This window comes from Orussus abietinus, unplaced genomic scaffold (genome assembly GCF_000612105.2).
Source record: "Orussus abietinus isolate OABI.00-Male unplaced genomic scaffold, Oabi_2.0 scaffold34, whole genome shotgun sequence".
Taxonomy (NCBI): domain Eukaryota; kingdom Metazoa; phylum Arthropoda; class Insecta; order Hymenoptera; family Orussidae; genus Orussus; species Orussus abietinus.
The window spans coordinates 766,157-822,672 of record NW_019394290.1 but is presented as its reverse complement, the minus strand read 5'-3'; the positions used below and the strand labels follow the sequence as shown (position 1 = coordinate 822,672).

Here is a 56,516-nt window from a genome sequence, read left to right as displayed (position 1 = left end):
GGGCGGCGTCGGTCCGAATCCGTCCGAATCGGTTCCCCCCCGCCCGTGGCCCTCCTCGTCGAAATTTAGAAATCAGTCCGGAAGGCCTCGCACCCGCGGGCGGTTCCTCGTCGGAAGCGTCTCCGGTGCTCGGTCGTTTCGCCCGCCGAGGACGTCCCGAAGAGTAACGAGCGTCGAACGCGATCGCGATTCTCCCCCCGCGCTCGCCTTGCATCTTCCTCGTCGCCTCCTCTCCGTTCCTACTTGTCTCTCTCCTCCTGGCTAAATCTAGGCGCGATAGCGCGAGTAATCCTAGGGCGTTTTCACCTCGAGGTCGACGCACGATGGTCCCGACTTCCCGATGCGTTCGCACGCTCCTCCCACCCCCCTCGCCTAGCCTTATACGCCATTAACTATCTACGTTATATTAATATACTTCGATATAATCCTCGCGCGCCTCCCTACGCTCTCTTATATATCCTACAACCACAGCAGGTACTGTATATAATATTATGCGCGCGCGAGCATTCGCGCACCAGGTGCAGGCGTGCACGCGAGGAATGGGCGCGAGGAAGGGGAAGCCGATCGCTCGACCGCCCTTTCGCGCCATAGAAGATATCCGACGCTGCGAGCTAATCGGACGTCGACGTCCTTCTGTCCGGTGTACGTTTTCCTTCGCTTCTCGAGAATTTCCTCATCCCAAAGACTCGCGTGCACGGGTGCACTTCCGTTTGCCACGGGAGTCCCTCGGCGACCGCTGAGATCCACATCACAGTTGCGGGGCGCGCACCAGCTTGCGCCCGCAAGAAGAACACATTATTGGTTTTCCCTTATTTCGCGTACAATCCTCGTTCCTTGGAGTCAAGGTGCTCGTCAAGGTGTCCGTCGCAGTCGTCGTCGTCGTCGTCGTCTTGGTTGGTCTCGCGGTCTTCGTCGGCGGGTCCTGGCGGACCGGGACCCGTCTCGCCTCGAGAGACGCGCGATTACGTCCTTGTCCCTCGGCCGATCGGACTTTTCGCCCTCGCTTCTCGTCGTCCGACTTCGAGGTCCCTTGCCAAGCGTTTGGCCCATCCCAGTCGTTGGTCCAAGTCTCCCGGATTCTTCCACCACCGCCCACGTCATCGTTCCTCCAGCTCGACGAACGCCCGGGGGACCATCGCGAGGACCGCAACGATTAATGTCTACGAATACCACGATCTTAAAGCTAGGTCTCGGCCTCGATCCCAACGAACGGGAACTCGAACGAACGGGGCTATCGAACGGTTACGTTTATCGTTATACCCGCGTCCGGCAAAAGATTCGCCGTTCGCTCGATGGTCGTATAAAAATCGTGTAACCGTGTACGAAGCGCCCAATATTTCTTGCCCATAGGACTTCGCGTTCGTCGAGCCGCGAGCGCGTCCACGTTGCAATTTCTGAAAATGCAAGGTGTACGCGAATCCTGCTCGAGGTCGAGCACCCCTCGGTCGCGGCGCGGGTCGCAGGGTCGAATAAACGGTTGTACATCTCGAGAGAGTGAGAGAGAAAGAGAGAGAGCGAAAGAGGTGCCTCAGGAGGTAGGCGAGAGGCCGAGAAACGCGGCCGGGTCTCGCGCCAAGAACACATAGCGAAGCGCGGCGCGCGCGAAACTTGACCGCGTCTCCGCGAAGCCGCCCTTTAAGGGCGAACAGTCCCGGAACGAGGAGATGCGCGTGGCGCGACTTTCGAAAGAAACGTTCAGGTATAAAAAATACGAATACCGCGGCCTGCGACCCGCTCGGCTCCCGAGGACGGCCCGACCTGCGCCTAGTCATAAATTTACAATTATCCGTCAACTTTTGTTTATTCATATATATATTATAAAATTTAACTCCAAATTGCGATAATAACGGTTCTCTAGGTTGCAACGTGAGGGTACCCGGTCCGTAAACGGTCGCGTCCGCGGTTACCGGGTGTACCCGGCCGAGGCGCGTGTCCCCGGGGGTCTCGGATCTCATGCGCGTTCGCATCGCTACATTAAACGAATCCTAGGTGTTTAGTCGTTAATCGATAACGTTATGCCCGCGTTCGCCACCGAAACGCGTCGACGCACGGGAGGCGCGACCTCCGCCTCGGCCGGGCGCCTCGATCTCGACCTCTTCGTCCTCGTCCTTTCGTCCCGGGGGACGAAAGGGAAGCCTCCTCTCGACACCTCGGGATCTCTCCGGAGTCCTGCCAGCAGGACACTCGATCCGCGTCGGAAGGACCGAGGCTTTCCCGGGCCCGGGAGCCGCTCCAGTCGCTCTTGGAGAAGTCGCCTCCTCTTCTTTCAAGAATTTCTTCCTCTCGAGGAGGGAGCCTCCACCTCTTCTGGGACTTGGTGTTCCCTCGGTGCGCCCGCCGAGACGTGGATCCGCGGGATCGGCTCGATCGAGTCTAGCTACGGTGTCGGTGCGGGTATACGCGCTTGTGTACGGTGTCGGCCATGGCGGTCCCAGGATAACGTCCTCCTCTTTCGTTGCCGGGGCTCGCCGGATTCCGGCCGAGTCGACGCCGATCGCTCGCGTTCCGCGCGAAATCCGCTCCGCTCCTCCCGAGCGATCCGGCCGGAATCCTCGTCCCTCGAGCTCTCCCTCTCTCGTCCCTACACTCATCCCCGGACTGTCCTGGCAGGATTTGTAACCATATTAGTCAATATATACTTCTTTTATCGTAACAACCGATAGCTCATCTATATATATATATATATATTTATAATATATATATCTTATATTTCTTATATATACTTCTATATATCTTTCATATATATACTTTATGTTGTTTTTATGTATACTTTATATATAACAATGTTATGTTTATTTAAGGCCCAATACGTTCATTACGAAGGAAATAATCTGCAACAGAAAAGGAGAGAGGGGCACGGTTACTCTCGTTGGAATTACGACGAAGCCGAGTGAAGTTGGCCAAACCCACGTACCGAATTTTCGTAACCCTCAAAAGGTGCGTTTAATATTCCTAACGCTCGGGTGGACCACGCGAAGAACTGGCCGAGATTGACGCAACTTCACGCTTTTTTCAAAATCGAGGAGTCGACCGCTGCCGAGGTATTCCTCGGTGGCAAACGATCGGTCCGGAGAGAAGATCGGAAAGCGGTCGATTCCTCGATCGAGCCCGGATTTCGATTGGTCACCTTGTCGGAGCAAGGCCCCGCTCGTCACTCGCACTCGTCGGCGTCGTCCGGTAGCCGCGTTGGGTCGCCCTGCGCCGCTTCGGCCGTTCAGCTGTCGACGCTGAAAAGCTCTTTGTGAAGGGCCGGAAATTCGAGGAGAGGTTGCGACCGCTTGAACTTGGCGAGGGCGTCCATGTGCCGAAGGGAGATCTCCCGGAGCTGCGGGATCTTGGCCAGCATCGCGTCGCAGACCGTGACGTCGCCCTTGATCGGCGACAGGTGATTGCGATCGAGCTCGGACCTGAGGGCCCTGATGACCGCCTGCGAGAGCCTCGTGATCTCCGTTTGGCCCTTCAATCCCGGCCGATCTGAAATTATCAAAGTCTCGGTCACACCTCGACTTCTCGACGGCCTAGAAGCATTCGAAGAAAGGTAGAGGCGACGCTCACCTGGGCTGAGGAGAACCGCGGCGCTGTAGAGCGCCAGCTCGGTCTCGGTCAGCTTCAGCTCGGCGACGCTCCTCGCCAGCTCGAAAACGCACGACACCAGCTTCATCTCCGCGGTGTCGGTCGTGTAGAAGGCGTCCTGCGGCAGCATGGTGTCGCCGTAGAGCACGCAGTTCTGCTGCAAGTCCAGATACCTGCTCATGCGCAACACGGCCAACTCGAAGGAACCTGCGAAGTCGAAAGATCTCCCTTGAAGCGCGCTTCGAAACCAGGAAACGCGATTCCGCCGAGGCTCGCCCACTCACCGGCCTTCAGAAGGACGATCTGGTCGTCCTGCGAAAGCTTCATGAAGCCCGGCACCATCTTGGCGAACTCGATGATCTGTTGGATGACCGTGGTCAGTTTTTGGGCGCACTCGAGCCAGAGCTGTTCGTGGGCCATGTTCTTGTAGTAGATCAGTTTGGACAGGTCGTGCGGCTTGCGGAAGGACTCCTGTATCTGCTCGGTCGACATCAGGCACGTCCTCGTGTGGGCGTCCGCTATCGTCTTGGAGAGCAGCTCGCTGATTTGTGCCGGGTCTGGAAAGGAAGGAGAGGCGACCCGTAAGTCGCGCCGAAAGGAACGGTCGAGGAGATCGACACTCGCGAGACACCGATGCAGCTTCGATCGAGCCCGATTCGGCCACCTCGTCGCTCTTCAAGTTCGAGCCTCGCGGCCTTGAAGTGGTCACCGGAGAACGGTCGAACGGACCGCGGGGCGCGTTCCCGACGGAAAATTACTTTTTAACGTCTACACTTATATTATGCTATTTTTGCGGAATCCGTCCGTGCGTTCTCTTCGACCAAGAAGCGAGAAGGGGCAGCGGCGCGCGCCGGACATGCTCATGCAGAGGGACACAAACATAACCTCACATCTCGTATGGGACATACTGGGCAGAGGGACTTCGTCGTCTTCGGGGGGATTGTTGACCCTCTGCTGCTGACTGTTCAGAAATGTCGTAGAGTCGACCATCGTGTAGGAACCATGCCCGAGGCTGGCGAGCTCGACGGCGCTCTCCTGCTTGACGGCGACGATCCCACCGCCGCTGAGGGACCCGCCGCCTCCGCCTGCGCCACCGCCTCCACCTCCGCCTCCTCCTCCGCCTCCGCCGCCGCCGCCTCCGCCACCACCACCACCACCGCCACCACCACCCCCGCCACCACCACCCCCGCCCCCTCCGGCGCCGCCTCCGGTGGTCGCAGTCGACAACGCTTTTCCTGAATCCCATCGAAACCACTCTTCGATCGAGAACCTCGAGCCGGTTTTACCAACTCTCCGAGCGATTTCCTCACCAGGGTGGACCTCTTCTCGAGGAAGGGGGTAAAGGAAGGGATGAATTTGGAGGTATCGACGTTCGGGAGAATTTTAGGAACAATTGCGTGGCATCGGGGGTGGAAGGCACGTGAGAAAATCCTCCAGGTTTGGTAACGCCGTCTCGTTTCGCCGTTTTTTACCTCCCGAGGTAGAGGCGCGTTTTCTCGTCGAACCATTAGCTCGGGCTCGCCGACTAGCAGGGCATGGGCAAATCGACCAGGGTCCACCGAAAGGATAATACTTCTCGGACAAACGGGGGACGATCGCTTCCGTTAAACCTTCCACTTGGAGCAAGGTGTGCATTTCTCGCAGGAATCGTGGACTTTGTCGCGCTCCGCTAGTCGGTAGCTAGCCGCTGGCAGCGACACTCACCGGTGGTGACCACACTGGGAAGTACTCCTGTCGTGTTGACGGATGAGTTGTCGGGCGCGACGTTGTCGACCTGCTGCGTGGGTCGCGGGTCGTACGTCGTCGTGCTGTCGACGTAGTCGGCGCTGAGCTCGTAGTTGGCCATCGCCTGGTGGTTGTAGTACCCTGATCCTCCCGTTCCCGGGCCTGGCGACGCGTAGTCGCTTCCACCGTACGCGTATCTGCGCGGGAAAGGAAGAAGGCCATACAGAGTTAAGAGAATCGCGTCCAAGTGAGTCCCGTTTTCGAGAACCGTCCCTCGCGTCGAGGGAACTCGGTTAATGGGACACCCACCGCGGCGGCATCGACCCTCGGCGTCGTGCTTTTCGATTCCCGAGTAAGCGTTCACTTTGTAGAAAGTTAACTTTTACCTTGGAATTAAAACTCGCGCGACATGGAACGAACAAACGTCCGGAGAGTCAACGTCGCCGCGAGAGATTACGAGCGTCTTCGACGAGCGCTCGGATTTTATTACAGGGAATTATTTCAGGGGGCGATCAGCCCCCCTTATCGCGAGTCGCCGTATACCGACCCGCCATTGTAGGAGTGGTGTTGGTCGGAACTGCTGGGCGTCTGATGCTCGAAGACGCTGCTGTCGGGCGCCGTCTCCGAGGCCGCCCTCATCTGCGCCCTGTGGAACCTGACCTCGTCCTCGACCTTCTCCCTCTGCTTCTTCGACATGCGTCCGAACTTAACGGCTGCAAGCAGAAATCCATGCATTAGACCTCTTCGTCGCGGTTCCAGGACGCGGCACGTCGGACGCCCGGAGGAAACCCGGGGAAGAGCGCGGGAGCGAGGTTACCGGGCAATTAGTTGCAACAAAGGCTCGGCCCGATCGCGCTCAAGACTGCGCACTTCGGGCCGGGCCGAGAACAAAGGGAGCTCTAATGAGCCGAAAACAATCAAACATCGTAATTACTTTCCCCGATATTAAATCCACCGACTTCGGGGTCGATACGTGGCCCGAAAATGGCGGCGGCGCTCCAGGGACGCGCCTTCGCCGAGAGGAAGTACCCTCCCTCGTAAAAGGGACCGACGTCGACTCCCGCTCGACGATCGACGTCGTCGTTCCTTTGCCGGGACGCGCGGAACCGTGACCGAACTTCCTATCGGAGCCGTCGACCACGTTAACTCTACAAAATAGCCTGGGAAGTAATTCGCCCCTCTTTCATCGTCCCGTTCAAATTCAAATCTTCCTTTCTTTGCCGCGACTCGTCGGCCTCGAAAGCGCGCGCCATCTTCCTCTCCTTCCGCGAGCGTCTTATCCGCGGAGAGCGCGTGTCAATTCTTCGGGGCCCTCCGCGCCGCGGCGCCGCGGCGCCGAGACTCGGCGAATCGGGGCGGGTGGTCCGGGCGCATGCGCCGCTCGGGAACGCGGAAGCGAGGCCGGTGACGTCACGGCGGACGCGCTACGTCACGGCTTCTGGCGGACCGCTAGCGCGCCCCTCGCGCTTCCATGCGCCTCGTCGGCGGGGAGGGGGGCGCGTGACGTAAGGCCAGCTGAACCGCTAGTGGGCCACCGCCGGCGAGGGGAAAGAGAGAGGGGAAGCCAAACGGAGAGGAACTCGTGGGTGATCGACCGAGCGCGAGTCGGAGGGGCGCGAGAGAGAGGGGGACTCAACCAGGAAGACCGAGTCGGGCCTCGCGGGTCTCCGATGCGTTTTCTGGCACTATATATAGCGCAGCCGAGCGACGCCTTATCGTCGGACGCGCGTTACGGACGCGGCGGCCGCGACTTTGGACGGCCGCGCGCCGCGGAAGGTCGCGGATCTCTCCCGGACGGATTTTAGGATCGATCTCGATCGGGTGGACGGGACGTCGCGTGGACCAGGTGCGCCCGTCGCGGGTATCGATCCGTCCCGCGTTTCCGTTTCTATTTCCGTCGGCGGCTCCGAAGGGCCCGGCGCGAGTCGCGCGAATTTCCGGCCCCCAGGGGCGAGGTACGCGTTTTTCCGCTCTCCGTTTCGTTCCCCGCGACGTTAATTATTGGAGGTATCATAGCGCGGATGCGTTCTTAACGTCCCGATATCGCGACTCGTCCTCCTTTATTCCTCCCACGTGCGCGACATTTAGGGCCCGTTTGTTTCAGCGGAGTGCCAGGGCAGGTGACATCTAAACGCTGCTCATCGGATCGTCCTTTGTTAGCGGGGCACGTGTCGGGCACAAATGTCAACGTCTCACCTTTCGTCGGGCCATTACGGCTGCCAGTGTAACGAGAATGACAACTGCGGCTTCGAGTCGACTGGAAGTCGACTCGAAGTCGTCTCGCGCGCCTCGTAGGCACTATACATGGTACATGTATTTGGCGGGAAACTCAGCCGAGCTCTTATCGCGAGCGAGGTTGACAGGGTATCGTTTCAGCCGCTCGACGGACTCGGAATTGTCGTCGAACCGACTTTTTAATGAATATCCGGATACCGTTGCCGCGTTTCGAAAAAGATTCTCGAGTTCATATTTTCAAGATATATTTATAATTTTTTAACGAAGGCTCTCTCCCTTTTCGTCCAATATCTTGACAATTGGTATTCAATTTTTTCAATCGGAAAAAAATTCCAACTCGAGTGAATCTTTACGTTCGATTAAAAGAATTAATTCTTATAGGGAGAAAATATCGTGCTCGCGTTTAATTATCAACTTCACGGCGGGTATTTTGGGATTTCGTTTGTTCCTTCGCGGGCCCGATATCCGTAGGTACGGACGGACGGCGTTGTCCGTGATAAGACGGACACAGAAGAGAGAGAAAGTAGGATGGAGAGAAGAGGCAGAGAGCGATAAGGGGTCGTGCACCCCGAGCGGCGCGCGTGCCGCATGCGGAGTCGCACACGTCGCATCGGAGTTTCCCAGGTGGAAAATTCACCCTTGTCTTTCCCCACGATTTCTCCCGTATATGCGTTTCCGACCCTTCCGTTCGGCCGAAAAACATCGGGGGACTGTAGGCAAAAATTCTACCCGTAGCGTAATATTAAATCGCCCTCGAGAAAAATATGGGCAGACCGTCCCCGTTCGTTCCGAGCACTTGTCAACGGTTAAAGGTAATTTTTAAATTTATACTTCCATAAATAAATAAATGTACTCTGCCTCTCGATTAAAGTGCCTCAATTTTGTCACCAGGAAATTCAAAATATCCCCCGAATTTACATGACGCGTAATTCCAGATTCATTATTCCACTTGGCATTGGGTGAACCGGAAGCCTGGCATTAGATGACTCCGCACTTCTTTTGTCAATGAATTAATCAAAATGTCGGATAAGGAGGAATTATCAGGGTCCTCGAAATTGCACTTAATGGATTAGTCGATTGACTTTCACCAGCGACAGCCTTTGTTTTTGAGTCTATACGTCAACTCACCGTCTCTTGACATGCCAAGCCGTAGGCACTTTTGCAGCCGGCAATACTGACACCGGTTCCTGTTGACCCGGTCGACCACGCAATTCTTGTTGCGAGGACATTGGTAGTTGACGACCGACGACTGAGACCTCCTGAAGAAGCCTTTGCAACCCTCGCAGGTGATGACTCCGTAATGGACTCCGCTGCTTTTGTCGCCGCAAACCTTGCAGGGGATTATCTCGATCTGGGCTGTAATCGAAACGTAAAACTCGTTAATACGCAGCTCTCGTTACGGAAAGTCGCGGTGGACCTAACTTATCGCTCGGGGAACAAAGGACCTCGATCGGACCATTATATGCAGATGGAAATCGTATCCTTACGAAAAACGTCCTCGCGCTCGAATTACGATCGCCATTTAATTTAATGTCCTATAATTGAAAAAATAGCGACCTAGTCGACGACCACTAATTTGGTAGTTCACGATAATTGCAAGAGAAATTAAATTTCTTGCACAAAGGTGCGCGGGGATAATTCATCATGGTCGAGCAATCGACGTCTAAGGTGAACCCGAGCGTTAAAAGGCCCGGCGTAATTGCGTAGATTATTTTGACCGAAATCGGTCCCGGCGTCGGAGAGCCCGATGGCCGATAATCGTCGGGGCGAGTCCGCATGCGGAAAGTGGCGACCCTATCGGGAGTTCTTATCGACGCGATCGCCCTCCGCGAGATTAACGAACTCGCTCGTACCGGCGATCTCGTACGGCAACGAGTGTTGGTACGCCGCGAAAACGGCGATCAGCCTCGAGGTAGTTTGGCCTGGCCTTGTAACATTCGGCAAAGCGTTCAAGGCTCCAAACAACGGAGTCGAGTAAACGCGGAAGTTCTGCTGGAACTTCAACGGAGACCCTCGAAATTTGGACGGCTTATCGCATCGATATCGCTCTTATCGGCGACTTCGATTCGTTAAACCGCAGGACATATAGGCGCCCCACCGGCGCCCAAATTATCGCCATTGGTCGCGAGCGTTGATTCCACCGAACCGAGCTCGTCCCTCGAATTCCTCCGCGCCGATCGACCGTCCAAAGACGACGTCGAGTTCGAGTCGTCCCGGAGGAAAATCGGAGCGGAAGGGCAAGCGGAAACCGTTGACGAGTACCAGCATTGCCCCCGTGATCACGTCCCACCGTGGACCGTTCCGCAATTGGCGCAAAACGTTGCCAAGGCCTCTCGGGCACCTAGCGGCGCGTTCATTCCGGGAGCGAGAAACGGCCTCGAAGAGCTACCTCTGATCGAGTTGGCCTGCACCCTCCTGTCCTCGAGGGCGCTATTTCCCACGGGGGCGGAAGTCGACGGCGGAGGCGGCCGCGGCCCTTCCGCGGGCCTCGCGCTGGTGCTGTCGGCGCCCCAATTCGGCCCGGCGAAAGCCGAGAGATCACCCTCCATTGGCACCTGCTCAGGCCACCGGCGGACGAGTCGGTGTCATCGCTCGGCCACCGAGGGTCTTCTCCTGGTCGGACTGCAAGGGTCACCGCCTCATTCCGCATATTACTCCATTCGAGCGCGGCCAGAGCCCGCGGATCCGTCCTGTCTGAGCCGCGCGGAAAGCGGCGGGGTCCCGAAGTCCCGGGGAAGTGGAAGGCGCGAGGAGTTCCTTCGGAGTCCTTCCGGATCGGGGCAGAGGGGGAGAAATCGGAATCCTCGATCCTTCCGTCGCGTTACTCCCGCGGATCTCCAAAGTCTCTCCCCGCGGGCGGCGTTCCTCTTCGTATCCCCGTTTTCGCGTACGCCGATCTTTTTCGTCGAGATTTCCTTTGTCAAGGCTCGAAAAGCCCCCGGCCGATCCGCGCCAGGGGCAAAAAGCGAGTCGGGCCCGCGCCGCAAGGATTCGGCGCGCGATCACCCGGAACCGCTCGTTTCCTTCCGCGTTTTTACCGGCGGGGCTTTTTACGCGGAATAACGCACTCGGGGTCCCGGGATCGCGAGAGCCGGCGAGAACCGCCAAGAATATACCGGGCGGGTCGCTCGGCGCCTCGAGATGCGCGGATTTCACGCGGCGTGACGCCAGCGCCGCGCCGAGCAGCGTCGAGGCGTTTGCACCGTACGGTCAAACGTTACATAACCGAGAACGATGAACCCTGGGTACAGTCACCCGGCGTGCTCGCATCTTTTCCGCGTAAACGCGCCTTGCCTGCCAGCGGACGCGCCGGCGTTTTTCCGACGCCACCGCGAGACCCGGCCCGCCACCCCGGACGGCCGTCCTCGTCGCTCCTGGGATCGGACCCGGCGTTGCACTTTGGTTATCGACACTTCGAGCCGAGCGCCACGGGAGGGGACCGACGCCCCGTCGGACCATCGGCGAGATAGGGAGGAGCAGGAGGTCTCGGCAGGTGGCGGGGACAAAGTCGGCTTTGTCGCCTCGGCGGACGAAGCGCGAGGTAATTACTCCCCGTCCGTCCTTCGCGGACCGACCCGGAAGGAACGCGTTCGCGTCCCAGTCGATAGAGTTCGCTCTATCGGCGCCGAATATTTTATCGCCGGCGAATATCACGCCCTGCCCTGCTGGCGATAACGGTCGTCGTTGGTCTTCTTTCGGCAGTCCGGAGCGAGGGAGCGTTCTTCGCGCATCGGGAGACGCCGTTTCCCGATGGTGAATCTCCGGGTCCGGCGATATTATTCCGCTACAATGGCCGCACGGAGATGGACCCTTCGCGAGCGGGACGGTGAAACGCGATCGCGGGCGGGACAGGAAACGGTCCGCAGCGGGTCAACCGCCGGCTAGGCTGGGTCGGTTCCGGAAAAACAAAGGCCGCCTCGCCGCGGAAGCCAGAGGTCTTCGGCGTCGAGCGGCCGAAAAACTGCGAGGCCCGAGGAAATTTCGTCGCGACGTCTTCGACCGGGAGAGACGGTCGGGTTCGCGTCGCATCGCCGTCGGCCCAGGGAGAGGTTCGAATCGTGGACGACCACATCGGCGTCCAGTCGAGGAGGTTTCTCCGCACCCGAGAACGAGCGAGCAAGTTTTCCTCTCCTCGTCTTCGTCGACCGGTTACGTTGACTTTCCCCTTCCCGCGGAGCCCTTTGCGAACTCCCGACTTTCCTTTGACGGCGAAGCTCCTTCGACGGGCGGCTTCGGTGGTTTCCCCTTTCCCGACCGCGGTCTTGCCGCGTTTCTCTCCACTCGGGTTTTCCCTTCCGAAGCGCGATCGATCGCCGCCGCGGCGCGAGCTCTCGGTCCGACTGCCACGAGGACGACTCGGCGAGGGAGCGGCGCGCTCGCGTCCAGATATTGTATCTTCCTTCCTAAAATCCCCCGTAGTAGCCTCGGTGACGCAACCAGGAGGAAGAGGTCGTCGGGCCGCTCCCGAGCGAGGACTCGCCGAAGGGGTCGGTGCACCGGGAAGAAGCGGAACTCGCGAGCGCGTTCGCGGCCAAGTGTACGGCGGCGCTCGGGCGTCGCCGCGAGTTCCCCGAAACGATCCGCGTTTCCGCCGCGACGTCGCCGGGGGAACGGAGGCGGCGTTGACGCTCGACGGGGAATTCTCGGACTCCCACGGGTTTTCGGCGTCCACGTCGCGTCTCCCCGGCGGAACCTCGAAGCGGCCAGGCGCCCGCGGGTTTCAGGGCGCGGCGAAGAACTGCCCTCTCGGCTCGGCAGCGCTCCCGCTCCCCTCGAGGCACGCGGCGCACTCGGCGGCGCCACCGCGCGGCCGCTTCCTCCGGCGAGGGCTCGCCGGATTGATCCCCTCCGCCTACGTGGTCGGGGACGCGGCGCTTCCTCCTCGGGGCCTCGAGACCGGGCGCGGGCTCCACTGCCGTGCGTCGCGCCGACTGGCCGGCCTAGGCTCGGGTGACGACGCGGACGGACGCGGCGCGTGCATGAATTTTTCGGGGTTTGACGAACCGCGGAGGAGAGAGAGGTGTTTTCGGGGACCGGCGGAGCAGGCCTGGCATCTCACGATATGTCGGAATCCCCCCACCACTACGGGCGCGCGCCGCGGCGGGTCACTGAACTCTGCGAGCGCCTCCACCGATGATGCCCGAGCGGCGCGGCCCCTCCCGCGCGCGCCGAGCGCCTCCGAGGCCGCCCGACCGCCCCCGAGGACGCCCGAGGCCGGCCGAGGCCGGCCGAGCCCGGCCGAGCCCGACCGAGCCCGACCGAGCCGCTCGACGCCCGAGAGGCGCGTAACTTACGAAATTACCGGGAAGTTTACCCGCCGGCCTGGCGTGCCGCGTTGGCCGTCGGATCCTCCGAAACTCGTCGACGCCGCGTTTCCGTTCGGTCGACCAACGAGACCGCCGGAATCCTTTCCAGATTTTCCCCGCCATTCGGGCTCTTTTTGCGGTTAGGCCGGCGCGGGCCGCCGCACTCGGGGTAGGGCCGCGAGGATTCGGCCGAGGGTGGGCGGGGGTCGCTCTTTTATCGATTCCGTCTCGCGCCCTAGGCAGGCCCGATGTAGGGCGCGAGTCGGAGCGCCCGAGGGGTGCTCGCCCTCCGGGGCCCGTCGTCGAAACGGGAAACGTGGCTCTTCGATTTTTCCGCTCCCCCCGAACGCTCGATTCGAGCGATTCCTTCGCGCGCCAACGTTGCGCGACGCGGAAAGGGAGACGTCCCCTGACGTCGCGGCGGAGCTTCTCCGCTTGACGACCGATTCCTCCAATGGAATCAACTAACGATTCCCTCGTGAATTTATCGGTCGCGTCCCGCCATCCTCTCCTTCCCGAGAACCCCTCGGAGGAAGGTCTCTTAAAGCGCCCCGACGACTTCGGGGCGGGCGCGATTTCGGGCAAATTCGGTGACCCGCGGCACTTTCACCGCCCCGACGGAGCCCCACCCGCCGCGGTCTGGCTCCGTCCTTGTGCAGGACGTGGAACCTCTCTCTCGCCGACGCCGCTTCCCCCACCGCGCCGACCCCCCTCCTCGACTGACGCGCTCTCGCTCGCTCTTTCCTCCCGCGCCCCTTCCATTTGTTGCATAACCGAGCACGAGGTTGCCAACCTGCACCGCGTAATACTCTATAAATACCGCCGCAAATAAATAATCGCGCGGCGGACTCGCGGACGCCGCGCCGATTGAGAACATCGGACGCGAGTCCTTCCGAGGGGAGAGCCGAGAGATAAGTCGCGGCCGATTCGCACCTCGAGTGCCCCACGCGGAGGATGCGACCGCGTTATCTCCGGTCGATCGGGGTTCTCCTCCGGGCGAGACTCGGCGTCTCGTCCGCGTCCGTATTTACGCGCGCGGGCCGAGGTCGCTTTACGAGACGAGGACGCGAACGTCGATTCCGGACCCTCGAAGTATATCGTTTTACGAGTCGACGCGATTAGCCGTCAAGACCGAGGGTCATCGCTCCGATTTCGACGGCCGCGGAGTCCGAGTCCAAGTTCCTCGTTTGCACCTTGGAAAATCCCACCGGGAAGCGGCGATAAACGCTTTGGTAACTTTTACGAAGGAATCGAGGGAAGTCAAGTCTTGACGCGACCGCGGTGCATCCGTCGTCGAGATTATCGCCGCCCGTCGTTGCGCACCTCCCAGGAGTCGCAGGGATTTTCTTGGCTTTCGAGAGAGCCGACGCCCTTTTATCGGCGCCACTTGCTCCCGTTTCCGCTGCCCGCGCGACTCGGCCACGTGCGTCGCGGCGCCACGTGGGACGCGAGAGTCGCTCCTCTTTCGGACGCTAGCGAGACGAGAACCGATCGGGGATCCTCCTGGGGCCTCCCATGCTCGTATTATTAGGCGCCTCTTCGCGAGTCTGGGAAAGTCGGAAAGATGACCGAAAGAAAAAAGAAAGGAACGCGCACGTGCCGCTATTCGGGGAGGATCGGGAGTCGGTGGCGAGTTCTTTTAGGCAACGGTGACGGGTGGCTTCATTTTCGATAGAAACTATAGTCGCGATAAATTTTTCACCCGAAGAAATTGGGTACCCTGGATCTCTACCTCAAATCGTAGGTGCAAGGTTTACGTTTCGTCAATTCGATTGCGCAAATTCGATCGGGCGGCGGGAGGCTGCTTTTGAGGTTAGCCCGTTTTCGCAACGCTCTCGCGCGTCGGGGTGAGGAAGAAGCCGCGCCCCACCGGGGACGCGAACGAGCGTAACCGGCTTCCTCGAGAGGGACGCGTGGGCCAGATTTGCGACACCCGAAGACGCCCAGGTAAGGTACCTACGTGACGGCCGATCGAACGGTTCGATGCCAAGATCGCCAGGCATTCGAAAAGATTTTCGTATTTGGGCCGCGCCCCGACGCGAATAGCCGAATCCTCTTCGGCCCCGCCAGCCTTCCGCCTCCCTTTGCGCGGAGGAAAGCGACGAGACCCGAGAGCCGCGATTAATCGACGACTTTGCGACTTCCCGGGGTCCCCGACGTTATCTCGGCTCGCGAGAAAATGGCCAACGAGTTGCCCCGAGAGGTCTCCCGTCTCGTTCTCCTCGACGTCGAAAAGTCGTGAGATTAGGGCTGCGCCTCGCTTCCGCGTTCGCGAAGCACTTAATCTCCGCTGTAAACGCGTTATCAACGCGCTCGGGGCGTCGTAGACGAGGGTCTTCGCGAGGCCCTTCAAATCGTCCCGAAAAGCCAAAAGATCGAAAGTAGCGGCGCCGGGCGAACGCGGAAGCGGTCGAGCTTCGCGCCACGCTTCCGCGTCCGAGAGCGTCGGTCGCGTTCTCGCGCTCGGCGTCTCGGCGCGTCGGCCTCGCGGGGGGTCGGCCAGGGCGGGAGGGGGCCGCAAGCTCGCGGAGCTTCTCGTGCGCGCGGAAAGCCAACGTTTTTCCGGCGGTCAATACGATGTCGGCCGCGGACCAGTTGCCGGAAGGTTAGTAACTTCGACGGTGAACGACCGGGCCGAGTGCGCCTGCGCCGGGACGCCGCTGACCCAGATGCGCAACGTGATTGGCGCTCGGCCGTTTCCGTGGCGGCTCGAGCATCCTCGCGCGCGGTGGAGGCGCCTCGGGTCTGACCCACATCGGGTCGCGCCACTTGCGGATCGACGCCGGACCGCGTCGTACCGGGCCGACCGCCTCCTCCGGTCTCACCTTTGCGCCCCCGCGAGATCGAGGGAGGAATCCCGAATACTTTTCAACAATCCGGAACGATCGGGAATAATTTAGAATAATTTAGAGTAATTTGAAGTAATCCGTCGTACACGGGTGCCGGAGATTTTCGAGACTTCGATCGTATTTTGGGTTTCCCGGTAATCCCGCCCAGCTCCCGGGAATTAACCCTTAAATATTAACATTTACGAACGCGCGTTAAGTGGCAGTAACGTAATATTATGTACGCACGATTCCGATGTCCCCCTCGAGCGCGCGTAATGTAACGACGGCCGCCTCGTTATGTCAGATTTTTATGTAACGGTTATGTGACATCGCGACGTAACGAGACCGTCGCGTCGTTATTACGTTATAAGCTGCCGTTACACGGTTCACTGGGAAACGCGAGCCGGGGTACATAGGCCCGTGCGCGTATTGCCCGCCTCGTGAAACGTTTGCGGGGGAAGAGGTCGTTGGATTGAATTTTTTAGGTTAAGGGAAAGAAAGTTTTCAACGCCCGCGGAACGAGGACGAGCGATCGCGGGTCGGGGCGCTGGAAAGTCTTGGCGTTATTTTTCCGAAACCCTTTATCGCGCGCGCAAACGAGTCGGTTGTTCAAACAGGAAACTCCGTTAACGAACGTCTCCGGGTCCGGCATCGATACCGATAACGAGCGATCGCTAACGTCTTCTGTAAACTCGGATTGTGCATTATGTGGGACAATGTCGCGTGTGGCAGGGTGGCATCGTCGGACCCGGAGATCGAGTAATGGGTTTTCCTTCGCGACCCATTAAACGGGGGAAAATCGATTTCGAAACCTCCTACCTTAAAGGATGCCGAAGACGTCGATTAAAAAAAAAAGAAAAAAGAAGAGCGCTAATTGCTAATCACGTCGCGATCCACTCGCGGCCAGGAATCGAGAGCGAAAATATCCTTGCTGGAAGAAAATACGGTGTCTCTCGGCGCGGTACTAATTTTAACGACGATCCTTCCCCTCTTTCCCCGAAACGGTAACGCGATCAATCGTTCAATAATGATACCAGGAGATTTAAAGTTAACAAGCCGTGCCCATCGCCGGGGTCGCCGTCTATAACGAGCGATCGATCGCATCCGCGGACAATTTATTCTTACGCGATATCCCATTGAACACGCGATTTATTAATATTAATAATTGCGGAAAATCTAACGTCAACTGGCCGTCGGTCCATCTCAGGACCGGTCGATAACTCGAGATCGATCGAAGCGGGTGGACGCAAACTCGAGCATACCGTGGGTAAACGCTCGGTAAACTCGATTCGTGCGCATTGCACATTATGTGGGACAATGTCGCGTCTGGCCGGGTGGCGTCCGCGGAAGCCGCGACCGCCCACCGGCCGGTAAAACGTCGAAGCGCGCTCGTGGAATACCAAATCGCCCCGGTGAAATTTTAGAAAGCACGGGCCCGTATCACACCCGCGGCTGTCGACACGCGGAAACGCGTGGCCGCGGTGCGAGTCTCAAATTCGGGTGCCGCGACTCCGGGAGCCCCGGTGATCTCGGAACGAAGAGGACCACTCTCGATCCGAGGACATTTATTCGGGGGATTCGGTTTATTTATAGGAGCGGAAGGGGTCTTCCCGGTTTCGGGGCGGCAATGAGCGCGCATCGAGGGAAATCCATGTTTCGACAATTGAGGCGCGACCGGGCGAACGGCTCGGCGCGCGATGCCATTTTTGGGCGCCGAGCCGAGACTCGGCTCGGCTTTCCTTCCCCGAGGGGAGCTTTTTCTCGCATCGCGGCCGCGAAGACCACCGCCCTCGAGGAGACGACGTCCACCGGAGAATGCCCTCTTCGGAGGCAGCTCCTCGAGCACGTCGCGCGTCCAGTGACCGCCGTCTTCTCCGGAGAGCACACCTCGAAGAAGGAAGCTCGTTTCTCGAGAGGGGCGAGCTCGAGTTTTAATTCGTTTACTTCTGAGGTTTGAAAAAAAAAATAGAAACCGCCCACTCTTTCTCCGGCCTGGAGCGAAATGCCACGGTTTGGGGTCATCCGAGGCGTTGGAGAATAAAATCGCAGCTCGGATGTCCCGAAATCTCGACGCGAATTAATAATCACGATCCATTCGTGTATGCGTCTCTTGTCTGGGCCGCTGCCACGTTCTCTCCTCGACGAATGCGTCGGCCTCTTTCTCTTGCATTATTTTCCGACGATAACGGTACGTTTATTGTTCCTCGATTCTAAGAGTAGTCGGCATTGCCAGCTAACTTTGCAGTTCTTTCCGTCTTTCATGAACGTTCCGTGCGTTTGCGCGTCAACGGGTTAATCGCACCTCCGCCGCATACGCGAGGGCAACCTCGCGGTTATGCGCTTTTAACTGCGGAGGTTGAATGCCGGGTAAAAGTATGCATGCCGAATTAACATAACCGACGAAAACCCATCGGCGCGGTAAATCCTTCGGTTTCCTCGCAAATACGCATAACATTGACCGGGAACGGTTAAACGGCGATCTTGAAATTAGTATTCCATGTCGCAACGAGCGATCGATGTTACACGCTTTGTCGAGCACAAATCATTTTATTTTCGGCGTACGCGAACGGGGACACGTGCTTTTCCGCCTATTTTAAGCAAAAACCGCGCGATATTTATTCCGAACGATTCTAAAAGTCCCACTTTTTGCATTGCCTTTTTTACAAAATATATTAAAATATTATGGGAAAGTAGTTGGCGCAATATCGTATGTCGTTGTATTTCCGACCGGACATTCGTGAACGCCTCGACCATAGAAAATTGTACGAAACTCCTGCCTTTAATAATTTTCGTTTGAAGATAGTTTGCGATGGAAAATTGTTGGTAATTACGTTTCCACGAAACCGAACTCGGGAACTTTTTCGCGGCGGAAAATTGCGGCGGAAAGCGATTCATGACGGTTTCAGCTTGTTCTCAGCCCCCGTTTTCGGGCTGCCCTGTCCCCGATGAATTTTTTTCGCATCCGTCATCCCTGCAGCTCGACGGGGAAGGTACATCCCTTCAAATCGTGAGCCCCGCGGACATCGCGATCGCTCACTGCAAGCAATTTATTATTTATTTACCGATCGTCGGGAAAACTAGTTTAGCAGCTATCCTGCCTGCCTGTATAAGCGAGTATAATAGGATTGCGAAAGAAGCATAGCGTGGCGAGGTGTCGTAACTATTCGCCGGCGAAGGACAGAGTCTCCTCGGTCGGTGAACCTGCGACGCCGAATTTCGCAGGAGAAGAGACCCTGAAGAGGACCTTGGCGGCTCGTCCCAAAATCCAAACCACGGTAAACGGTCCTACGAAACTACAAAAGATCCCTCGTCACCTCGATCGCGTCGTTCCCGATGTATACGATTTTATCCCCATTTTTTCTCATTCCTTTCCCCCCCAGGGCAGGAATTTCTCGTGCGGAGGAAAAATCGCGACAACCTGCCAGTCTGAATAAACAGGTATAACTATGGAAAAGGAGTGCGTTATGTTAATGAAAATGCAAAAATTGCAAGTGGGGGTCCGAGAACACGGCAACGTTTCCCCGAGAAAGAAAACGATCCAAGGTTCGAGGAATCTCGTTTTTCCCTGGAAGAGCTACTTTCCGAATGCTACATGGAAATATAGAAATTTTGGATTTTTAAGCTTAATCCCGTAATTTTTTTTTCAGGGTTTCCGACTTTCGAGCAGGAATCCTCGCGGGGGCAGGGCGAGGCTCAGCGGTGACACAAGTTATACAATACTAAATTGACGATAAGAAACGCCGGTGACCGGTCTCCTTTTACAGAACACACCTCTTGGCACGGGTCGGCGGATCATGAATCACGGTCCAAAGTAATTCAGTTGTATCTTATTGCGATGATATTACTTAAGGCCTCTCGCGTGGTGAAGTCGAACACCCCGCGTTAATTCAATTCGAAGCTACAACGTTAACTTAAGAGAACGCTATCGCGTTACGTATACATTCGGATCACGTATCACTGATTTATGGTACGCGAAACAACCATTACAACCGTTGCCACCCGACGATGCAACCGGAACGATGCACCGCGGAATGCCGTCGACCGACCAAATCTCGTGCATCGTTAAAAACGCGAGACGTATCATCGATTTCGGGATTAATAAAAAAATTACCGGGTTATTAAAATCGGCACCGAACTCGCCCAAGAAACATGCACTTGAACCGCTCTGACTCGCGGTCGACTACGGTGTAACGAAATTAATTCCCGTGAAACTTCTATGAAACCTATTTACGATGCGTTTAAGCGAGTTTTCAGCGTTTCTGCTAAAAAGTCCGATTTCCATCTCAAGGGTAAACGCAGGCTCGATGGCGCGCGCGAGTCATCGCTCGGCGGATTTACGGCGAGAGTCGCGACCGAGTCTCCATTTACAGAGATCGCGCCTCCCAGGCAGGTTGACGGATCGTGAATCACGGCCTTAAGTAATCCGATTGTACCTTACTCCGTAACTCCGTAACGGCGTTGCTTAAGGTCGATCGCGAGCCTTAAGCGGGCCGATCCGGGAGATTTCCTCAGCGACTGCCAAATCGCGCCCAAGAGATTCGCGACTTTCGCGCCGGCTTCGACGAAAGTCGAGCTCGGTTCCCGCTCGAATCCCCGGCCGAGACGCGCGGAATCGCCGGGATTATTCCTAGCGGCGGATTGCGGGCGTATCGCTCGGTTTTCGCAATTCGCGACACGGACGGCACCTACCGGGACGGTCTTTTCGGGGTAAGGGATCGCGCCTAATTTTTCTACCGATATTCTTCATTCAAATAGAAAGATATCCGAATTAATCGGACCGTTGAAAAGTACCGGAAAAATGACCGCAACGCGTTCGTCGTTGGAGTCATTTCGAGAGGGGACGATTCGCGAGAGCCCCAGACGTCAGGACGTCGGTAATCTCCCTCGGAGTCACCTCCGACCCCCGCAATGACGTTCCCCTTAACGACCCGTTAACGATTACCCCACCGTCCGGCGAAACGGCCGGGAAAAATGCCGCATGTTTAATTAATCGAATGTCATTACCATCCGGCGAGTGTTGCGCGCGCCCGCGGGTACCCACGCGAAAGTGCACGCGCAACAAAGTGCCCGAGGAAAGTTTCCATCGGTGAGGAGAGCGATGACGATCCTCCCGGCGATCGGAGCCGTAAAACGCGCAACGATCGGTCGTTACGATCGATCGATCATCGCGGGTGTCAGGACGAGGGACGCGCGATCGGGCGCGGTGTAAACGATAAGGACGTATCTCTTGGACTTCGATGTACTCGTTACATGACGCTAGAAGAGGCTTCTGGGCTGTTCGGATGCGTTACCATGCGCGATCACGCGTTTCTTGCCGACTGCATGCCAAGTGCCCCGACGTAAGTATCCGCGAAAGTGCAGAGGGGTCCGGTCGCGACCCCGGAGGGGGGAAAATATTTCCACCGAAGAAAAAAATGTCCGGAAACTTGCCGGAAGTAGTCCCGATCCTCCCAAAGCGACAGGTGGTCGCGGCCACTTCCCCCCGAATTATCCCCTCGACGATTCCGCTCCGTCTCGCGTCCGTCGAAGGGCCCGACCGAAAACTCCCGTCCTTAAAGGAGTCCCCCGAGAGTCCTTTAAGGACTCGGCCCGTTCTCCGGAAACTCGACGAGCCTTCGTTTTCCCTTTCCTTCGGCGTCCTTCCTCCACTCGATTCCCGGCATTCCTCGTCCATCCCTCTTTCCGTCTCTCTCGCTCCCCATCGGGCCCAGCCGCGCTTTTCTCTCTTCCTCCGGGCTCGTCGAGGAGCAGCGACTCCGGCCTCTCCACGTTAAAACTTACACGCGCTTCCCGACGTGCGAGCGAGTGTCTCGGTTAGGAGTGTGTACATCGGCGCATAGTGCATGCACCTAAGAGAAGTGTGGGTGCACGGCGGCTCGGTGTCGGTGCGCGCGTGTAACTGGGTCGCGGGTTCGACAACTTCAGCCAAGGCTGCCTAGCCAGTGGCGCTCAGCCGGAGACCGCGGCCGCCTCCGAGCTTCCTCCTATCTCTCCCGAGGGCCGCGCCGTTGCGACCGACTAGGAAAGGATGCGAACGAATCCGAAAAGAAGGCCAAAAAGGGAGCGAGCGGCCAGGAAGGCGAGGGAACTCCAGAAAGAATTGCCAAAACGCCGGACGCAGCGGAAAAAGATTAACGAAATATCGATCATTCGTCGCAACGACTCGAATATCCATATTTCGAGTATTCGCCATTTAAGAGGCTCACTCTTTTCGCGACGACTTCTGGGAGGCGATTTCAATTGTTCGGAGAATTGAAAGAAACGAACGGGGAAGAGCGAAGACGAGCGCGATGGAAATAACCGAGCGCGGAATCGGGAAGCTCGGTGCTGTTTCTTCTTGTTTATCTTGAGGGGAATCGCGAGATGCGTATTTGTACATTCTTATGTATTACGCGAGGTGCACCGATTGGAGTCCCCGATCTTGGGTCACCATATCATAGGCGAGGGATTACGGCGACGGGGCATTTTTAAGTCCGCGGATTCGGGCGAGTTTTCCCGTCACGTCGGTCGAACTACGAAAGGGGGATCGGAGTTCGCGAACCCGTTGGTTTTGAAATATTCGGAAAAAATCGGAGGGATTAAAAAAAAAAAAATCAACGGGTACTTTTAGGAGCGACACGAGTCCGGTATTCCTATCGTTGGATGGAATGAAACCATTAGACCGCCACCGTGGAGGCTCGGTATCCAAAAAGGGGAAAAATCGTAAATCGTCTCTCCTCGATCCGGATCCGTTCGGATCGCTTAAAGCCCGCAATGGCTCGACATCGCGATGCAACTCGACGGTACACGGCTCGTTTTCCGTCGTCATGGCTAGGAAGGCAACGAAGGAAGTACGCGATTGTCCCCCGTACCGTTCCACCCGTTTCCTCCCGCGACAACGACACCAAAAGTGGAAGTAACGAACGACCCAGTTACGGGTACACGGCTCGTCGATCGACACCGATGCTTTATCTCTCCTCTCGTCTCCTCTCGTCCCGTCTACTCGGACTTTCGAGCTTTTCTCTCGAGACCCCCCTGCCGGTGCGGCAAATGAGTCGGGATAAAAAAAGCGGACGTCAAAGTTACTCCTCACCGACTTTCGCCGATTCGGATGCCCAACCCTGATCGAGGATATCGAATTTCAAATTTTCTTCATTCGCAATTGAAGTCCGCGGTTATTGCGTCCATTTTCATGATTTTCGATGTACGCGACTCTCAATTATTCTCGAAATAATTGAATGATTTTGACGAAATTCATTGGAGGTCCTCTTTACCGAAAAGTGGCGAACCCTCGCGTCCATCCCTTTTTGGCGGCGTCTTTCCGTCGGTGCAACGTAATCGCGAGGAGTAGCCGCGTTCCCTTCTCTCGGCGAATCAAAGAGCCGGCTCGCTCAAAGGCCGGCGCGTTCGCGGGGGGTCCCTTCCGCGCGCGATTTTCGTCCGCGGCGACGCCGCGTATGCCCGGTGACGTAAGCGAAAAAAGTCAGCTTATCGATTACTACAGTGCGCTACGGTTCGATATGTGATGTAATCCTCCCACCGCGAGACACGTTAGCCCGCTATCGTACATCGTGTATAAATCATATTATGCGCGACACGGCGCGATACAAGCTCCGGCCGCGAGTCTCGCGTGCGCGCATTATTTACGCACGGTCCGGGGAGCGAGTCGCGTCCGATCGACCCAAGTGCAATGACCAATCGCCGATCGATCGCCGATCGATCCGGCCGCGGAAACGGAAATTGAAACGTTGGTCGACCCCCCTCGGCTCCGCGGGATCAAAATGGGGAACGTCGCGTCAAAGGGTAATCGACCGAGGGGGCCGAGCTCTCTATATCTTTAACAGCGATTACGAGACCTCCGTCTCCTCGAGATCCTCCGCGACGCGCTCGACCTCGTGTCCTGGGATTTCGGAGGAAATCTCGGCTCGTATTCTTATCTCGCTCGTTAACTCCCGTACGAGAGCGAAAGCACGCGATTACGTCGCCGTGCTCCGAGCGTTCCTATTTGGAGCGACAAGGTGATCTTGCGTTACACCTGCTCGGCTGCAAACGGCAGTCGGCATTTCGAGCAGTTTCATTCATTAGCGGCGGCTTGTGCGAGCGATCGGGATGTTCGGCGTCGACGCGCTCCTAGGCCCGAGATGAGCACCCCTGCTAGACGTTACCGTCACATCGGCATGCTCGCCTGCATCTATCTATATTTCAAAGAGTTCGTGCGCCCTGTGCGTGGATGCGCCGGGCTGGCCAACGTCGAGCTGCGCGACTCCGTGTGCTGCGCGATATAGCGCATGAATGTAAAATAGCTGCTAACGTTGCAGCGGGCGACGCGCCGCAGCTACGCCAACGCCGGATGAAAACTGCGGGAAAACCTGCCGAGCCGGTGGATTATTGTCTCCCGCGTGGGGACGGCAGGCACGTAACGCCTCGAACCGATGGCTTTTATTTTTATTTTTTTCAAATCTTTTACCTTTAAGAGTTCGCCGTGAACGGATAGCGCGAGTCGCCCCGCGGGATCTGGATTATGAATGCAAAGTAGATGCGAACGTGGCGGCGGGCGATGCCGGAGGAAAACCGCGGGAAAACCTGCCCTGACAACGGAATGCGTGTTCGCCTAGGTACTCGAAGTACGTAACGCGCGAAACGCCCGACGACTCGATCGACCCTGTACTCCTCTAATTACCGGTCTGCCGAGCGGAAAATCATTTATGTTAAAATAACGCGGACAGATATTGTTAACGCCACGCGGCGTTAACTGCGGGCGGATCGAAATTACAAAACGAGCGTAAGCCCGAACCCGTGATTACGATACGCGGCGAAATTTACGGCGGTTTTCCCCGCGCTCCCGTAGTAGGCGTTCGTTGCAACGATCCATTTTGCGGCCGGTTACGGTGTCGATATTTCGAGCAACCGTATTGAATTCGCGTCGTAAATGACACAAAGCTCGGTGTAGCACGGTATATCGCACTTATTCGTGACCCGAGTAATTTACGCGGCCGAGACTTTGGTGAGGTAGATGTTCCGCATTTTAACCGTTTTTCATACATTTTTCAAATCGTTTGAAAAATTTCAATATCGATAGAATAGATTGCACAATTTAAAGGATCTAAGGAACGCGAGGATCGTTCAACCGTATTGAAATTACGTCACGAGTGACGTAATGTTCGGTGTAGCATGGTTTATCGCCCTTACATGACCTACATGGTTTGCGTACTTGCAACGCACAGTGAACTATTCACTCCTCGGCCGACCTCAAATCCTCGCATCGTTCCCATTTTTCCGGTAAAAAAAAAAAAACCCAAGAAAGAGACCCAAGGAACGCGATACCTGAACCGCGAGTTTGTCTTTCCCAGCGATCGCTCCAAACTCTGATAAAACAGAAAAAAGGCAGAAATTAATAAATCCAAGAAATATGATAATTGAACGACCGTCCCACAGTCCCGGGGCAAACGACATAAAGTTCGATGTAGCATGGTTTATCACGCATACGTGCACGATCTACTTGATTTATGTTCCCACTTCGGCACAGAGCACCGTTCGCTCTCCGACTGGCCTTCTCAAGCCTTGATTTATTCCCATTTACCCGGACAAAAAGTTTCGTTCCAAACATCTAAATATCGGTAAAAATATCGGTAAAAATATCGGTAAATAGACAGGAGAAACAGGGCGTCCAGGTTGCGACACCTCGAAGTCCGCCCGGCAGGAGTGTCGCGCATTCGGATCGGCCGAGGAGCGAGGAAAACTCGGCGGTTTTCCGAAGTCCCCGAGTCTCAAGGATTTCAGGTCTCAGTCGCCTGGGATTCTTGGTTGAAAGTCTAGGATTCGTAGCCGACTACATACTTAGAAGTGCGAGTCGGCGAGTTGCATAAGATCCTGACTCGGCGCGCTCTCTCGCTCGCTAACTCGCCGCTCGGTCATTAGTATCTCTGACATTGTTGCGGTTACGGTGTTATTTAACATACCTAATTGATCGTCTCGGCTCCGCCGTGCGTCCGGTTCGGAGAGGTCGAAAAAGGCCCCGGATGGAACCGGACGCGCGCCGACACGCAATTAGGCCAAATCACCGGGATGGGACCTGGGGTCGGCCCGCTGCCTTTACCCAAACGACGTAATTTCGCCACCGACGGGAGAGGTTCGACATTAAGGACGCGAAGGGACGAGGAAGTCCCATTCTCAAGGGCGTCGAAGAAAAAAAAGAAAGAGGAGCTCACTCGGACGCGAGTTCGCCGGATCGCGCGGCGGCGGAGGGAACGCTCCATCCGTTTATACGCGGTCTAACCCGAAGACTAGGTCGGTCGTCGCTCGAGCTAAGCGGGACATTCCCGTGGCATTTTTCACGGCGCTTTTTTTCCCTCCCTGTAAAACGGGGCTAAGGCAATGGCGGCTGTAAAACTAATGATTCCTCCGCGAAGCGCGTTGCGACGAGCTCCGACCAAGGTCGGGCCCCGGTGGGACCGGTTCGCGAACGAACCTTTAATCCGCGCCTGCGAAAACCACCGAAAAAGCCGGGAAAAGGCTGCAGGAACCCACAGGGCCGTGCGGGAAAAAAGTGGGGAAAAAAGGGAAAAAAGAAATGGCCGGCACTCACGCGCCGGCGTATCCAGCATTCGAACGAGCGGCACGACTCTCGGCTTCGTAGCCGAAGGTGATTTTCACTTCTCAAGGGCCTCTCGAGCATGCATCGAGAGCCGCGCAATCGCAATCGACCGCTCATTGGTATTTTCAGCGCGCGGTCAAAAATCGTGGAAAACAAGCGGCGTGCCGATTGATAATGCCGCGCATGCCCGCCCGGTTTGCGCAACGATTCCCCGGCTGACCGCCACCTCGGTGACTCTCCTTAGCGTCGAGGTAACTTTCTTTTTTTTTTCCCCTTTATTTCTCGTGACGCACTCTCCATTCGGCCCGGAGCTCCGTTTCGCCTCGTAAGAGCTCCTCGGTGAATATTCGGAAAGTCCTGCCCGAGACTTTCGCCGAAACGAACGGCGGAGGACGTTTTCTCTTCGGAGGACCTCCAAAAACCGGAAACATCTTTTCCGCGGCTTTGCAGAAATTCCTGCGACTTCCGGGGGGATCTTCGGAAGTTTCTCGACGGGAAACGGAAACCGAACTCGACCTTAGCGTGCTCGTCTCCGTTTTAGCGAGGCTTTCGACGGGGTCGAGGCGGTGGGAGAAATTCGCGGAAAAATTCATATGCTGAAACGAAAGGAAGGCCGGCCGTGGCAGCGCGTTATGTCCACCGCAATTCTAAGGCCGACCTTAGAGCCCAAAGCGTAAACAACCGAGGCAAATACAATGCGCAAGGTTTAGAGCTCGACGCATCGACATCGATAGATTCGGCGAATCGATCGGCCCACGCGATATTTCAGACCCACGCGCTTTCTCTCTCGCTCGGTCCCCTCTCTCCTCTCGGTGGAATATCGACGCGCGTCCCTATCTCTTTCTCGAATCCATGGGAAACAATGGAGGGAAGGTTACGGCTTATTGCCTACCTTCTACTCAAGGATGTTGCGCCGATGCCGACATTTTTCGTCAGCGTGTAGGCAGCTTTCGGAATGTTTTCATACAAATTTTTCCCTCTCCAGCGAAATATAGAGAGACGGCTCGGAGACCGATATCTCCCTCCGTGTCATCTGGGATCATCGATCGATCGCCATCCGAGGTGCGATTACGCGATGGTTCCCGGCAGATTACGAGGTGTCGTTAAACTTACAATGTCACTCGCGGCACTAATTACACCGAACGGCTCTTCTCTAATTAGTGACATGGACTCGGTAATGAGTCGGCCACGTTTCGCGTCGATAGATCGTCTCTCGGTGATCTCGCCGCTAAAAGACGCGCCGCGACGGCTTTTGCGAGCTCGCAGCACACGCGACAGCACGCGAGTATCGTATGACAGCACGCGAGTATCGGGTAACGGCACACGAGTATCGGGCGACAGCGCACGAGCATCGTCCCAGCCGGCAGCACGCTATCAACGGACAGCGGGTGAGCCGCGTTATCAAGGGATTATATGGTGTAAGGAAACGTAAAACCGAAATCCACTCCCACCTATAAGAGCGAATAAAAACCGTTTCGCTAGTGGCGGCAGCTTCGTCGCAGTTTCAGGTGGGGACGTTCCCACCGAGAAAGATCTCCTCTTCCAAACTGGCTGACCGTTGCATGGAAAATCCACTGACTAAGTTTCGCGCGGACCGAATCGCGGCGGATCAATTTCGAAGTTCTCCCCTGTCGCGGTGCGCAGAACTCTTCTCGTAATTTGAAACCGATAGAAGATCGATTATGTACGAATTACTGTACCAGGTCGGTAGAATTTTTCCCTCGGACCGCCGAAGTCGAATATCGCGTGACTCTCCCCAAGAGTCCGTAACTTTTTTTTATCACCCGTGCACTTGCAACCCGGATTCCCAGGGCGAACGTGACGGGCGAGCGTCTACTTATCGTGCAAGCATCCCCTCGAGAGAAAGAAACCGAGCGCAGAAAATCAAAGCCACCGATTTTCCGCAAATTCCGTCGATCGCTCCCCGCCCTTCATTTTACCCCCTGAGCCCCCCTCTCCTGCGAGCGCCGCGAAATTAAAATAAAAATACTCCCACGGAAAATCAGGAAAATTCGCACACCCACCCCGGCGTCCCATTCGGGCCGAAGGAAAGCTCGTCAGGCCGCGGGGCGAAACAAACAGTCGCATCAATCCGGAAGCGGGGGGTGCGGGACGGTTTCGAGCTTTCACCCGCGCCGGGGGGTGCGGCTTTAATTGGAAGTGGGCGCCGCGCGCGGAAAGCGCGGAAAGCTCGGAAAGCTCGGCACATCTCCCTTTAAAGGCCGCCGCCTCGCGGCGCAGAGACGTTTTTCCGTATCTCCGACATTTCAGAAAACGAGCCTCCCTCCCCGCCCGCGTCCCTCCCGGCCGCCTCCGCCCTATGATATACTCCGAGGGACACCCTATAGGTGTATATACGTATCCATGTATATACCTCCATATGTACCGCGCATATACGCGTACATATACACGTACATATACATATCTATATAGGTATAACGCTCGCATCGATCTTGAGGTCTACAGCGCAACGAGGTATGAGAGACATGTACCGCCTTCTCGCGCACACGCGCGTATGCGCGTATTCGTGCAACGAGCGCACGTCGTGGTGTGCACGCGTCGATACAACCTCCGGACGCGTGCACACGTTTTAACCGAGCGAAAGAGACGGCGAGTGCGAGCGGGATGGACCGCAAACGTGTGTGGAGCCGCGTGGGTGTGACGCGGCGAGGGGGATGGTGGGCTGAAATAAGGAATTCTTAGGCATTAAGGCGTCGTCGTGGAAATGCGAGTCGTTCCCTTCTCTTTCTCTATCTATGCGTCTATATCTGTCTCCGTCCCCGTCTCCGGGAGTTTTCCGGGCCTTGGAAGCTTTGCCTGCCGAAAGGGGAAGGAAGACGAATGGGTAGAGGGTGGACGCGTTTCAAGGGGGTTCCTTAATTCGCCGATGGGGAATATTAATAATATACGAGAGGACGGACCGAGGGGCGGGCTAAGGATAATGGAAGAAGCGACCGATTTTTCCATACGTCGATTTTCCCGGCAATTTTTCCTCCGCGGAGAGGCAATGCTTAAAATAAAGGACGTTATATCACGGTATCCCAAAATTAAGAGATGAGGGGACTCGCGGATCGGCGCTTCCAGCGATTCGCGAGGGCACGTCTTCGGAAGGTAATGGGTTAATTACGGATCGGCACCGATTGCCTCCCTGCGAGCTCGGCTTTGATCCTTGCCGAAGGATCATCCTCCATTAAGGAGGGCTTTCTACCGTCGCATCTAAAAGCGAGGTGTAACCGAATCGCCGGCGATCGATGATGAGCAAACAATCGGTTCAGGATTCCACAAGGAACGCAGGGTTTTCGCGAGTCACGAGGGAGCGGTCCCACCCTTATTTGAAAACACCCGAGATTCTCTCGTGGTGGAAGGGTGCGAGGGGAAAGCTTCCAAAATCCTCAAATTACCGAATGAAGGCGTGGATCTCTTCGAACGTTTTCCATGAATCAGATAATCGTAGCTATTGTGGGCAATCCTCTGGGCTAATCGACCGATGCGAAGAACGTGGCGAAAAAAAAAAGTAAAAAAAAATAAATGGAAAAGTCTTACCCTCTCCCACGCGGGAACCTCCCACGTCGGTTTCAAGAAACAGAGTTTCCGTTTCCGAGGCGTTTCCCCCTAGCGACTACCGCGAGGTCTCTTAAGGGTGGCCGGAAGCGTTCTCCGGCGCTTCCGGTCCCGCTTCCGGTCCCTCTGGTCGCGACCCCCTGGGGTGCGTCCCTTGGGCCGATGCACGACCCCGTGCACGTGCAGCGGGTTATCGATAAGAGCCGACGACGTGGGCTTCGGCCGCACGGCCGGGTATCGATCTGGGAACCCTCGGTTCCGTGCCTCCGTGCCTCCTCGACCCCCGCCGCACCCCCTCCCTTCCCTTGGCGAGCTCCCTTTCCGCACAACTCTTTCCTCCGCGAAACCTCTCCGCGAGCCTCCGCGGTCGCGGCCCCTCCTCCCGCCCCAAGGCCCGCAAGGGAGGATCCGACGCGGATGAAAATCCCCGACAACCCCCTCCGGAGTAGAGGGTGATACATTAACTCGCTAGCCCCCGGCTGGGCGCGCAGGAAAATTATTTTCCAGAGGGCTCCTTCCGCGAGATCTTGCAACCGGGGTGTGAACGGATACCGCCATTTTGGAAATTACTCCTCTGCCGGAGAGATTCTTTCCCGTTGCGGGTATTTAATTAATTTTTTTTCTTTAAAAAAAACGAGGAATTAGATACAGGAGGAAGGAGGATCGAGAAGTCCGCCCACCCTCTGGCGTGGTAACGACGTTGTAACGGGAAAAGGGAAACTGAAAACCGTTCGAGCGCGGTTCTCGGGGTAAACGAATGTAAAAGGGAGCGTCGCCCCGTCGTTAACGGCCGATACCGCCAACTTTACCGTTGACCTCCCCTTCGGTGAGGTGGCGAAACGGGCGGCGAATCGTGAAGGTGCCTTGCGAAGGGAAGCGTCCTCTCACGGGGTGAATCTGGAGCGAGAGGGTAGGAAGAGGCCCGGAGAGGGTCGAATCGATCACAAGGTGGCTCGCCACACACGCGCGAGCTGGATCGGCGACGCCGGCGACGGGCTTGTCGGCCCCTTTGTCGATGTGGGTGAGCGTGATAACGACGAGAGAGAGAGCCATGTTTTCTAACGAATGAGTAAGAGTTGGGAATTCGTTATCGGAAACATTCCACAGAATTTTCCAAATCGAGACCTACTTTCGACTGTCGACGCGATAGGCTCTCACTCTTTCACCCTCGACTCGCGCGGGAAGATACCGGGCCCGAAGAGGCCGACTCGCGCATAAACCGATATGTTTAAGTAAATCGATAAAACGTGCTTAGAAATTAAATTCAACGAAAGAAAAATCGTCGCGGTCTTTTTTGTATTTCTGCCGGATATTAAGCGGGTTTAGGACAACCTAGCCGGCGTTATTAACGTTTAACCGAGGCCGCTGCCGGTTGGTACCAATGGCGCGCCGCGGACGACTATGTCGTCACCGACGCAGATTTTTTCGTGGGTGAAAGCGAGGCTATATACATCCACGGGGAGAGTTCATTGAAATCGTTGAATTCGGCCAGGAGGGGACCGGTTCGGAAACCCCTCTTGCGAAATCCCTGCCCCGCGGAATTGCCATGCCGAGCGGAATCGGTCTCTGCCACGGGACCGGGACCGATCTCGCCGAGAAAATTATAAGCAAAGGAGCGACGGACAGCGACCGCGTAATATTTTTTTCGCGACCGATGCGAGCTTTGGTTTCAAAAAATGATCCGAAAGAGCAAGAGTAAAATCTCGAAAAGGAGACGCGAATCGATTATGGATAAAAAATAAAATTCCATTTTTCCACGATTTTTAGGATCATCGGCACCTCGAGATCGATGATTCTCCGCGAGCATCGGCAGTGGCCCGGCGATGAGTCAAAAGTCAATTAAGTAATTGCATCCATTTACGGGAACCAAAGTCTCGAAGGCTCCGGTCGCAAGGACCCTCCCTCGTCTTCCGAGTTTCCGCTTCCACCCCTTTGCGACCCTTAGCCGAGGGAGGAATAAAACGCGGAGAAGTCTTCCTCGAGCCTCGTCGAGACCCTCGAAAGCGGAAGATCCATTTAATTCGGAATTCCGCGCGACCCCCGCGATCTCTGCTGCCCCCGCCCCTCTGACGCGGATTCTCCTTTTAATTATAATCCCGGAAATCAGCCACTGGGTCGATCGGACTGCCTCCATTCCCTCCTGCTTTGAGACGAACCGACTTTGTCACTCTCGATTGACTTAATTTCCCGGGTCCGATCCCGGTCGATTAATTTTCCACGAAATTAATAAGAGGACCGAGGGTTCCTCCGTTAGCTATTCCTAATCGACGCCGACTCAACCGACTCGTCGATTCGGGCAATTATTGCAAATATTCGCGATAAATGGAATTCGTCGCATTCGCGTTGCTTAAAAAAACGGTCTGCGTGTCTGCCGGACTAAAGTCATCGGCTGAGGGGTTGTAAAATCGTGGTTACCTTTGATACTCCCCGAGGAGGTATGCGGAGTTTGCGGCGTATGCGAGGTCAGGGGTATCGGCGACGCCGAGGAGGTCGCGGAGTGTTCCAACTTGGAACTCACCGCGCTCCACATCTCAAACATGTTGAACGCCGTGGTGAGGCCTTCCCGTGTCCAGGTTCCCGGGGTCCAGCGGGACTCCCAGAGCCGTGCGACGTCGCGACTCCCGTCGACGTCACATGACGTTCGCGTCGAGCACTGAACACGTTTCACGTTAAATATCTATGTACACCAGTCGGCACCTCGTCCCTCCTCCGTACCTCCGTGCGAGGAGAAAACCTCCCTAGGGCTCAGCCAACGGCCGGGTCTCCGTCGGGGGCGCGCATCCTGGGGGCGATCTGCAAGCAGCCAAGCCACCCCGTGAAGCAGGGCTGCCCTTCGCACGAAATTCGGAGAGCTCCGACCCATGAGAGACTTTGGCAATCGTTACGTTTTTCCCCTTCCTCAAAAAATTCCCTGTCCACGAGATCTACATCGATAAAGATATCCCGCTTGGGGCTTCCATGCATCGTCAAGGTGGCGAACCGTAAAATATTTTCGAAATTTCTCTACGCGTCGTTCGGCGTCGAGGGTTAGTCGGGAGAGATCGGTGGCGCGGAATGGGCTGAAAAATTTGGGTGGAGAAACGTCCGACAAACTCTGGGAATATCTCGCGGCAAGTCGCCCGTGGGAAGCGGTACCGCGGCGGACTCGCCGTAATAATTACCCCGCGAGCTGGTAATACCCGTGTATACGCGTAACGTGCGCACGGTAACAGGTAAAATCCATTTTTCTCGGCGCAACGTCGACGACTTCGCGGTGCCGTCGCGCTGGGCAAAAGTGGAGCACCGGCCTCGGGCGGTCCGAAGAGTGAACGCGCTCCGTTCCGGATGTGCAGCTGCATATTCAGAGCTGCACCTTTGCCGCGCCGAGGTGTCTTCGGGCCGGCCGCGGATCGAAAATGCAGAAATCGGCGAAACCGGCATCTCCGACGACCTCCCCGGATGGATCGAAGCAAAAGTCCTCGTCCCCGAAAATTCCCGCAATAAATGATAATTAACGTTCCATATTTGTTAAACGATTTTCCCATCGGATTCGCGCGATGCATTTTGCAGCAGCGGAGCACTCGTTAGCAGGGAGCGCGAGCGCGGCGAATATTCGCGGATTCGCAAATACTTAACTCCGTGCAGGTGCATTTTGCAGGGGCGCGCGGTCCGCGGAAATTTCGAGGAATTTGCATAAATTTGCACCTCGCTTGTCTCTATTTTCGTGTTTACGTAATTCCGCGGGGGTTTTAGCAGCGTTTCCCCGTTTACAGGCTGCAAAGGTCGCGCTTGCCGGGCCGCGAGTTACATGCAGGTGAACCGGTGTAACCGCGTAATGCACTTCGCGAGGTGTCGCCTCGGTACTTAATGCGGAAAGTAGACTCGAATGCCAAGCGGAACGGATTCGAGGCGGTATTGCGAATTTCTTCGAGCCGGGAGGCTGCAAAAGGAGCTCATTGTTCGACGCAACGATACTCCAGGTTGGCAACGCGGACTCCGCCACGATCCTCTCGAATGACCCTTTCCGATCGATAATCCCCAACTAGCGCATTTAAGCCGGGACGGAATCACGAAATTAAAAGAGTCCCGAAAAAAGGAACGACCCGCTCGAATTTTCAAATCCGACAATAATTTCTAGTAGAAGACCATCCCCCGATCCAGCGCACCGCGCGACGCGTCGAGACCGAGTTGCCCCGGTGGTGTCGTTCCGGGGCTGGCACCTCCGACTCGAGAGGTTCCCCTTTAAGCTTGCACCACTGCAAGCACGAAAGCTCGTCGAGGGGAACCGCACTTTGCTATCGAGCGGGCCTGGCGACCGAGCGAGCGACCACCGGCAACGGGCTGCCTCCCTTCTGGCCTATAGTGGTTCCCTGGCCGACTATACGCCCGACTGCACTATAGCTCGTGGATATGGACGGCCAGGGCGGAATTCACTATACGTGCCCACCGGTCCATGTGCGGGCACGTCCACCCCCGCGCCCGCCAGTGGATGCACCTACGTGCAGGGGGTGCAAGCATGTGCGCGAGAGCGCATACACCTGCGGGCGAACGAGTGCGGGGACGTGCACGGAGAACCGAGTCGTCGACACCGAGAACGGGAGCATCGGAGTGCACGCGGGCACCCAGGTACGCGCACGCTCGCGGGTGCGAGGGCTCGGCCCTAGTGGCCCAGTGCCTTCTCGTCCCACATATGGACGGGGACCGTGTTCGCATATTATGCGAGACATTTTTTTTTTCCATCCGGGGAGATGCACCCCGATGACTGGCAGAGCGCGAGCCCGAAACGGGGCATATCCGGCGTATATCCGGTGCATTGGGACGTTGTCCGGGGTGGGATGTCGCGCGAGATGAGTTCGGGGTAGGTCGCGGTTTGGCGAGGTTTTCGAGGGGTATCTGATTTTTTTCTCTGGCAGAGGGACGCAAGAGGGGGAGAAAGGAGAGGTGCACGCGCGGTACCCCCCTCTTCCCACCTGAATATTAAAAGTTTGGATTTTCGAATATTTAAATAATATTATCATCGGGCATCCATCCGTGCCAGGATTCGCGTAACGGTCGATGCAGCGACGGATCTCGGATCGAACTTCTTGGCAATCTCTGGCTCTCCTCTTCTCGGACTATTTGGGTACCAAAATGGCGACCAGGTGTCACCCTCCTTGGCACCCCCGGTGGAAAGCGAAACCGGGGCTTGGATTCCGGAAACGGGGTTTCTCGCGGGGCGGAAGCGACGCGGGCGTCGAGTCGGGCGGCGACTCTTGCGCGGAATCGTTGCACCGTGCCACCGTGGCTCGCACAGTCGGAGTATGAATTATTTTCGCCGAGGGGGCATCGCATCTTATTTAGGTCGTGTACACGTAGCCGTTCTAGTAGGAGTACCGCCTGCCGGCCGAGCCAAGCCGCTCGGCCAAGTAAAGGCGGACCGCGAGCAAGCTCTTCCGTTTCCACGGTTCCAATTAATTATTCAGAAACTCTATACCCCGATCGAGAAGGGTTCGATGGCTCCGACGGGAAAAGCACCGGCGGAAGTATAAACACGGATGAGAAATCGGGGAAAAATGGACTTTCCGATTTTTGACGAGGGCAAGAGTCGCGAAGGGCACTTAGAATCGACCGGTTGCCTCGGAACCTCCGAGGGGTGTTACCAAAATGAATTATCGGTATCGAGAATTTGCCGGGGTATCGGTCGGACGAATTGGCCGAGTAAAAATAAATCTCGAGCCGCGGGTTCCCGTTCGATCGCAAAGTTTCGATTAATTATTCGACGGCGGGACGGCGTGCGTGCATAGGGCCGGAACTCATTAAAGGGTTCGATAGCTTCGACGGGGGAAATTGCGGGGAAAAAGAATAACGTTCTTCTACCGGAGATGAGCTTTCCGGCGTTATTGGATCGGGGATGGATGTACGCGTTCGGAAGCGACGAGTACTCTCGAAATTAACCCTTTGCATCGGAATAACAGGGTCCGCGGGGTCGGGTATAAAATTCCAGCGCGCGAGGTTAATGGAAGTTTTGAACTGCAACGAGTAGCCGGTTACTACAATATATAAATTATTGGCTGAGTTACATGGCCGTTGTTTGGGTCATGAACCCGTTCTAGTGGAATTACCGCCTGCTTGCCAAGCCATGTCCGTACTTACACGCCTCGTAAACCCGAGCTCCTCGGCTTCACCCGCTCTCGATTAATCATTCAAAAATCGGCCGCGAATTCGGAATTCGCCAAAGGACCCGGAATGCGGCTGGAGAAATCGCGGCGAGCGCCGACCGAGAGACGGGGGAGAAAAAAGGAAAAACAAAAAAGTACAGAATCACGCCTCTCGCGTAACGCTCTTTATCTCCTTCGGACAGCCCCGCAATGTCTCCGGGTTTTTATTTCATCCGGCCCGTTGGGCGAAGCGGGAGGTAAATCGCTCAAAGTGGACGGAATTGGACGGATTAAACGCGACCGAGTGACCGAACCATCCCCAGAACCCACGTTTCCATTTCCGGGAGATCCTCCGAACCCCGCCGAATCGCAAACGCTCCTCTTAACGACCCCGCCGAGGCGATTGAAAATTCGTTAAACTCGTCCGGATCGACCCGCGACCGTGCCCCCGTCGAGTCGTCCTTATCCGACGTTCCCGCTCCTCCACCTTTCCCACGGCACTGCACGCTTCTTCGTCAATTAATTCCATTTTTCAGCGGCCTCATTCCGGCGGGCTGATAAGGTCTTGGGGGGGGTTCCGGGGTGGCGCATAAACAACTCCCGGTTGACGTTAATTTCGGCGAATGACGTTTCCTCGACACCTCCCCCGGCTGATTAAAACAAATTGGCCGACCGTCTCGGCGAGAGTCGGGCAGAAATCGGCGCGGTGGAGGCGAGGAGAAAATCGTCCCCTCGGCGGTGATAAGAGCGCGTTCAGGTTAAGCTCGGCCGACAATGGACCCGGTTGAGAACCCGCAATTTCTCGTTCACGTGCGCACACCGAGGCGGTCTTGCGCCTCGCTTATGTAGGTCCCCGTTAGCACGGTGCTCCGTCGTCGTGCCGTTCGCTCGCTCTCGTCGCGTCGCCGGGACGGCCAGATACTTGCTCACGCGTGTGCGTGCGATGTATTACTTAATAATATCCATAACGGAGACCGCCGGGGAACGGAGGGAGGCCCGGCCGCCGAGACCCGAGGAGGAGGACGGAGAAAACGGAGGAAGAAGGGCGCGGTGCGTGGATGCTGGGATATCTCGCGCTCTCGGATCGATTCCGATATGCTCGATCGTCGTTTTTTTAATCACGGCGCGGATACATAGGGGTAAAAAGAAGATAAGGGTAATTTAAGAGCGGATCGATACAGACCGTCAGGGAAGGAAAGTACGATGGATCGTTACTTTTCGGCTGGTCGGCGAGGTCGTTCTTCAAATTTTTTTCGGCTACAAAAAAATCCTCAATATCGCGTATTTGGAGTGGACGGGAAAGAGGAGGGTGGAGCGAACGGAAGAAGCAGGACGCGTATTCCTGCATTCATCGTAGGTTAGGATACGTTCGCACCGATATTTTTAAACTCCGGGTCAACGAAACCTCTCTTAAACGCGTCTCTCTCGAAAAACGAGGTAATGGTCACTCGACGAAATCCTTCGCGAAGGGGGGGAGAAACTAAAGACCGGCAATGGCCGGAGTCAAGGAAGGATAAACGGAGATAAACTGGGGAAAAAAAGAGACGCGAGTACACCCCTGCACGTACTTTGGGGAAAACTGTGCACCGTTCCCGGCCTCCGGGTCATCTAAATTTCTGATAATTCTCTCTCCTCTTCCTCCGAATATAACGGAAAAGAGGAGCTACTTCCGGAAGAAACTACCAACGAAAGAAGGACGGAAAAGCCGCGGAAATTGGTCGAAACGAGAAATCCACCCTGGAACAACCCTGCGCCATTTACGACGGGACGATACACGGAAGCTTCGATCCGGGTAATTCAATCACCCCCGAAAACGGAGTCCAAATATAAAACGATTTCCGAGCCCCACCAAAAATAAAATGCTATTTCAGGAAGCGGGGAAAAAAAAAGGGCGAGTACCCCGCACCATCCGTACAGGGTACAGAGGAGCTCTCCATATTCCGTGCCGAGTCTTATTTAAAGAGTCGTTTCTCCCTCGGGAGACAAAACGCGGGGAAAAATAAAGGAAGAAAAAAAGATGCATACGAAAACCAACCCACCGAAGATCCCTCCGCTTCTCTCTCTCTCTCCCTCCCGGGTGCGGGACCGGGCACGAGGAGGAGAAGCCGAGCCAACTGGGTTAAAATCACACCTCACTTTCGGAGCTTTCGGCGGACTCGCGGCGAGGGTTCGCTCCTCTCCTCCGGGCGCACAACCGGACACTTTCACTCGGCGACTCGAAGCTCCCGCGCGAGTTCCGCGCGAGTTCCTCGCGAGGTTCGATCCCGGCTCGATAAACACCACCCCCACCCGATCGCGGCGCGGCGGGGCAACCCCTCGCGTCGCGCCGTGCGGCGGCCCGGGCGCCGGTGGAGCCACACGCCCTCAGCGGAGCGCCCGCGGCATCCCTCGGGGCCGGGCGCGACTCCTGGGGCGCTATCGATCCCTCGGCCTATCGGCTCGGCTCGGCTCGGCGCGCCGCGTCGGGTCAGGTGACCGCCGGTCGGGGCCCGTGGTCGGGAGCGAAGCGGTCCATGTCGCGCGGCCGGGCGCGGACCCGGCCGTGTCGTCGCGCGGCGGTCGCGCGCTCCGGTCGATCCTCGACAGCCGGTCCTCGGGTGGCGCGCCTCCGGAGATGTGGTTCTCGCGCGACCGTGGCTCTGGGTTGACTGGTGCGCGCAAGACCAGAAAGCCCCACCATCGTTTTCCCTCGGCCGTAGGGAGAGAGGGAGAGAGCGAGTGCGCCGCGAGAGGGAGGGAGGCCCGCCGAGGGAGCGAGAGAGAGAGGGGCGCGCCCCTCCCCGGGCGCGCCCCCCGCCCTGGGAAGGGTTGAAGAGACCGCCGCGTTGGGGTAGGCTCTCGCCCCGCCAACCCCCTCCGGGCGGAGGGGCCGATACTTGAATGGAACTCCGTGGAGCGGAGTTGTATCTTTCGGACTTTGTTATGGTGTTCACCGTGCGGGAACGCCGTAACCGGGAGGCGCGCTCGCGCGCGCGCTCTCCATTCATGGAGCGCGTCCCGCGGGAGAGGTCCTGCGGACTTCCTGCTCGCTTCCTGCTCACTTCCTACTCCCGAGGATTTACGCGTTCCGGCGTTACTGGGATTTCAAATGTTTATCGCGGTTCTCGTTTTTCCTCGTCTTTCTCCATGAAGAGGAATTCGCGCGAAAGAATATTTTTTTTTCTGCATTGATAAGAGTTTTCGATATATTCGAGCGAGGCGAAGGATTGATTGACAAAAATTGATTGTAAAAAAATGCGCGAAAGAGGCGACGCGTTGGGGTAGGTCCTCGACGCGTCGTCTACTCCTCTTGGAAGCGAAGGAGAACGACGAGTCGGGTAAAGCAACCGGCGCGTTATTTTCGGAACTTTGTTATGGTCTTCACGGTGCGAGAACACCGTAATAGTGCGCGCGCAGGCCGCTATCTCCATTCATAGAAGCAACAAGGACGGCAGGAGGGAGAGAGAGAGAGCTCACGCGACTGAATTATGGAACGTAACGGGCGTTAGGCGAATTTCTTCGTGCCCATTCTCTTCCGGGCTAAATACGGCAAACTCGAGTCTAAGAAGTTGCGTCCTATTTCGTGGAAAATTATCCGGACGGTAATTCACCCGTCGTCCTCCGACGAGGGCTCCGAAAAATCCCACGACTTCCCGGCCGAAATTTCACCGGACCTGGTTCTCAGAGAGACGAATCTCGAGACTCTCTCTAGGAGTAAAAATTCTAATAACTGTAAAAATTAATAAATCGGCCAAAAATTGCTGGTACCCGTTTTTGCTCCAAGAATTAATTTCGTCGTTATTTATAATTTGGTAACAAGGCTGCGAAAATTTTGGGGCATTCCAAGATGCAAATTTTGCTGCGAGGGTCGAGAGGGGCAGGCACCCAGGGGGCCATATCTCGGGAAAGTCAGGGGCCCGCTTCGGGCAAGTCGAGGGTAGTCCGGGTTAGGGCAGTACCTGCGGTAATTGACCGACAATTACAAAGGCGGGCGTTGTGTCTCGTCGGCGTCGCCGATTTTACGGTGTCGGTTTCCCGTCCTGGCGGGAGGCCCGGGTTTGGTCAACGGCACCCTTAACAGAGCCCGAGGCCATTTTTATTGGCGGCCATTATCGGCTCTGCGAAGCTACCGTTGCCGAGAGGCCTCTTTCTTTTTGGTTATTGTTCGCCGGCCCTGAATAGGACTGCAGCGGACTCTTCTCGGCCTCGATGCGGTCCTCTCCTGGCGAAACGCAAGAAACTCCAAGGAGTCGCACCTGCGGGAAGCCGAGGTCGATTCAATTATTCAGCCGAATCCCTCGGAAAACTTGCCGGGATTTTCAGCACCCTAGGGGTGGTAGACCCGACCCGCCTGGTTTTTCGTAAATCTCTTCCTTTTTCCCCGGACGTTAAAAGTCCGTCGGAATTTACGTGTCTAATTAACCGATTACAGGAATGTTCATATAAAATATTTTCTCTCGGGAATTTTTTTTATTAAGGGAGAGAAGAATTTATCGGGGATTACGGAAGGGTTTATTAATCGCGGGGAGGTCCGAGGGGCATTGGTTATTATAATTGTATCGATTACGGTGTACAAACGGGGGTATAAATAGAAACATGTAACGAGGTGTATCTGAATGTAAGGCACTTCCGATATTATCCTCTGATTACCCGCTCGGAAGGGGTTGTCGAGGTCTGGAGGGCCCCTAAACGACGCTTTCTGAAAGAGAGCAAGAGGGCGCGTAATCCACCGGGACAAAATGGGGTGGCTTTCCCCTTTCACCCTCGTCAGGTGCGTCCATTTAACTCGCGGCGAACTCGGGGTCCTGGACCTATCTCAATGGTTTTCGCATTGCTCACCTCGAAAATCTCAATCATAACAAAAAATACAATTTATTAGCATTATAGGAAAAATATTAAAAATTTCTACTCGTTGCGTTGTCATTGTTAACGAGCTAACGGTTTACGGTTCACCCTCCGTAACGGGAGTCGGCGAGTTTTTTTAACAGAGCCGATTCGGCACTAAGGGCGGAAGATCGAAATCTGGACCGATCGATCGCCTTACGAAGAGATATTCAGCGTTTTCGGAGGATGAGAGCTACCTGCCCGGCGAATAAAGGACTCCTCACAATGCACCGTGCCATCCGAGTCGATCGACAATGCGGCCTCGCGGACTCGGCAATGGGATCCCTTAAAAAGTTATGGACAAATAAGAGCAGCGCATAGCGGTTAACGGCGGACACTCGATATCCTACCGTTAGGTCCTTTTAATTCGCGTCCCACCGATCGGGTCCCGGGACGTGGGAGGATCATAAATAAAAAGGGCCCCAAAAAAAGGACCAATGTTCCCGGGGATGGAAACGCGGAAGAAATGAGGGGTGAAAAGATGGAAAGAGATATTGTATGCGGACTCTTTCGGGCGCTTCCTCGATTCTTCGCGGGTCCAAGGATCGTCTCCAACCCGGAAGTACCACAATACCGATACCTTTTCCTCCGTTTGTCCTCGAATTCGTGCAATGCTTGTCGATGTCTACGAGACACCGCATCCAGGTATTTGACTTTTGGAGACCGATTCGCGATTCCCGAGGGCGCCGCCATGAATGGGCCCGCGAGTCCGCTGGGTCCGGTCTCGGTCGATCAGGGGGCGGCCATTCCGTTAGGGCTCGGCAGATTAGCGGAATATAGCGTCCGGGCTGTCATAGTTGGACGGAAATAGGCTCTATTTTCGTCGCGGCTACGAAATTCTCGCCTCGACTCTCGGCGAGAGCCACGGTCCCGCCCGATGCCCTGGGTTCGACGAATCCCTCGGGACCCGAAGTCAGGGATCCCTCCGACACCCCGACCAATAAAAGCTCCATTTTCGACGGACCCTCAGAAATTTCGCCCGGCTCCAAAATCCATTTCGATTCGGTCCTTGAATCTTCCCACCCCCGAAAAGAGCCACCAGCTACATAAAAGAAATATTCGATTTCGTAATCCCCCATCCTCGAAACAGCGACCAACCGGTGGAAACGACGAGGGAAAATAAATCGACGTGTATTCGAAGGCGGAATGGAAAGAGAGAAAAATCCGATCGAAATCGAGCCGGTGCAGGAGCGAGTCGACGGCCGGGTACCGTTTCGGTTGCGCAACCGGGCGAGATTCGTCACTCGCTCGCGAGCTGGCGACCCGGCAAGCCGCTTTTCGACAGATTACTGTTATCTACGTGAGCTTCGCTGTCAATGACCTACCTTCCCGAGCGGTGCCTCGGCCGAGCTCGATGACCGGCGCCGCCGCGGGCCCGAACACGAATACGAATGACCGAATGCCCGGCCCGGGCGGAGCGAATCCTCGGAATTCATTAACTCATTCGGGTCCTACGTGCCGAGATACACGGCGAGTCGAGTCGCTTCCTGGGGGAGATTTATCGGTCGCGGCCGATAATCGGCGATATCGGTCCGATTGCGCCCCTCTGGCGCTCGCGGTCCGCCCGGGCGAGAACCGTCGGTCGTTCACCCGGTCTCTGCCGAGCGGATGGCGAAGGTCCTGCATTTTTATTCGTGCAAAAAATCAAGGTGATGCAGAATTGATTAAATCGTCGCCGAAACCCCGAGCTACGTGGGGGGAAATCGAAGGAAGGGAGAAAAAAAATTTTAGTGCGGAAAAATGGGGTGTCGGATAGTTGCTTAATTACGAGCGAACGTAAAGGCCCTCGATTGGTCCGATAATACTTCAAAGCCTTCGCTTAATCGCGTGCCGAATAGTTTGCGAGCCGACGTCGAAGGAAGTTCCCGCGGCGGAGCGTTCCCTCGAAATGCAAATGTCGGTATCATCGGGTTTCCTCGTTCGAGATAAAAATTCCGTCAGATAAGAGGCCGCGCGTTCGGACGGGGTAAACGCCGACTCTCGTTTGCGTCTCCTTTAAGTCGGCCTTTATCGCCCCTCGCCTGTGCGACGACTTCTAACGACTCGAAATATAAAAAATTCTTTTCCCTCATTCCAGGCGAGGAAAAAAATTGGAGACGACGCGACCGAACCGTTCCCAGATAGGGGAAATAAAAATAATAATTGATACCCTGGCCCTTTTTATTTTTCTTTCTTATAAAATAACGACGAACGCAATTAAAAAGGATGGCAGAGGAATTCGTCGGCGATGAATGGAATCTTCCTCCCGAGGGACGTTTAAAGAGCCCTCGAATAAGGGGGCCTTCTTCGACGTGAAATGTAGGAGGAGCTTTCCGAAGGAGGAATCGAGCCTTAGAAAAAACCTTCCCAAACTACTCGGGGTCAACGCGCCGATAAAACTACCGATTGGCCGTCGTTCGCGTCGCCGGGCCGGCGATCGCTCGGGTGGGAATAAAAAAATGAATCATCGGCTCTCGCACGCAACAATGGACTCCACTCGCGCGATAAACTTGCCAGTTGGTCGAAAACAAGAGAGGAGGCTGGGTGCCATTAGCAATAGGAAGCGCAAGAGCGGTCGATACGTCGTAGGAGCCGGACTTTCTTCGAAGGTCGATTTTTCACGGAAAGGAAACGCTTCGATTCGGAATAAATCGAATAAAAAATGCGTGGATCGCGAGGCAGCGTTCCGAAATGAGTTTCTCACGCGCGGGCAAGAGCGGCGAACGGTAAATCCCCGAAACCCGTGGGACGAATCGGGAGGCGGTGTCGTAGCTCCGGTACTCGTCGAAAGTACAGTTACTCCACGGCGGGCCACGATTTAAATTCATGTCACCGAAAAGCCGCGATTGCGCCCGGTTGTGCAATCCGTGAAAGCAACTTTTAGCCCGGCTCTCTCGGGCCCGAGGAAACGCGCATTCGCGCACGCACCTCCGAGAGGGACGGAAAAGTGACTCCTCTCTCTGTCGGGAATGCCGACGCGAATATTCTTACGCGATCAACGGTAAATATAGCCGATCCAGGAGCTACGGGAGTGCCCGGCCCGGAGATCGCCTTTAACTGGACGAGATGATTTTTCCCGGGTTATCTGCCGATACGATCGACGGGTTTACAGGTGGACATGGCTGGCGGGATTACGAGTTACGTTTACTGGTCGGCTTTCTTTCGGCTCTTTTTCCCAGAGTCCACCGGAACGCGCAACCTAGCGGTCCGGCGACAAAGCCGTAGAAAAAGAATATATCGAGGGAAATATGAAAAAAGAAGTACGCGAAGGAATTACCCATTCGCGGTGTTACGGTCGTTACGAGGTGTGCATGAAAATACGGATTACGGTATCTGGCGACGTTAAGCGCCATCCGGAATAACGATGGAGGCCCCTGCCACCGATGGGGGAAAAAGTAATGCCCGGTTAAGTACATGACCGTGGTCGCGTTTTTACGCGGCGTCGTCGACGAGGATGTACGTTCTCGGGTTCAATTATTTGGAAGGAAGTATATTACCGTCCTCCCGTCGGCGAGTGCCGTCTTAGAGCCTTCGATTAAACGGCTTAGCCGGTGACCCGCGACCCGATCGATGACCCGGTTTCCGATGAAATTTAGCAGGCCCGATCGGGCCGATCCGAATTTCCTCCGGTGACTTTCGACAATTCCGGGCACCGAGATCGAGAAACGGTGCGGAGTAATTAGCAAAGCCACCTGGGAAGAGGTCAGTTTTGGGGCCCGTTTAACCCAAGAGTCGAGAATTTCCGAACTTCGAGCATCGGGGGGAATTTTATTGCACAGCCCATTGTGTCCGACGAGCCCGATTGTTGAAACTCCGAGTCGGGTCGGGGGCGAAATCAAAGTGTCCGAAATATGACCACGGGGTGCCGGTTTACCTGGTGCCAAGTGTAGGTCGGGCCCGCGTTTCGTCCGCCCCGTCTCGGCCGGCTACCGGGGACGTTTTCCCCGCTGCGGATCCGCCGCGTCGTAAATTAGGATGCGGCGAACGCGGGTCGGTAACCCGTTCCCGAAGTTCCGTTCTCTGGCACGACGCGTGGAAATTTCGAAACGGCGACCTGCCGGGGCGACGAGAGTACCGGTGTCGGGGATGATTTACAAGAGGGCCCCGGAGGATACCGGGGTAGGACCCACTTTTTCTGCCATTGGTCCTTCGCGTCGTTCGGACGACGAGAAGCTCGAGGCCGCCTTGAACGATTTTTCGGAAATTTGGAAAATTTCGAGGCGAGTCGCAAAATGCCAGAGGGCCTCGATTCGGAAGAGATCGATTCCAATTTCTTTGGTACCAGTCGACTTTCAATCGGTTCCCAGTAACCTAAAAAGTTTTTCGTCTCGAGAAAAGCTTCTTTTCGCGAAAAACACCCCTTTTCCCCAAAGCATCTTCTTGGGGGAATCTTCCAGGAGGCGCTCGATTCCCGGTTCCGAGTATCCCGTTCCAAGGCAGGATGCAATTTCACGATTCCAGGAGGCGTACCCGCAATTACGTACTTAGTTTAATCCACGATCTCGAGTCCATCGGATCGATCGACGCGACTCGGCGAACCTGCCTTCGAGTTCCGGTGAATATTAATTCATCGAAAATCAAGCCGAAGATTGCACCGGGCGAGCAGGCGACCATTTAAAAGCGTAAACAATTTTCAGCTGTCGCGGAAACCTGCGGACCTCGCCGGGGCACCGGACGGGCATCTCGCTGCACGACTTTACGCGACTTTCGATATCCCACTTCGCGGAGTATCAATCCGTCGAAAATCAGGCTAAATGCCTCGCCCGTGCGAGTCTTTTTTAAGGCCTCTCGTGGCTGGCAAACGATTCGCAGCTGTCGCGGATGCGCACGGATTGCGCACGGATGCGGTTCTGCGTCTTTACGAGACTTTCGAATTTTCTGCCCTCGCACCTGCCGAGCTCCGAGGTGGTCCCCTGACATCTGAGCGTCATCCCGCGCGACCCGAACGAGGTGGTGCACCCCGACGAGAGGGAGGAGACGGAGAGACCGCGGGGAGAGGGAGGAAAGAGAAAGAGTATATTTAGTTGAGTTGGGCTCGAGCCAAACTCATCAACGAAAATGAAATCTAGGTCTCCCGAGCGGCCTGCCTGCTCGGCTGTTCGCGACCTCTTCCTACCTTGGCTACCTCTCGTGATACGCTCGCGATATATTCGGCATATATTCCGATAAATGCGTCGCTTTATCCATCGCGCCCCTCCAAGCCGATTCGGACATTCGGCCGAATGAAAAATGACGGTACGAGGTAAAATCCTGGTTAATCTTCGAATAAAAAATCATTTCCAAGCGGCGTTGATATTTATATCTACGTCGTCCTCGTCAATTCGCAACCAAATTCGGCCGGGAAAAGATATAGCGAGGGCATAAGCAATTTCGTAGAAACGTCCACTCTTTCGCGGAGGCGGAAAGAGTCGGCCTCGGGAAGAAAAAGGCAGGGAAGCGGATGGACGAAGGAAAGTTGGCAGAGGCACGAAGTGATTTTTAGAAGAATCTCATCACCCTCGGGCTCGGGGAATCTTTGTCTCCCTATGCTCGTGGACTGCCACCGAATACACGTGGTCGGGGCAAAACGCCAGGAGCCCGTAATAATAACACGGCTCGGTTATCACCTCGCCGTATCTTCGACTTATCATAATCGCTCCCGTTTATTATTAGCTCGTTTAGACCGCGGGACGTTGGCCTCCTCGGAAACGCGGAGGGGAAATTCCGCCTTTTCCGGAAAAAATGTTTACCCACTTTCACGATAAACTGTAACGCCCCGCGTTTTGAAATTCGTTGCACCGTTTGCCTTCGCGCGAATATCTTGATGGAACGAGGGGGGCAAAATGGAATTTTTTTAATTGGAATTTCAATTTTCGGAAGCGTAATGTGCGTATTTTCGGGTCGCGTCAGATTCGAAGTACGCTCTCGATTGCGTGCCTGCGAAATTACCGAGGAGATCGACTTATTAAATAAGTTAAAAACGGAGATTACGGCCTCGGATCGATTAACAGCTGCTGCAAAGACGCACCTGGAGCTTTCGGTCGCTCGATAATTGCCCGCTGTCCTGCCGAGTAATTACCTGTTCAGCTGTGCTTCGTGAAATCTATTCGGTACGTAAAAAGGGAGAATCTCTCGCGTCGGTCGATCTTCGGGTCTCGGATTGATTTAATTAATCAAGGATTTGTCCCGAACTTCCGTTCAGTCGCTTTCCTCGCCACGGAGCTGCGACGTCGATTAATTTAAACCTTACGTAATTACGCGAGAAAAATCAATGTCTAATCGTTTCCATTCGTCCCCACCGTCAATTACGAGGAAACCAAAAATTGCCCCACTACTCGGAAATGAAAGAAAAAAAAAAAACGCATCCCATTTCGTCGACGACAAAACCCGTATTTTTTGAGCCACTGATTCATACGATTAAGGTGGGCACTTTCTACCGCATATGGCAGCTGGAAAATAAACGTGAAAAAAATATATGAGTGTACAAAAGTGCGTAATCATTCGGATATCCGAAACATGGTCGAGCAGAAAAAGAAGGAAAACGAGAGAGAAGAAAACCGAACGAGAGCCGGGGCGAGCGGAGGCTTGCGCAAGAATCCTTCTATCGAGGTGCAACGCACGCGTCTTCGCGTCCTCGAGCCTGCATACAACGCGTGTACGCGTGCGCGCATCCGTATGTGACGCAAGTGCGTGGACGAAAACGTGCACACAATCGAAGGGGGTACGTGCGGATGTACGCGCGATTCTCGGTCACGTCGGCGTCGTTGCCGAACGCATCGCGGTAACGCCGCGAAGAGGTGCGGAGACGGTACCGAGGGTACAGAGGGTACGCGCCTCGTAATGGCACGCAATGCAATCCGAAACGTTCCTTCCTACGAGAGAGAACGTTTCCCCGCTTGGGAAAGTTTATGGTAATCCGCGGAGGAAAGACAAAGACTCCGGACGAGGTCCGCCGGCCGCTTCGAGCACGGCTGCTCATCTCCGGAGGTGATTCTCGCGATATTTCCTCGCGGGCGAATCCACGAGTCAACGAATCAACGAATACCTCGAATGTCGATGAAAAAGGTAGACGATTACATGGAAGCGCCGGGAACCCCGTTTAAGCGGTCGAGAAGAGGAAGGAACGGTTCGTCGTAATTTTGGAGACTGGCAAGAAGGGACGACCATTTTTTAGCCGTAGTTCCATGAGGTGTTTCCCATCTCGTAAAATCGATATCGAATCATAAAGTCGGATCAGGAGATCGGAAGCGCCGGAGGGCGGGGCTCGCGAAGGACACGGCGGCCATCTTGGAGAACCGAGTCCTTCGTGGCGTCGCGAAAAAGGCGAACGCCGAGTATCGGCCATATACCCGTTCCTTTCCGAAAGCGGTGGGCTTCCGGCGGTCTCGTAAAATTCGACGCCCTTCGGGTGGGGGTCGTCGTCGAAAATTTGGGCGTCGTTCCTGGTCGTCGGGAAACCGGCTTCCGCGGCCGGTCTCGCGAAAAATAAAGGAAGGGGAGAGGAGGAAAAAAATGGCGCCCCCGTGGGCCGAGATCGGAAACGATTTTGGTGCCCCGGGCAGGGAAAGTAGCGACTAGCTTGACGGATGGCTCTCCTTAACCCGCTCGCTCCGCGGCGTAGCTAGGGGCTACGCCTCGGGATCGTATCGGCGAGCTCGCGGTGTGCTCGCGACATGTACGCGACATGTACGCGACGTGTACGCGACATGTACGGGAGGCGCGAGTGCGACACGTACGAGAGACGCTCAGCGAGAAAAGGGGAGAGCGCCTCCGCGGATAATCCCGTTCGCCGGCTCCCTCTGCCTCTCCCTTCCTTTTTTCTCCTTTCTTTGATCGTTCGACGCCGAGCCGGATCTTCGGCGGAGAAAGTTTCGAGATCGATTGCGCAATCGAACGGTGAATTTCGAGATGCTATCGATTGGCCCGGAAGCCCTCTCGAGAGGCCCGAGGTACGACGTCGACGACGACGGACCTTCGCGGTCGACGAGACCAGAGACGACGGAGAACTTTGAAACTCGACTTTTAATTTCTCTTCCCCCGCGGAAGAGAGTCGCCCTCTCCTCCGCGATCTCTCTTTTCTCGACTTCCCGGGTGCCGATCGCGCGACCTGGAGAGGTTCCCATTTTGGGGCGAATTCGACGAATCGGGCGGGGTCGCGTCCCTTTTTCTCAAGGCAGAGGCTCTCGGCGAGGATCTCCGAGCTCGATGGAGGTGGACGCCGGACGTTTCCGAGAAAGATCTCGGTAACTAGGAGCCTCGTCCTCGGCTTCCGAAGACGGAGACGATCCGACGACGTCGTCGGTCTCTTCCCTCCTGACCCACATACACGCGACTCGCGACACTCGCCGACCCTGAAGTCTCTTTTGAGTCGCCTGCCCCGCCTCGCTCGACTTTACTCGAAAGATCGGGTCTCCCTCGATTTTTTGAATCCTCGTTCCGCCGGTTGTCCAGATCGGGTTCTCGATTTCTGCTTTCCTGAAATTTTGGTTGCGACCCTAAGAGGATCTCGCGTCCGGTCGCGGTCTCTCGCGGCCTCTCTCGTCCTCGCCGACGAGTCACGCCGATGACTCCTCGGATTTTCGCGTTATTCGCGCGTACGCTCGCGCACCTCGAAAGCCCATTATTTTCTTGCCGGCGTTTGGGAGATCGGTCTAACGTAAGAAGCGATCGTTGTCGGCGGCCGTTGTGTCGCAATGGGAAGTCTCGGTCTTGCAACGCCGACTCGGCGCTCGTTGTTTCGCATCGGCACGCCGCCACTCGGATAGCCTAAGAGATTTACCGACCGAGGTTCTCGACGACCGTTTTGCATTTGCAACCCCACCCCCTCCCGGCCGATGCGCGAGAATAAAAAGTATCTCCCAGGGTTTAGTCCGGGAATATATTACTCGCGAGCGCGGTCCCGTTCGAGTCGATTATTGTAAAACGGTCATAACAGCCGAGCAAATTAATGGTGGCTCCCGGAGCTTTAAATTCGGCCCGCGTCAACGATACCACTGTTACCGTTGCCCGGCGGGGACGCCTGTATACAAACGGAATAATTCAACGAGCGCGATCCGTTATTTCTCCCCGTTCCTTTTTTTCCCCGGCCGAGCGCCGGGTATTTCGCATAAATCTATGAGGGTGTTATAGCCTCAACGCCGGGAAAAAAGAAGGAACGAGGGGAAAAGGAAAAAGAGGGGCTAGGCACGAACTCTCGTAAATCAGCGTCGTATGACACTCTTACCCTCGGCGAGTCCCATTCTTTCCTGCCGCTCGGCGATTTGCATGTTTCCCGGCGTTTCCGCGATACGCAACCGCGTGCGCCGTGTTGCGGAGTGCAACATAACCTAAACTCGCGGCTCGGCCGAGCGAGACGCGAAGGAAGTTTCGATAAACGAAACGGAGACGGGCCACTGCGCGCCCCGAGAGATTTCCTCGATTAAAATCGCGACCGAAATCGGCCCTACTCGTCGAGTCCCGAATCGAGTAAGGCTAAAAATCGACAAGAGGGACCAAAATGGCCGCGCAAGGACTTCGAAAAGGAAATAAGGAATCGACGCTTACTTTTAGGTCTCGCCAAAAGGAGCGGTCGGCTCGAATGTCCGGTAAGCGAGCCGCTCGGGGCGTCCGGTTCTCGGCAATTCGGACCACGACGTCGGGCACATCCTAGCCGAAAGGTGTCGCAAGTCGGCGGCAGTCCTGCCGAGATATCCCGCGCTTAGTATTTCATTGAGCGCTTTTCAGCGAAAAGTCAATGCCTCGTTACGACAGAGATTGCCTCATCGCCCGGTCTGGCGCAATCGCGTTTCCCGTATTGCGCGGCGGTCGCGAAAGCGCGGTCGGTCGGGCAGACCTCCGCGGGTACGGCGCGGCGATTACCGACTGGCCAGCGCGCGCCGCTGGTCGGTAAAGTCGACTCGAGCAGCCGCGTCGCCGCCGACGCGAGCGCCATCCGCCAGCGATGCGTCGAACCTCGTCTCGCCGAGGCACCGGCCTTGCCAAGGCTGCGGGCCGTCGAACTCTTGGCCTACTGGCATGGCGCGCTCGTGCACGTATGTCGGGGTACTCGGCGAATACCTACGCGCGCGAAATTACGTACCCGAGTACGCGTGGCGCCGAGACTCGTCGCACCTTTTCGATTCGAGCTGAATTTTCATCGCTCGGCGGAATCACGCCGACGTCATCTTTTGTAAGTTATCGATAATACCTCCGTATCGTCCAATGCCTATCGTTCAATCCCCGTTTCTCACATATTTGCATAAGGCGCGATTTCCTCGGATTTTCTCCAGAGAGATCTCTTCGGTGGAAAGACGCAAACGAGGCGTTGGTCGGTTTCGGACTCCCGGGAAATATAAAACAGCCTCGAGGAGGCGAGGAGACGCGCTCGCCGCGCTAACCTCTGAAACGGCGTCCGGCACCTGTTGGGCCGTCTTTCACCTTGGGAACGGCGGGCCCTGTTTCAGGCCGCCAAGGCGCGGCGATTAAAACGGCGCTGAAACGCCGGAGGTGTCGCGCGAAGTCGCGCAATTATTTCCCTCCCCCGGAGGCGGCTCGGAGTCGGGCCGGGAAACCACGTGGGGGCACGACGAGCTAACGGTCGCGTCCGGCAACCGCGTCAGAGGCTCGCGCTAGCGGTACTCCGGCCCGGTGCCGTTACTTGACCGACAGATCCGCTAGCGCGAACGAGCCGCTAAGCCGCGGGCCCCGTAAGCTCGCATCGTGCCCGGCATTACCATAAAGGCATAAACTAAGACCCCCTCCCCGCCGGCGCCGCGGGGGACCCGCCGATCGCGGAAATTAATCGCGATCGCTGCCTCCGCGCGGAGTAAATTGCACCTTTTTCGAAGACCCCGATCGCCGATCGCCTCCTTAAACGCGGAAGTCACCGTTTCCCCGACCGGGACCGATCTCGGGATCCCCCCGACCAAGGCCGTTGGACGCCACGATGGACAATGGCCGGTCGACGACTCGCGTCCCCGACGACGAGACCGTTTCTAACGGTCGGAGTGCTCGGGGACCGCGAGGTTTCCGAGGGTCGGAATCGTTGCTCTTGGGTAGGCCGGGATTCGCGAAAAAAATGGACACACATCGCAGCGTACTTCTGGCGGTACCTGTTCCGGTGATCGGCGGGGTCGGCAGCTGGGAACTGCTGATATCCGGGGGCTGGGCCGGCTGCTGCGGCTGTTGCTGCTGTTGCTGCTGCTGGGGCTGCTGATTCTGGGGACTACTCGAGGGCACCACGGCGCCCGGGCTGCCCGCGCCTTCCGCCATGTCTCGCGGAAATCCGAAATCGAAGATTTCGATGTTCCTGACCCTCGGTCATGCGCCACTTCCTGCTACAACCGCGACATCACCTCCCCCGACCCGGCGCGCCCGACATCGACCAGGTTGGGCCCGATTATCGACTCGAGGATTCCCTGCCCGAGCTTTCGAGGGACCCGAGATCGCGCCGATCGTGATCGTCCTCCCGATGTATCATAAGGGGCCGAATAACTGCCCGAACGTCGCGGTTTGTCCGCCGATCGCGGAGACGCGACGATTCGGCCCGATTCCGCCCAAATTGCGTAAACTAGCGGTCTATAAACTTCGGGGTTAATTCAGGTCGATTTTCCGCGAATCACAGGGCATGGTCTTCCGAAAGGGCGAGTGGCTGCCGAGCCTCGAAATCGATATCAAGGCCATGGTTCCTTGGCCGATCGGAGCCTGTGGGCGATCATCGGTTCTCCAGTTTTGATGCGATGGCCGAGTCCGGTTCTCTCCGATCGATTGGAGCTTCCGCTGGGAAAATTCTCGCCCCCCGAAAACCGAGTTCCCTCGAGCTCGCCCTGAAAGGTTTTGGAATTTTCGTGACGGGAAATTGGCCGTTCCGGGACCTGGGAACGCGAAAAGGTCCGAGAGGGGTTCTTTCAAAAATTCTTCGACCGGCAGGTTCCGTGCACCGGGCATCGGTTCGATAATTTTATAATTTCTTGATTATGCCGGGCACCTCATCGCTGAGTAAATAATTTCTTTTTAAATCTCTGACAAGTAGGACGATACGATAGGTAAATGGATTTGCCTATATTTCCTGTAAATGTCTCGATTGGAGTGAAATCGATTGAATCGAAATTCAATTTGGTCGTGACTCGAGGGACTACTGTCCGTCATCCGAAGAAACTGGATGCCGACCTTAGGCTTTTTCCGAACCTCGGCCCTTGGGCGTTAGGGTGAAAGAAGCGCGACCAGGTTACAGAGTCAATGGGTCACTGGGGCTTGTTTATCGTATCAAAGCCCCGGGGGTGAACTTCTAGCCATCTTTGGGGTGAAGCAAAGACGCCGCCCTCTGCACTCCGAATCGGATTATGCGATCATTTTGGACGAGTCTCCTCACAGATCCCCCAGCGATTAAGGATGATGATTTTATCGCTCTACCGTTCCTCTTGTTTTAAAAATACGGACGATCCGATTTCTGATGTCACGGTTCTGGGAGTTTTCCCTGCGCGTTAAAAAAGATCGAAATCAGCAATTCCGGCCAACTTGCACCAGAAATCTATTTAGAAGAAGCGCAGGCATCGTTCGTTCCTCGTTTAACCTCCATTCCAGTAAACGCGAGCGTTTTGCCCGCGCCACCCTTATCTCGAATCTGCGAGCGGAAATGACTCGAATGGAATAGTCGATACCCCGGTAAAACCAGAACGAGACCACCCTGGGAAAGGGAAACCGAGATGCATCACCCCGAGGCAGAGACTCGCCGTACCGTCCGCGACGACACCCTCTCCTTCGAGCGGAGCATCCCTGGAGGTCCTCGAGCCCAGCTTCAAGGTTCCAAGCCTCGAAGGCGACACGTGACGAACTTGAAAACGATATCGAGCACCGGTCCGAAGAGACGGGGTCCTAGAGTGACGTCGTCAACGGCGAGGGACGAATCGCCCCGGAGAGGAGGCACGTGCCCCGCGACCTCGGATCTCGCACCCCTGGAGGCCCTGGAAGGGCTCCCGAAGCCACCCTGTCAGCCTCGAAGCGACAGGGATTTTTTCTTTCCGACCATTCCCCGCCGATGACACCGCGCGGGGGCGGTCGAGGAAGACGTCGAGGTAGACGAGGTTGTCGCGAAACTACACCGGGGAACCCGAGGGAACGCGGACCGCGCAAGGGGTGGTTTTGCCGATCAATCGAACTCACTGAAACTCTCGCGGATTCGCGCCCTCGACGCGGCCGACTCGCTCCGTCTCGCCCTGAGACCCTACCCCAAGCTGGCCGCGAATACTCGGGACCTATTCCGCGGATCTCCAGGCCTCTCGGAACTGACGTTTCGTTTCGGTGGTGCACTTATGGGGAACGTCGGCGAACTTAGGGGTTTCGCCACCAGATGGTAGCCCGGGACGCCCGCGTCCCGACGCCCCCAGGCTCGGTTACACTAGGCTGGCGGAGGGGCGCATGACTCTACCCCCGGACGAGTCCGGGGCTGGTCGTAGCCGTACTTTCGACCGAGCTTCGGGGTTGACTCTCTGGCGAGCTTTAAGGGATGGAGCCGAAGGCTCGATTGATTGTCTGCGATGGGCTCGATCGCGTTCCTTCCTTTATCCAATTAATCGTGCGATTATCCGGGCGAACGAGGACGTTGATATCCCGAGTAGCGAGTAATTAAATCTGTATATATATATATATATGTATCGTATATTTTGGGACGTACAGAGATCGGGGAAGGCGTACATCCGTGCCAGGGGAGGCGATAAGAGGCGCTCGATTAACAACCGGGGATATTACGTGCACGTACCCGGGATCACGGCCGGGCGCGCGAACCGTTGACGAGTCGATACTCGAGCGGCGACAGAGAGGCTGCGAAGCAGAAAGCGAGAGTACTTCTCTGGGTCGAAATCTCCTTCTCGGCCTTGAGTCTCTCGAGCGAAATAAAAACCAAAACGTGCCCGACCGAAATCCATTCCTGCCCCAAAAATTCAATCCCTTGAAAGTCCAAAACAACCTCTAGCCGAATCCAACCTTCTTCGTCGACCGGATTTTAACGGCAGTTTCAGATAAAAATCGTCCGAAAATTCGGTTAACTCGAAAATCACCTGAAAAAAATTGCGCTCGCCTTCGTAAGATAATTTTAATACATTCAAATGGTACAAGCACGTGGTACCAGTTTCAATGCCAAACTCGACCGATTGCGTCGGGCTCTTCTCGGTCCGGTCGATTACAAAATCCGGTGCCCTCGTTCGGGCCCGGCCTTTTCGAAAAAAGCTCGTCTCCGCTCCGGGTTTGAACCGCGAGTGACGTAGCCGCGTCACGTGCACTCGATAGTCGAGCTCACTCGGCGTGACGTCAAACCTCGCGAGCGTAACCCGGCCCTCGCTCGCTTTCCGTGCATGCGCCGTGGCGGGCGAAAGCTCGTACTCCTTCGATCGGGGAGAACCCGGCACCCTCGGCCACGCCGTGCTCGGAAAAAGCTCTACGCTGCTTCGGGGCCCGCGGGGGGGACATTCAAAAAGAGCTCTCGTCGATGCCGTCGTAGCACGCCTGCGCGTTGCGCGCCCTCCCACCCGTTTATTCCGCCTAACCGCATTAATGCCATTGCCTGACCTTACGGCACGGCGATCACTGGGAAAGACGTAGCCCGACGTACTCTCGAGACTCTTTTCGAATCGTCGCCGACCCCCGATCCGCCGAGTTCGATCGACTCCAAATCGGCGACGATCGAACCCAAGGGTGGCTCCCATCCGCGAATCGAGCCGGAAAGGCCACATGCGGTAATTAGGGGTCATCGAGGCGGGATGATTAATTCCAGCTCGATCCGGAGTAGAAAAGGACACGTCCTTTTCGGCCGAGTCGCTCCTCCTCGGCGGGCTCGTCAAAGCCGGGCCTCGGGCGACTCGCAGGGAATTGGCCGATTCCTTCTTAGCGAGAGAGCCGGTCGCGGCGTTTTCGATACGGTACTCGTAACTGTACTTCCCGGATGCGCGTACGGCATACTCGAGAAAGCCGCGAGACTCCCCGGGGTAGGGGGATTCGCCGATGTAAGAGGCGGATGTGAAAGTGCCGAAATCGCGGCCCGCAGGTGGACCGGCAGGAGAAACGGGGAGAAAGCAAAAAGGAAAGGACGAAGGGCGAGTCAAATGGGACTTCCTAGGTCGGTCCAGGTTTTCACGGAACTCCCGAATTTCGGGATCCGTTATTGTCGCGATACGGGACTACGATCTACGAGGAGCACTCCTGGGTACCCTTGGGTGCACCTTCGGCCAGGACGGACGGATAGCGGGGTGCCTCTCCGATCGCGAGTGCGGCTACGTGGATCGTAAAAAGCGAGGAGCGGAGGGGATACCCTCTTTGCCGGGCGGGATACCTGGACGGAAAATGGCGTAATATGGATACGCGGTCGTCTCCGTGCCAAGGTGGAATTAATCCTAGCTATCCGAGAGCGCGTCGAACCTTCGACTAAAAGTGGCCAAAGGGCCGATTCCTCTCCGGCACCGACCGCGTCGACGACGCCGATCTCCGTGGACCCCGGTAAACGGGATTCCGATCGAGGCCCGGCGTTACCTCCGTCCCCTCGTCCTCGCCAAGACAAACGGATAGCGGTGTTCCTCTCTAAGTGCGTGGCCGCGGATCACGTAATGTAGGCTCGCCGGCAGGAGTACCGCAAGGTACCGGTTACGTCACGGTTCCTGTTTCTTTCCCGGCTAAGCGCCTGGGAGACTCGCCGCCCAGTGGGGATGGAAGGCGAGGAGGTCGACCCCTCGGAGGGAGGGAAAGGAAAGGAGAGGAACCGACGGCCTCCGTCGAAGGAGCATCCGAGGAAACTCTGGGTCACCCGGTCGCC

At 56.3% G+C, this 56,516-nt stretch overlaps 1 protein-coding gene across 1 annotated transcript; it reads right to left on the bottom strand.

Moving 5' to 3' along the window:
- Positions 1-2,756: 2,756 nt before the first annotated feature.
- LOC105696218 (probable nuclear hormone receptor HR3) lies at positions 2,757-51,988 on the bottom strand. Its single transcript, XM_023434983.1, has 8 exons — positions 51,829-51,988; positions 8,662-8,889; positions 5,846-6,011; positions 5,278-5,495; positions 3,858-4,130; positions 3,556-3,780; positions 3,128-3,474; positions 2,757-2,831 (listed from the first exon to the last, which is right to left on the bottom strand). The coding sequence occupies exons 1-7, from the start codon at positions 51,986-51,988 to the stop codon at positions 3,215-3,217; spliced, it is 1,530 nt and encodes a 509-aa protein (XP_023290751.1). The 3' UTR covers positions 2,757-2,831; positions 3,128-3,214.
- Positions 51,989-56,516: the final 4,528 nt, after the last annotated feature.

What these genes read in the sequence shown, in the direction of transcription:
- LOC105696218 (XM_023434983.1), bottom strand. Translation starts at nt 51,988, where the DNA reads ATGGCGGAAGGCGCGGGCAGCCCGGGCGCCGTGGTGCCCTCGAGTAGT. An exon ending in CCCGCCGATCACCGGAACAG is followed by an intron (nt 8,890 to 51,828) that starts GTACCGCCAGAA and finishes TTTCGATTACAG; the next exon opens with CCCAGATCGAGATAATCCCC. An exon ending in CGCGGTTCTCCTCAGCCCAG is followed by an intron (nt 3,475 to 3,555) that starts GTGAGCGTCGCC and finishes TGATAATTTCAG; the next exon opens with ATCGGCCGGGATTGAAGGGC.